The sequence below is a fragment of the Ceratotherium simum genome, chromosome 1 (assembly GCF_057802395.1).
Source record: "Ceratotherium simum simum isolate JZ-2026a chromosome 1, ASM5780239v1, whole genome shotgun sequence".
NCBI classification, from domain to species: domain Eukaryota; kingdom Metazoa; phylum Chordata; class Mammalia; order Perissodactyla; family Rhinocerotidae; genus Ceratotherium; species Ceratotherium simum.
Window position 1 is genome coordinate 79,813,508 of NC_141900.1, and position 72,089 is coordinate 79,885,596.

At 39.1% G+C, this 72,089-nt stretch overlaps 1 protein-coding gene across 3 annotated transcripts; it reads right to left on the minus strand.

Moving 5' to 3' along the window:
* Positions 1 to 334: 334 nt before the first annotated feature.
* Positions 335 to 55,596, minus strand: AASS (aminoadipate-semialdehyde synthase). Of its 3 annotated transcripts, XM_004418755.2 has the most exons (24): positions 55,475 to 55,596; positions 46,468 to 46,692; positions 42,617 to 42,793; positions 39,746 to 39,830; positions 36,510 to 36,577; positions 36,258 to 36,404; positions 35,288 to 35,366; positions 35,034 to 35,161; positions 33,469 to 33,617; positions 32,083 to 32,205; positions 31,578 to 31,689; positions 26,097 to 26,156; positions 25,845 to 25,912; positions 22,933 to 23,051; positions 22,615 to 22,741; positions 19,350 to 19,460; positions 19,149 to 19,257; positions 18,238 to 18,378; positions 12,316 to 12,483; positions 7,837 to 7,932; positions 6,050 to 6,165; positions 5,297 to 5,385; positions 4,630 to 4,806; positions 335 to 2,966 (listed from the first exon to the last, which is right to left on the minus strand). In XM_004418755.2, the coding sequence occupies exons 2-24, from the start codon at positions 46,675 to 46,677 to the stop codon at positions 2,848 to 2,850; spliced, it is 2,778 nt and encodes a 925-aa protein (XP_004418812.1). In that variant the 5' UTR covers positions 46,678 to 46,692; positions 55,475 to 55,596; the 3' UTR covers positions 335 to 2,847. The 3 variants fall into 3 exon arrangements, with proteins under 3 accessions (XP_004418812.1, XP_087286289.1, XP_087286276.1); XM_087430163.1 differs by lacking the exon at positions 7,837 to 7,932; XM_087430150.1 differs by lacking the exon at positions 55,475 to 55,596 and having other exon boundaries at positions 46,468 to 46,704.
* Between the last annotated feature and the right edge of the window lie 16,493 nt (positions 55,597 to 72,089).

Consider the following 72,089-nt stretch of genomic DNA (forward strand, 5'->3'; position numbering starts at 1 on the left):
TTCCACCCAAGGTGCTGGTTCCCTAGTTCCATTCCATTTGGGTGCTTTCCCAGATCGGAGTATCAATGTGACACAAGTTGTATTTCCTAATTGATTATGTTGAACTCAATATTGTTGTAAAAAAAAACAACAACTGCCACAACAGAATTTCTTTACTCATTAATACATTATTGATCTCCATATATTAGTTGTGGCAGAGGGGACCAGGCCTTAATCAACTTTGATCCTTTTCAAATAGCATAGATGTTTTCTTAACTGCCATATACCCCACATATAATACTTGGTATTTCAAGGGCAGAATTAGTTTCATATGCCAGGATATGAACACAGGCCATGAAAGTCAATCAGGTGTTTAATTTATATCTCTAAAGGGAAACATTTTTTCCCCAAAGAACAAAAATAAAAGAAGTTTTATTTGTAATTTAATCTTTTGTTTTTTTAACAATTTGAGATATAATTCACATCCCATACAGTGCACACAAATCAAAGTATACACTTTACTGATTTTTAATATACTCACAGAGCTGTGACACCATTACCACACTCAACTCTACAACATTTTTATCACCCCAAAAAAGAAACCCCAAACTCACTAGCAGTCACTCCCACTTCCCCTCAAACCCTCCAGCCCAAGGCAACCACTAATCTACTTCTTCGATACATAGATTTGCCTAGTCTGGACATTTCAAATAAAATCATAAAATATGTGGTCTTTTGTGTCTGGCGTCTTTCACTTAGCTAACATTTTCCAGGTTCGTCCATGTTGTAGTATGTATCAGTACTTCATTTCTTTTTTATTGCCAAGTAATATTCCATTGTATGGATATGCCACATTATGTTTATTCATTTATTAGTTGATAGATATTATGGCTTATTTTGACTTTTGGCTATTACAAATAACGCTGCTATGAACATTTGTTTACAAGTTTTTATGTGGACATATGTTTTCATTTCTCTTGGGTGTATACCTAAAAGTGGACCTGCTAGGTCATATGGCATTTTGGGGAACTGTCAAACTGTTTTCCCAAACAGCTGCACCATTTTATACTACCACCAGCAGTTTATGAGGGTTCCAATTTCTCCACATCCTCACCAACAGTTCTTATTATTTTTTATTATAACTATACTGGTGGATATGAAGTGGTATCTCATTATTGGTTTGATTTGCATTTCCCTGATAGCTAATGATGTTGAGCATCTTTTTATGTGCTTATTGGCCTTTTGTATATCTTCTTTGGATAACTATCAACTCAGATCCTTTGTCCCTTTTTTAAACTGGGTTATTTGTCTTTTTACGGAATTATAATAGTTCTTTATGTATTCTAAATACAAATTCCTCCCTTACTTGATATATGATTTGCCAAAATTTTCTCTCATTCTGTGGGTTATCTTTTTGTTTTCTTGATGGTGTCCTAAGAAGCACAAAAGTTTTAAATTTTGATGATTTCCAATTTGTCTATTTTTTTCCTTCTGTTTCTTGTGCTTTTGGTGTTATTTACTTAAGAAACCATTGCCTAATCCAAGGTCACGAAGATTTACGCTTATGTTTTCTTCTAAAAGTTTTACAGTGTTTGCTCACACATTTAGGTCTTTGGTCCATTTTGAGTTAACTTTTAGATATGGTGTAAGGTAGGGATCCAACTTCATTCTTTTGCATGTGGATATCCAGTTGTTCCAGCACCATTTGATGAAAAGATTCTTTTCCTCTGTTGAATTGTCTTAGCATCCTTTTCAAAAATCAATTGACCATAAATAGCGAGGGCTACTTCTGGACTCTCAATCTATTCTTGTTTTATTCTTTTTCATGCTATTGTAAATTGAACTGTTTTCTTAGTGTCATTTTTATTTCATTCATTGATATTATATAGAAACACAATTGATTTTTGTATATTAATATTGTATCCTGCAACTTTGCTGAATTCATTTACTAGGTTCTAATGTTTTCTTAAGAGTTCCTTTGGATTTTCTACATATAAGATCATGCCATCGGCAAACAGAGATAGTTTTACTTCTTCTCTTCCAATCTCGATGTGTTTCATTCATTTCTTGCCAAATTGCCCTGGCTAGACCCTCCAGTACAAGTTGAATAGAAGTGGCAAGAACAGACATCCTTCTCTTGTTTCTGATATTAGGGGGAAATCCTTCAGGCTTTCATCACTAAGTATGATGCTAGCTATGGTTTTTCATTGATCCTCTACATCAGGTTGAAGAAATCCCCTTCTATTCCTAGTTTGATGAGTGTTTTTAACATGAAAGGGTATTGGATTTTGTTAAATGCTTTTGCTGTGACTAATGAGGCGATCATGTGGATTGTGGTTTAATCTTACCTATTCCCTTTTCTAAACACTCAAGAGAAAACTATAAGAAATGACCTTTACTAAATAAATCATAATTTTATAAACAAAGCACAAAATAGCATTATTGCAATGGTTTGTATATAGGTAATCTAAAATCTAAGTGAATCAATTTGAAAAATACAAAAATATAGCTGCCTAAGGAAATTTTTTCTTACTAAAAAGATATAACATTATCTGCTGATTATAGGAAAAAATATTCTTGTAAGAAAAAAGTTGCACAATAAATTAATGAATAGCACTATCATTATCATTTTTACATACACAGGAAAAAAAATACATGGTAGAATTATTAAAGTTATCTGGTAATTACTGGCATCTCCTGTTTCAAATGGTTTCATATTAAAATAGAGATAGATATTTCAAAAATGCCATTGCATTGACTTAATCAAAACATATTATGCTCTAAAATAGCACATTAGCAAGCATGTTCATTGCATAAATGTCCATAGCTGTGTTGCCTGGAAAGATAAGAACAAAATGTAATTTTCAATTATGGTTTCATTGTGCTCTGTGTAGTATATACAATGCCTTCTGCTTTAATCCGTTCCAATATTGGTCCATAGATCTCCTTTGAAAAGGGCCCCATCAGACCTTTAGCTTGAATTTCACCTGAAATAAAATAAATTTGTAATTACCATTTTAAAGGTAGTGTTAAAGGTTAACTTCCACAGCAGGAGTCTCCATACAGCAGTAAACTCAGAGTCAATGAATTGTTGGAGACCTAGGCATTTTTAAAATAGCTGCTTAAATGTCCCCTACTAAATTATTACTTAGTCAACACTCTGTAAAGAAAAGGTGTTAATTTTAGATTGAAAACACAGCTGGACTTAGGAACAATGTCAGAATTCATACATTTAACTGTATGAACTACTGCCAAGACACAGAATAAAGTACAGTAAAAAGGTAATGTAAACCTAACTAATCTGCTTTATTTGCTGATGTTATTATTTTTTTTTTTTTTTAAAAAGCATGACACCAACAGAAGGAATTAAAACCAATTTGATTATTTGGGCACAGGCATCTGTTAGGATGGTTGAAACTGTAAGTCTGGGCACTTTTCCTAAAGGCCATGATGACCTCATCCCTTAATACAGTCACATGTCGCTTAACGAAATGGATACATTCTGAGGAATGTGTCGTTAGGTGATGGCATCATTGTATGATCATAGAATATACTCACACAAACCTAGATGGTTTAGCCTACTACACACCTAGGCTACATGGTACTAATCTAATGGGGCCACCATTGCCATTGACCAAAATGTCACAGTGCGTGACTATACTTCTTCCTTCTGGTTCCTCAATAACTAAGTAGGTGGTTTAATTTGATGTTAGCTGATATGCTATTATAGATATGTTTTCTCATTATTGTACATTTATATACTTTGATGTTTTCTCTCCCCTCATGCTTTCACAAGGGCCAAATGGGGTATTATATTCAGAGTTAATACTTATTGAATGTATATGTGACCTTAAGGGGAGAGTGGAAAGTTGAAATTTGAATCCTTTAGTCCAAAATATTTATTAAGTACTGATAACATGCTGAGATATGAAGATTAATAAAACATGGCCTATATTCTTGAAGATCTGGAAGTGAATATCCTCCGCTATTTCGGTGTTACCGCCCCAAAAATATGAAAAACCAAGGAAAGAAAGGAAGGGAGGCAACATTCTCTGGGGGCCCTTTATGTGTTATTTCGCTTAAGAGTCATGACAACTCTGTGAATTAGAGATAACAATCCCCACATTAAAAATGGAGAAACTCTGGGGCCGGCCCGGTGGCACAGTGGTTAAGTGCACATGCTCCACTTCAGTGGCCCAGGGTTCACAGGTTTGGATCCTGGGTGCGCACCAATGCACCAGTGGTCAAGCCATTCTGTGGCGGGGTTCCTCCATATAAAGTAGAGGAAGATGGGCATGGATGTTAGCTCAGGGCCCATCTTCCTCACAAAAACAAATAAATAAATAAAAATAAAAAAAATTAAAATGGGGAAACCCTGGCTCAGAAATGCTGAGTAATTTGCATCCCATCACTCAGCCATCTTGTGACTGAACTGGGACAGAAATCAGGTCTAACTCCAAAGCCCATGTTCTTTACTCACTACAAGGTGACCTCCAGTCACCTCCAGTTAGCCAGCACTTGGATCTTCTGAGATAGCTCACTTTTTGTGAATGCCACTGTTATGCTCAAGAGTAATTATTTGATGTCCAGGCACTGAACGACTTGGAGATGATATGGCCATAGACTCAGTCCTCCAATGAAAGAACTTACCATCAAGTAACATCTTGGCCACCATAGCAGTGGGTAACCCCACAGTTTTAGCCATGGCTGAAAAGCCATTGACATCCCCATAAACCACAAGATCAATAGTTTTACTTTCTAGATGTCCAGAAGGATGTCTGATTCCAAAGCTGTCTCTCATCACAATCATATCTTTCTCTCCAGGGCCTTAAAATAAATAAACAAAAGTTTTTAAATGCTACTATCATCACAACTCCAATATTGTATTTCACCTCCTGCTCCTGCCCTTCTGTTCTCACAAGTTTCCCCTCCCATTATATATGGTCCTTAAACAATTATCTATACTGCTTTTTAGTCCAAAGAACAAGTGAAAAACTCAAGGAAATTATAACTCTGATCACGTTCCTCTGTCCAGGTTGGTATCACCACGGCCTGGCTATGGACATGAGGGCACTGCTGTAGAGGCCACCTACTTTTCTCCCCAAAATGCTCCTTTAACATTTCCCTAATGCATTAAAAATTAAAAGTAAAACTAATATTTTTTTCCTTTCCTATGTTACTGAAGTCCATTCTTACTTAATATTTCTCTTGTTCTTCCCTCTGGAAAAACAGCCCAAGTGCTCTTTCCCTCATATAGGACTTCTCCATTCCTACTGCTTCTTCTTCCGGGATGTTTAGCTAATACCCCATAGCCTACCATAGGAAAGTTTCGTGACCAAATGCTTGGAGAGCGCATCCACAACAGATTCTGCTGGAGGGACTTGTTCATCCCCAAGTAAGCCCAACCTGAGGAGCACAAGAGATGGCTGCATTAGTTCAAGGCCTATACACATTCTCGCTTGGAAGAAGAAGGGAGCTCCTTGGATTTTATCTTGAAAGGGCAGAATCACAGGATGACAGTCCCAGTTAAGTTATAGGACTCTCCTAAATTGCAAAATATAGCAATGAACAATAGTAATGTTTTAACCTTTAGAATTATCCCCAGACTCCCCAAGGCAGTGCTCCCTGGAGCAGAACTAACACATTGTAAATTCACGCAGTTGCAAGCTTTCTATGAGATTAATTTACAGGTGAGTTCTCCCACATTAGGGATACCAGCATAATGTGCCACAGCTGTGTGGATAAGTGTTTTAAAGTTGTTGGAAGAAGACTTGGAGAATCTCCTACAAGAGAGAAAAAATATCTCACCTTTCTCAGAAACTGAGTAGTAAAGTGTCTCAAAATAAGTATTACCCAAGTTATAATCGCCATTGAATTTCTCTCTTTATCTACTTTTTATCCCCACATGAACATGGTACATGGTAATCTCTCTATAACGAGCCAACACTAGAGCAGCAAATTAATCAGACAATGTAAAATGTTTGGTTCTATCTTGACTTTTCTTTGACTAGAAAGGACTAAGTAATCATTGATCCAGTATTTTTCTCTAAGTTGATTGGTGGGTGCCTACCATTCAGCAGCCTCCAGCTGAGTATCATCTCCTCCTAGTTTCTTAAGGACAGCTTCTTTAAGCACATCATGCTTGGAGGAGGGTGAAATCCCAACTAGATCACAGAGGAGTTCTTTCTGGTTAGAAAAATAAAGATAAAAATTCTAAGTTCCTAATAAAATAAAAAATAAGTTGAGAAATTATCCTATTAAGACATTGGACCTCAAATGTACCTCAAATTTTAAATTAGAAATAATTAGAAACAGTAAATTGTAACACATACATGTGCATACATATATGTTCTCACACCCACACACCAATAAACGCATGGTATTCCAGAATGATATTTCAGCAATAAAAATGGGTCATAACATCAAATCAATACTAAACAGATGGTACCATATTTACCATCACATTTCCTGCCTTTGCATGTCCTCTCCATCACTTTTTCATCCATTCTCCCTCATCCCCCAGCAGTCCATTTTGGCCAGGATAAAGTGGAAGGAGCTTATTACTGTGGTTGCTAGTAGCAACCAGAGTTCTTCTGTAGGTTCAAGAGATGAGAAAGACCTTGCAGATAATAAAATCTCAAAGGAAGAACACTTAAACAGTGGTCACAGCTTTTTCTGCTTTCTGAACAAGACTTTTTCACAGGCTCCCAAGGAAAAAGTTATGCTCTAGATTAAGGATCAATAAACTGGTTCACAGGCCAAAGTCAGCTCGCCATCTGGTTTTATAAATAAAATATGTTATTGGAACACAGCCATGCTCATTTGTTTATGTATTGTCTATGGCAGAATTGAGTAGTCTGACAGAGACTGTGAGGCCCATAAAGCCTAATATATTTGCAATCTGGTCTTCTACAAAAAAAGGTTGCCAACCCCATTCTAGATTGTAGCTAACAAGATATTTGGACCAGCCTCAAGAATGTCTGCACCAGATTTCCTAATCCAGCTGCTTCAGCCTCAGATTCACTTTATAGATATTTATTCACTCCTGTCTAACGAGTAGATTTGTGAAAGGTAAAATTTAGTTTGGAAAGGCTCTCAGAGATACAAAAAGCTGAATTTAAAAGCAACTGGCTAGCAAGAATACCAAAGTTTCTTTGGGAGACTTAATGAGTTTAGCAATATTGATCCTTTTCTCCTTGTGATCAATTTCTGGCATTTCTGCTGGAATACGGGCATTAATTCAACTTGGAGCTCAGCTAGTAACAAGCTAATTCCTGGCAGTTAATGGACCAAGTTATACTTTACGTTCAGTTCCAAACCTCCAAAGTCCCTTCCAACCCTGAGACCCTAGGATTTAGTACAACACAGATATGGGCATAAACTCAGTAACTGAAAACTCAAATTACTCATGGCTACAAATGGCCAAATGAAAAAACTGATGGGGTTCGGGGGTTGGGAATCCAGTTCTGTGATACCACCAGTAGCTCTCCTGCATTATCAGTTTTAGGAGGCCCAAGCTTAGCTCCTGTCACTGGGTCACCACTTAGACAAGAGGTAACCACAAGTGGTAACCACTCAGAGCTCAATGCAGAGAGCAAGTCCATTTCTTCCCAGGGCTGAGGGAGCAATCAAGTGGTAGAAGTTGCTGCAGGAAATAGGCCCAGTGAGTAAGCCTCCATGCTCTCTCCCTCCTCCCATATGGTGAAAGGAAAGGGGACTTTTGGGTTAAGGTTTATCTTCCTGCGCATAAGCCACAGAATGGGTTCTTTTGTTGGTCCAAACCAAAGTTCAAATCTGACCATATCAGAAGGCATTTCTGAAGAGCAGCAGACAATGTATAATTCTGGAGTCACTCACCCAGGTGACAGGGTTGGCCTCAGGTCCAAGGGCAGGGAATGTATCCCTGTCTAAAAGACCCAATTTTACAAATCCATTCAAGGCTTTGGCATATCCCTGTAACAAGAATTATTAAGCAGTATATGAAAATTTTCACTTTAAAGAAAAAAAACTAAAAAGATTTTTTGAAAAGAGGGATCTATCTTTGTAACTTGTTTAGAAATCAGGCTGAAAATAGTCATTTGTATTGCTTGTATGGATGCAACCACCTTCAGGTTCAAATCAAAATCAGCGGTGTCACATTTCCACTGCTTTATATAAGAGACCTTGCAAAACTTGAGTCTTTACTTCTGTTTCTGGATAACATGTGAGTGGTATTTTCTGGCAGCATAAGGGCAAATTTCCTTTTGTGTTTTATGCTTTCAGTTCAGCAGGATAGTATTTAATAGCACAGTTGTTCTCTTTCTTATAATGGAAGAAGGAGCTTGTAAGACTATTCCCCCAAAAAGCAGATAATCCATTCTACTGATCAAGAGCCACTATCCTAATGCATTTAAGGCGGAGGAAAAAATATCAGAGAAATTTTTCTAAAATGTCATCACTCTGATAAAAATTCCACATGGGTCCTTCATTGTCTACAGGACAAGTCTTAAGTCCTTGGCATATTATATAAAACCCATCCCAATACGCCCCTCCAGCCTGACTCATTATCACCATCTCACCATTCACCATTCCCCAAACATGCTGTGCTCTTCCAGAGACCTGGGCCTCTGTGCACGCTGCTCTTGTGCCTAGAATGTGGTAGCCACCATTCCTCACCTATGAAATGTTTACTCCTCCCTTAAGACCCAGCTTAGCATAACTTCCGAACCCCCTAGATGAGTGGGCACGCCTTTCTTCTCTGTACTTCTGTAGCATTTTGTATATATCTCTCTCACTGCGCTTAACACAAATCGTAATTAATTGTCTATTCAGCTGCTGTACTGTAGGTACAGAAAGCGGTGTGTGTGTTTGTGTGTGTGTGTGTGTGTGTGTGTGTGTCCTTCATCCCCATGCCCTCACCCCATTATCCAGCATTCCAGTGTGCTGAAAGAGAACAAATGACCGGATGAATAGATTCTGAATGAGAATGAAGCGAAGGAAGACCATAATAGCATGCTCCCCCTGTGAGCAAATCAGCGGGAAAAATGGGAAGACCAAAATAAGGGACTTTATTGTAGCTGCTGCAATTACTGAGAGAGAGAAAGAAAAGAAGGAGGAGGAGGAGGAGAAGGGCAGGAAATCATTTTGGAAAGCAATAAAGTTATTAAAATAAAAAATACTTCCTGTAGCCATTTAATGTGTGGTCAACCAGTAATTTTCACATTTCTGAAAGGCTGTATTATTCAAACTGTTCAAAGGTTACTAATTAAAGAATTCTCATTTATTTGCTCTAGCCCAATGTAAATATGCTACAAAGAGGAGAAACAAAAAAGCAATACCCCCAGCTTGCTTCTAGGATCTGACAAGTGCCAGAGATTCCTTCATCCCACATCTCAAACACCGAGACATTTCCAAACTATTTAATCTCAGAAATATATTTTTATGGTGACCTCTAGAAATGAATTTATTGTATGTATTGATTCACCAATAAGCATTTAGCAAACTGTGGCCACGTGTCAGACTTGTGCTAGCGGCTGAGGCTATAGAGATGAAAAATGTAGTCCTCACCCATGCAGAAACTGCAGAAACTGACCCAGAAGGGTCAGATAAGTGAAACAGATACTGCCTGGCACACAGTAAGCAAAACTACAGGACCACTGATGACTACACTACAGTAGGATATTATAGGTGCTATGACAGAGGTAAACACAGAGCTATGGGAGCACAGAGGAGGAGATGTTCACATAGATGTGGGGGAGGGGAGTCAAGGAGATGGAGTTAGGGAAGACCCCATGGGAAGGTGATATCAAGTTGGGTCTGGTAGGACAAGCAGGTGACGGGCAGGTACAGGAAAGTAGCCAAGGTCTCCCTGTCATACTTGGATGATAGTGCCTCATCTCCAATACTAGAAAGAATATTCCAGCTACTGAAAGGTTGCTGACATTGCTCAGCATGGTGGCCCTCATGGATATGAACACTGTGACATCTTCCATTGTCCGGGGTTCTGTGGGGATGGCTCTCATCCACACACATTCTTGAAAGCTTTATCCAATTCTTAAATCTCTTAAAATCCTCTATTCCTGGGTCTACATATTTGGCAAGAGACTATAACTAAAGCTATCAGAAAATCCTTATTCCTGGACCCCCCTGCACAGAAAAAAACGTTAAAACTTATATTCTTAGAACAAATTGAAGAAGACAGAATTAACAAATCTGCCAGACCTGGGGATGGTATGGCTTCAATTCAGACTAGAATTTCTGCTGTTTCTAAAGGCTTGTGGACCATCCATGTTCCTAGATCTCCTTCAGATGTTACCACTGACACCTCACTGGATTCCTGGACAGTGAGAATATCACATTCATGAGAGTAGAGGTATCTGCCCTCTGGGAGCTTAAAATCTATTTCAGGAGACAAGAAAAATATACATAAAAATCTAACTAAAAATGCTGGGATATAAATGCTAAGTGCCAATAAATGCAATAGAAGCTCTAAAGAGTAAGAAATGAAGTGGTCGTCTTCTCTTTAAGAAAGGGCCAGCCCTGTGGCATAGTGGTTAAGTTTGTGCACTCCACTTTGGCAGCCTGGGATTTGTGGGTTCGAATCCTAGGCATGGACTTACACACTGTTCATCAAGCCATGCTGTGGCGGCATCCCACATACAAAATAGAGGAAAATTGGCATAGATGTTAGCTTAGGGCCAATTTTCCTTACCAAAGAGAAAAAAAAAAAGAATAAATAGGTGTTAGACATGGAGAAATGAGGCAAACCAGAAGCCAGTCTTCATGTGCCGACACTGTGGAAATAACCTCTGCTCTTACATTAATTTTTTCAGTTATTCCCTTTCACACATGAATAACTCCACCAGTGTTCACTGATTCCCGATGCCTACCTCATGTAGGGAAGGGAGATGGGAAACGTCCTGGAGGAGGGAGCTGTGATTTTCGATAACATGGTATGGAAAGCCTCACTGAGAACAAAGTCCTGAAGGAGCCAAAGGAGACTGGGGCAGATATCTGGGGGAAATGTTCCAGGCAAAGATAACAGCCAGTGAAAAGAGAAGAGAAGGGGAAAGCATGCACAGGAATTGAAGGGTTATCACTGACAGGCCCCTGCATCTTATACCTTTCAGAAAAAAGATAATTAGTGAGTACTCGATAACACACACAAGACAAATCCCCTCTCTGGCCCTAGTCAGGAAATCTCACAGGGCAGAGAGATCTGAAATCAGATCTCCGATTTCCAGAGATGTATATATTTTAGGTATGCTGGTTGTAGTGGGTTGAGTACTGTCCCCCTCATAATTTATGGCCACCCAGAACCTCAGAATATGACCTCATTTGGATCTTTGTAGATATAATTAGTTAAGGATCCTGATATGAAAGCAACCTATATTTAGGGTGGGTCCTAAATCCAATGACTGGTGTCCTTATAAGAAGAGAGGACACAGCAAGACAAACACAAAAAGGTGATGTGGAGATGGAGGCAGAGATTGACCAATGTGTCTACTAGTTAAAGAATGCCAAGAATTGCCAGCAACCACCAGAAGTGAGGAGAGAAGCATGGGACAGTTTCTCCCTCAAAGCCTCCAGAAGGTACCAATCCTCCCACAATTTGATTTCAGATTTCTGGCCTTCTGAATGGTAAGAGAATAAATTTCTGTTGTTTTATGCCACCCAGTTTTGTTATGACAGCCCTAGAAAATTATTACACTGACTGTCTTGATCTGGTCATACTTGTAACTACTCTCTCGTGATTAATAAATGAGTAGTGAACATTTGTGTTTATGCTTCTAGAATCTACACTCCATTTTGTGGTGAAAACATTTTAGATTTGCTTTGGAGAAAGTGACGCTGACCTCATCTTCAGCTTCAGGGATATAAAACAGAGGCCAAAGCTGACTGGCACACTTTATTCCACTGACCTTAGGGGCTAATGAGACACAAATTATATTTTTAGCTGAGACTATTTTCTTTTTTATTCTCACTGGATTTGAACCTAAGAGGCTGGAGTTGCTGCCACTGTCCTGCCGCCATGTGGAGCCTGAGACTGCAGCCAATACTTGAAGGAAGAGCTGAGAGGTGAGGAGAAACCAAGTTCCAGTGAGGTCACTTGACCCCCAAATCTCACTCCACCTGAAGCTGGCCCTTCACCTGCCCCCTACTCCTCATGAGTCAAAAATTCCCTTTTTGCTCAAGCCATTTTGAGTTGTCCCCTAAAACATTCAATCAAGAGTCCTGAGAAAATAGACTCCAACCTGGTTTACCATTTTAATTATTCTGATCACTAAGAAAAATTAAGTGTACACATCACTTACATCAAAACAGACAACATGCTTCATGTAAAGCATAGCTGCTTACCTTGTATCTCAGTGTCCCCCGCAACAAAGTGTGAGCAGACGGAATGCCATAGATCTCGGCATATTTTGTACTGTCTCTGTTAGGATAGCCTTCCAAATTTAATCCAGGAAAATAATCCATGGGAGTAACCACATCAAGAAAGGAGACCCCGCCTGCAACATTCACAACCTGAGGAACATTGAAAAGGCACACCTGGGTTACAAAAAGCTGTCCCCTCTTTGGGTTTATCTGCATTATTTGCACAATAAAGACATTAAAGTTTTAAAAGAAAGCAATAGAGGATTTGAAAAATAATTTTTAATGAAACTACCATAATCAGCACCCCATACTCAAGCCGTTCCACTAATCATAATTCACAAGGTTATTGTTCTCCCAAGCTTTAAAATCTGATTAAAGCATTTCATTTTCACTAAGATCTTGTTTTCTATTTTTTCCTGCCTCTAGATAAGGCAGTACTGAATTATGCCCCACTAGAGTTTTGTTTTGTTTATAAATAAATAATAAGCTAAAAGAAACAGATTCTCATTTAAATGACTGCTATGCTCAAATAGCAATGGCAATATTCTCGCTCTGTTCTTTTCTTTACTCCCACGCCACTTCTGAACGCCACATCAGTCACCAGTCTCATACATTTCACTCACACAGCTAGCATTTACAGAGCACCTTCCATGAATGTGCCAGGGATCACACTCATTGTGGAGGGCGTAAGGAGAGTGACAAATATCATACACTTCATGTTTCCATTCCCTCCTTTATTCATTGAATGTCTACCAATTGCCAGGAGCTGTGCTAGAGCAACTATAAGGAGCTCACGGCCTAGACTAGTCAACCTACAGTGCACGTTGGGAACCAGGAGGGAGGGAGATCTCCCCTCGCAACAAAGACAGCGCAATGAACATACGATGAAACTCAAAATAGTGCTACCTCCCGATCTCACCACTGGTGAGAAGTTACATCACCGATTACCCAGCTCTTTTGGTTGCTCAGTACTCCCCTTACCCACACCTCTCCCCCCAGCACACACACACGAAATGCAGTGAGGCATTTTTTTTCCTTTAATTTTGATTAAAGGACTAAATTTTTCTTTTAGTTTCTGAGGTTTATGATCATCCTTGAGATAATGGAAAACAACCTGGAGTGATAAAATCATGGCTGAGCATTCTGGTTGGGGCTGCTGGTGGAACTGAGTTTTGTCCTGCTTATACCACTGGGAACAATTTCCAACCACGTGTCTACAGCTGCACAAAACAACACTGCACGAGGGAGCTGCCACTGAACTTTCAGATGGATTCTGAGGAATTCACCCAAAGGAGTGTTTGGCTAAACTTAAGATTCCCAGAGTTTATTTGTGGATGGGTTCTGCATGTGCCTTGGTATGAGAGAGAAAACAGAAACGTATGTGTACATAGCTGAAGACCCAGAAGGAGATGGGTTATGCTGACTGCAGTATCACGTCTTTGCAGAGTGCCAAGCACTATCGAAAATTCCAACAGTGAGAATGTGAAGGAAGGGAAGAATGCTTTTCATTTAATTTTCGTACAAAACTCTTCTGGACTGCACAGTAAACATTTCCAGAGGGACCACTTCTGCACTGTTTCTTTAATACAAATTTCTTCTATCTGGATTCTAAATTAAAAAACAAAACCTAATAAGAAGGTAATTACCCTTTAGGGTCTCTCTCCACACCCATCTCACTTCTATAACCTTTGGTGATTCTAAAGTTTTGCTTACTTGTTTGAAGGTTAGGACTTTTTTGAGGAAAAATTCAATAAAGACTACTATATTCTAGCACTTTACTAATCAGAAATAAATCAGCTGCTTCATAAATCTATCAGGAGATCTTTGTGAAAAACATAGGCAAATGTAAGCTGAACAGTAAGGATTCATTTAGAGACGGACAGCTGCTGAAGCAACCTGACCCCAAAATTACTGGATAATCATCAACATTTGATACCAACTCAGAGTTGCATTTCTAGTGACATATCACAGGGTTCATTAATAAGCCTTGTCCTGTTTAATATTTTATTAATGACTTGGATGAAGACAGAAAGACATTTATCTATTTGGTGGAGAATACGCATTTTTTTCTGACTTGACAATGCTCACACTCAAGACCCACTCTCAGCAGAATCAGTGGCTCATTACTCACTACTGTTGCAGGCTGCTCGAAGGCCAACTCTTTCCCACACACATGCACCCACACCCACACGTCTCCCAACCATTGAGAATCACTGACAATAAGCTTCCTTGCTAAACTAACAAGACATTTAACACAGGAAATATATAGACAATCATTTATTCAGGGCCCACTCTGTGCTAGGTGACTTATATACATTACCTTTAATCCATGTAATAACCCACTTTTCAGAGGTGAAAACAGAGGCTGAGAGAGTCACCCAGAGGCAGATTTGAACACGCCTATCTGACTTCAGTGTCCATGTTCTTTCTACCATACCATACTGTCTCCTTAATTGTGCTTATTTGTGGATCAGTTTTTGAGAAGGATATTGATTGACAAGGTACAGCGTTCCAGATTATGCCACCGGTGATGTACCTGAAGTTGAGTTAAGAATGGTTGCAGGCAAAGGAGAGAGCAGCAACTTTTGATTTCCTACAAAGGAGGGGCTGGGTGCTGCAGTCAAGCTAGGGGCATGCAATGGGCAGAGAGCTAGAAAACCCATCTCAAGGCTGTGTTCACAGAGCAAGCATGATCCTTACTTAGGAATATTTGTTTAGCTTCGAGTAGCTTGGGAGAGGAGGCTGAAGGAGATGATGACAAAGCTCTGCCATGTCACTCCCAGGCGCCCCCAATGTCCCACCACTCATGAAGTGAATAGCACTAAGAGAAGACATGATCACTATCTCCAAATATGAAGAAGGAAATCAGATTCATTAGAATTAGGATTAGAAGTTAGAAGTTAGAAATAGTACTAGTGGCTGGAAATTACTACAAGGATGTAGGACAACAAGATATGTCCTAATTCATAGGCCTAAGTTGCTGGAAAAGTTTAAGGCTTCAACTTTAAGCAGAAGTCAGAGAGGTCACCTGGCTCCCCCATCATGATTCTGCGATTATGTAAGGCCTGCTCCATGGTGGAGAGTGACAGTGGCAGAGGGGATGGAGGGACAAGAATACAAGAGAAGCTTTAAGAAGTTTAACAGTCTGGGTTGGGAGACAGACTGATACACTTGAATTATTGAGTGAATAATACAGCATCTGGAGAATTCTTAGACACAGACAATCAAAGTGTGGGAGTTCAGACAAAAGAATAGTGAGCGGGGGCTGGAGGGGTCAGGAAAAGCTGCATCCACAAGAGGAAACTTGAGTGAGACCTTGAAAAAAGTATCATTTTAGCAAAGAAAAGAAAAGCATCATGTTTTCTGTTGGTGTCCTTCAGTGTCAGGGAGATGCAAAAAGCACTCCTTTTTACAAAAGGAGTTCAGGATGAAAGGGAAAAACTTCAAATTCAACAAATACAACTTCTGCTGCCTGAAAATCACCTCTTGCTTTTCCTGAGCTCTTATCACCATCGATTTCTTTATGCAGCTAGTATTTGCTAGGGACTTAGGACACGCCCCACAATTGTAATCTATGTGACCTCATTGAGCCCTACTGCAAGCACCTTGCCAGGTGGTATTATCATGCTTATCTTCAGACAAGGAGCCCAAAGCTCAGAGAGATTAAACGATTGTTCTAGTGCCACCCAGTCAGAATGGCAGAACTAGAACACAAAGCCAAGCCCACCGACATCAAATCCCTTGATCTTTCTGTTACACAGATTGCACTATGCTGACCCTTTCATGGTTATCATCTTTATCATTTATATGGCCTCCTGAAAATAAGCATTTTGCTCAAGTGAAGCAAGAATTTTTCCTGCATGTTAGTTGATACCAAACATAGGCCAGTCTCTTTTCCACGACGGCAGAAGGTGGAAGGAGCTGTTGGAATGCAACAGGAGATAGGCTGTGGCATATAAAAAGATGTGTGCCTGATAGAAAATCAGACTGAGTTTCCTGCCCAACCTTCATGATTCATAGAATTGGAGAACTGGATGGAACATCAGTGCCCACACTACACACAAGGAGACTGATGCTCAGTGGACCTTTACAATTGCCTGGCCTTTGGTGACACTGTGAGGGATGCCGGCACTTGGACCAGAACTCAGGGGTCCTGTTTCATATCCTGAAACATGTGAATCTATCTTTCCAGCATCAAATTTATGTGTCCGCTTGTTTAGTAGAGTTTTAAGTATAGCTGTGATCCTCTGGTCACTAAATCGGTTCTTCTTAAATTCAGCTACACATTAGACTCACTCGGGGAATTTCTAAAGGTCCCAAAACCCAGGTGATCCAGAATCTCTAGGGAAGAGGCCAAGGCATCGCTATTTTTTAAACTGCCCTGGTGATCCCAATGTGCCACCAAGGCTGTCACTTTACTCCTTTGTTTATACAGGAAATACATTTCAATCCACAGATACACTAAGAATGTATAATACTGCCTCCAGAATAATCTTTTTTTTTCCTGAGGAAGATTCACCCTGAGCTAATACCTGTTGCCAATCTTCCTCTTTTTTTGCTTGAGGAAGATCGGCCCTGAGCTAATATCTGTGCCAGTCTTCCTCTATTTTGTACGTGGGTCTCCACCACAGCATGGCTGAGGAGTGGTGTAAGTCCACACCCGGGATCCGAACCTGCGAACCTGGGCCACCAAAGCGGAGCATGCCAAACTTAACCACTACGCCACAGGGCTGACTCCTAGAATAATCTTTTCAAGTCATATAACTGATCACATAACTCATCATTGCTCCCTGCAGGGCTGGGACTAGGGTGAGGTAAGGGAGGTGCCTAGGGCACAAAATTTAAAGAGGAGCCCTCAGTCTAGTCACATTTGTTCCCAAACATGAGTCTTTCCTTAGCTAAGAGGATAAACTATGAAGGCAGATGGATGTGATTTGGATACTGGCCATGCCACTTGGGATCTCTAACTGTGGCTGAGTTAGCCAAGCTTTCTATGCCTGTTTTCTCCCTTATAAACTCGATAGGGTTGTAAGAATCAAATGAAGTCACTATTTAGCACAGTCATGAGTGGCAACATCCTTGCCGGGCTGGCACCTTCCTATCCTTCAAGGACGAGCACATCTTCTCTTCTCTGCTAATTTTCCTCTCCCCCGTCAAGTCAATTGCCCTCTCATCTGTATTGTGTGGCACTTTAACAGCCTTCTGAAATTCTCCCACTGGATTGTAGCTATTTATTCCAGCGTCTGTCTTCCCTGCCATGAGGTGATCTGGTCAAAGGGAACAGAAAAGGCTCTGGAGTTAGTTAGACCAGGGCTTGAATCCCAGCGGAATGATCTTGAACATTCTCTTTGAACCACAGTTTTCTTATTGTAAAATGATGAAAATAATACTAAGCTCCGAGAGCTCTTCCATTCTGGTACACAGCAGCTGGGAAAGAAATTTCAGTTTCTTTCCCTGACCCACTAAACTGTCTATTCTAAGAGCCACCCCCATTCTAGCTGTGACCTGAGGTCAGGAACTTCATTCAGTGTGACAACCTTCGGTGCCTTGTCCCAAGTCCAGCACATAGTAGGGACTCAGTAAATGCTTGTCATGCTGAAATAAACTGCAAGATGACCAGTATTTACACACGCAGAGAAGATGAGAAGTGAGTTTGCAAATTGCAGAAACAACTTGCCAAGAAGGCAAAGAGGAAAGAATGAGTACAGGCTTTGCTGGGAGCGGTGAGGAGACCACAGTAAATGGAACAGAAAATATACACTGGGAAACACTGCAGGAGGAGAGAATGGAGGACAAGCAGCACAGCCGTTGTGAAAGGGCCTTGGTATCGGGAGAGAGAGTGTGGACATTCTTAGGCAGGTGTTGCAGGTTTGCGTCTCTAAAGCTTTGATGATGTTCCTTCACCTTTCCATTGAGCAGATAGGTGGCAGGCTGCATTATGTTCATCAAAACTCCCACTGGACTCCAGCTGAATTTATATCTCAAAGGATTGCCTGAATGTTCAGGGGCTGGAAGCCCACCACAATAGGAAACATAAGATTCAATCTGAAATTAAAGAATCAATAAATTAGGGAGAATTAACAATAAGTTAGGGAAAATAATGTATCCAAGTTACTAATCAAGTACAATGACACAAATGAAGTAAACTTGCTACAGTTTTTCTTTTCTTAAATTTACTAAGGCTTTCAAAAGTACATCCTTAATGCCAAATATGCCCTTGATTAAGTCACAGTTATATTTGATACATATGCATTTTTAAAAAACCCTCTAGAGATTGTGACTAACATTTTATTCAGTTAAAAATCCATTGGATTATATACTACAATATATAATTATAATTAATTAGTGCTAATTAATTAATATATAATTATAATTATTTTAGTCTATATTTGATTATACATATTACACATATATAACCTAAAACATTTAATTTGATTCATCACATTTTCATATCCAATATTTCCTTCTCATATGTAAAAGATACTTCATTGCTAACAGATTAATGATATTCCAAAGAATTTTTCCCACTTTTAAAAGTCAAACCTTATCTCCAAGGCAGTCTAAAATCTTTTATTAAACCAAAATGTTATGGTAGCATCTATTTCTCTAAAAGTTTATTGCTAAGACTTGGATATTGTTTTACCATGCAAATATTTCCACAGTTACAAAATTTTACTTGAAATTTCTGGCCAAAGTATGAGTTAGAATATAGCAGCTTCTTTAATCAAAATTACAGAAAGATTATTTCTATACACAAAAATCTGGACCTTTTTAATATTTTCCTAAATAGACCTTTGGACATAAATTGGGCTCACCGTGGCTCCCGCTTCTTTGGCCTTATCTATTGTTTCCATCGCCAACATATGATCAAGACCGGGGTCCAATCCCAATTCGCCAATGACTGTGATGCCAGCATCTTCCACACTACAACAGGTGGAAAGAGGAGAAAGGAAAAGCTGGATATAAAATAAAAATAATGCCACGGTGCTACTTTGTTGAAAATGACTGAAACTTACCTCTTTTCTAACTCTTTTAGCGCTGGTGTTATGTAGCTTGCAGTGATCATGTTAACTTTGTTTGTGATACATGCCTTGGCCACAACAGGATGCAAGACATAAGGCAACAAGCTTAAAAACAGGGGGAGAAACTAATCAGAGACTTTCTTTTCCAACCCTACTTTCCAACGTACCTTGAATTACACGAAAGCTCCGTTCTAAGGCATCAGTCTGATTATATTCTCTCAGAGACGACCAATGACTTTTTGGGGACTATAGGATAAATTCATCCAGTTATCACACTTAAAACTCTCCACGATATGACCTTCACCCAACTTTTCTATTTTTCTCCCTCAATTTCCTTCATAAATCATATATGGGAACCAAAGATAAAGTTATTATTCTTTTTACCTCTATATCTCCCAAATGGCTGTCAGGAGGGGGTTAAACTAAGTCAAGGTGGTTCATGTATTACATTAGAGAGTAGAGTTTAGGAAGGGCCAGGGGAGGAGACAGGCTTTAATGGTATTGATTGGTGTAAAGGCTATCAAAATGGCTAAAGTCTATACGGTGAGCAAAAATTTAAGCTGTATTCAAAATTCAACTTTGATTGGGTTTTCTAAAAATCTGGCTTGGTGTTTTAATTTGGTGCTAGGACTACATAATCACAAAAAATGAATTTCTATAAATGCTGATATAAATGAGCATATTTATATCCTATCCAAGAAATCATAAAACTTCCTGTCAATTGCATAACAATATTTAACTTCTACAAGTGTACTGCCTATTTGGTAAAGCAATCTATAGAGTACCAATGAAAATATAAATACAAACTTATAAACATTATCATACTATATCACCGTACTTGTCAAATTCATCCTGCATACTTCACATTTTCTCTATTTCACATAAAACAAAACAATAAAACCGCCTCTCAGGCACTTAATCCTCTTCAGGTCAATAGAATAGCCTACTGCTACTTAGCATTATTATCATCTGGCATAATATTGTGTACACATTTTTTCTAGTATCAATAGGAAAGCTCTTGATTTCTGTTTTTTGGCTTTTTTAATAAAAATGAACTGCTACTAAATATGGTAGCCCTTTAAAGGCTTTTAAAAACAAAATACAGTCAAAACTCTTTGTTGGAAAAATACTAATAGAAAATGTGCAATGACATCATCTTAAAGGGTAAGTGAGGATTTTTTGTCACATTCTCCACATCGAAAACTTGCCTGATAAAAGTTTTCTCAAGATCTAATAATATTTTTAAACTTTAGCATTATCTGCACTAACCTAGTAATATGCTGAGAACTAGAAGGGTAGGACTTTGATTGATGGTGCCTTCTTTAGACAAAGGGGTTAGAGTTCACAATTCACTGTGTATGTGATACAGTAACTACTCAGAGGACATAACTCTTAAATTATTTAAGTTGACTCCAACCCAATTAGTCCAAATAATTGGAAACACCACCTGTGAAAACATACACAAAATACAAATGGAATTTTCAAAGTAACTTATCAAAGTAACTACTTTGCATTAAATCATTAAAAACTAAAATTGAAAAATAAAAACATATTAAATGACATATTATAAAATTTTTTGTGAAACATATCTTTTACTCATTTTATTTTGGTAGTCCCTGTCACTGTGCTTACATCAAAACATTCTTTCTCCAACTTAAAAAATAAAAAATTATTTAAGAAACAGTACAGGATAACGTTTAACAGCATTTCTACTATTCGGCAACAAAATTCATCCAACTGAGAAAAATTAAATATAAAACAGATTTTGCTAATGCTAAACCTTATTGAAGGCCATCAGTTTGCTAAATTTTAAAATTTGAACATACAAATAGATTATTGTCTTTGTCCATTATCTTGTCATATTGTGCTTCAAATTTAGTTCCAAAGGTGTTGTATAATGTCATTTTCCCTTTTTTTAATCAAAAAACAATGTTATATTTAGGTAGCTATATGTGGCAGAACAGATTCTCTTTGTTTTATTCAGAAGGCTAGAACGTTCAATTTTTAATCAGGACTTATTTTCATAATCATATCACTGACAGACAAGATCTATTGGTCATTAGTAAATTTTTGATGAACAAAAAATTAATGTACACTAAATTTGTACAAATTGAATAACATTTTAAGAGCCCAAAGTGAGCCTATATTTAAATATATCAAGAGATAACATAAAAGTTCTCACTTAGAATTATCTTTCATTTTATCTATTTTCCACACCTGTTTTTTCTTTTTAAAGTAGGATATCACAGAACTTCCTCCAAAAATATCATTTGAATCTGATCTAACTATGAAAATGATCCAACTATGAATGAGCAGGTAACCTTCTTCCTTCTATCTTGGAAAAATTATATTCTAAGAATAAATGACTATTCTTATCATTTTGGTATTTCAAAACCAAGTTTAATTATGGAGTGAACCTCATGTAGCTCTCCATCTAGAAATTAGATCTGCATATTTATTAGATAGTAATAAACACTATATTTCAAGATCTGTTCCTATGATAAGACTTAAAATGGTCATAAAGCTAGAGAATCTACTCATTTTCATTTAAGTTGTATAAGTGCAAAGGATAAAATAGCCACCAAAATGTATGAAACATGAATACCTCATGACCCAGCAATTTTAATCCTAGGTAGATACTCAACAGAAATGTGTACATACAGCAACCAAAAGACAAATACTAAAATGTTCATAGCAGCATGATTTATAACAGCCAAATTCCAGAAACAGCCTAAACATCCAACAGTCAAATGGATAATAATGATAGACTCATACAATGGAATATTACACATCAATGAGAATGAATAAACTGCAATTACAGACAACACAAACGGCTCTCATAATCACAATGCTGAATGAAGGAAGACAGCCACAAATGAGGACATACATATGGAATAATTCCAGATGTACACAGTTGAAAGCAAGCAAAAACTAATCTATTTGTTAGAAGCCAGGACAGTATCTGCTCTTGGGGGTGGGGCTAGAAATGGAAAGGGGCACAAGGAGGGCTTCTGGGGTACTATTACATTCTGTTTCTGGACGTGGATGATAGTTACACGGTGTGTTCACTTTGTAAAAATTCATTGAGCTATACACTTACGATTTATGCACATTTCTGGATGCACTCTTCAATTAAAAAGTTTACTTAAAGAGAGAAGAGAAGAAAAGAGAAGAGAAGAGGAGAAAGAGGACATAAGGAAAGAGAAATAACAACAACAACAAGAAAGTATATGGCAATCATTTCTTGCTAGATACTAACCTGATGACAAGATCCTGTGTTGCCACCAAGAAGCCCAACTTCTCTTCTTGTTTACCAATGTCCATGCAAACAGGATTAATTTTATATTTCTTGCCTAATTCTTCCATTTGACTCTTCATGTCAGAGCCTATTTCAAGAATAAAAAAGTCCGATTTTTAGATTTCCTTCCACTAGTCAGAGAGTAAAATTCATTTTAATATCTCCAAAAATTATTTTTCGAAGTTTGAAAACAAAATAGTCATCTAAAATTCACAGAGTAAATGTGGTTTAAAATCAGTTTTTCCTCTTCTTCTTCTTTAAAAATTAGGGTTTGCTTACCTACTGTTATTTCTATATTGTCATCTCTTGACAGGTACTCCAATACAGGCTCAGATATGTAACCAGTTCCAAGAACCAAGACCTTTTTCTTGGTGCCTGAGAGTGACTTAGCACGTTCCCTATAAATAAAAAGTGGAGAGGGGAGAAAAATTTAACAAAAATATTTTAAATAATAAAATCTTGTCCCCAAATCAAACTAAAACTTAGACTATGAGACAATAATTTTTCCCACATTTCTTACAATAAGAACCTCAACAGGAGTGTCCTATACTAATATTTTTCAATAATTATTTTAGATTTTGTATGATGAACAACAGACCCTGACGTCGCTGAGGTATATGTCCACAGACTTTCATGAATTCCCAATACCACCAGCGAGGTGCAGATGCCGCGCCACTGCCTGGCTTACCCACGATCGAGTAACTTGGTCTCACACTTTATCCTTCCAGGGGACGTGATTCAAAATCATGCTAGGGGCTTTACGTCAAATACTTTAGTCACTCCTCACAACAATCCAAGACAACAATCTGAGGAGGATATTATTATTACCCATATCAAACACTGTTGTGTCATTTATCTTTAGGATCACTTGACAATAGTTAAAACCATGATTTTGAAATCACAAATGGCATGGGTTAAAGGTAGAAACCTAAGACAAGTTATTAGGCAGGATTTTAATTCTCAAACAGTTTATTCTGTTGGAATTTGTGTCTTCCTGACAGATAATTCTTTGCCTTTCCTACAAACTATGACTTCCAAGACAAGGACTAGGTCTCATCCATCTTTATAAACTCGTTAATGCTCAGAACATTTTATCTTAAATATGGAAGATACTCATTAAAAGTCTTTTGAGTCAAATTCCTAGATATCAAGGGAAAACCATGGAAATGTTCTGGTGCCAGGAACTTATGCAGCAGGCTCTGTCTTGGAATCTTTTAGGCCAAGATGTCTCTCAAACTTTAACCTTTTCATTAATTATAAGCGAATAAAAATAAATATAGGGGGGTTGGAGTGTAGGCAAAATGGTACAAACTTCTAGTTATAAAATAAATAAGTCATGGGGATGTAAAGTACAGCTAATAATAATACTGTATTGCATATTTGCAAGTTTCTAAGAGAGTAAATAAAAGTTCTCATCACAAGAAAAAAAATTGTAACTGTGTATGGTGACAGATGTTTACTAGGCTTATTGTGGTGACCATTTCACAATATATACAAACAGGACATCATTATCTTGTACACCTGAAACTAACATAACATTATATGTCAATTATACCTCACTAAAAAAAGTTTTGATAATAAATAAATAAACATAAATATAAAATGGCCCTGCTCCCCTTTACCCCCAACACACTCACATTACTGAGGAGGTGAGGTCTCCTTTAACTACCACTCCCATCTCATTTCACCTCCCAGAAAGAACAGCTATTATTTAGTTATTGTATATCCTTTCTAACAACACTTTCTACAGTATGTGTAATTAAAAAATATTATTTTGATGTCCAAATATAAAATGTTCAAAATACATTTTTCAAAACTTGCTCCTAGATTCTCATACTATCCATCTCATCAGCAACCCCAAACCCCACACTCCAGGTCAGTCATAACTGTGCTAAGTGATGGAGAGAACATAAGAATAAGGCAGGGTTCAAGATAAATTAAATTTCCTTTCAAAATGCCGTCTTCACTCTCAGTGTCTTGGCACAAGATTCCGCCCGGGAAGGAGGGCAGAAAGTCCTAGCAATGGGAGCCAAGTAGACATGCTGCTACATGAAATACAGCATGTAAGGGTGAGATATCATCGTGACTGGTCACATTAGACACGTCATTAGGATTAGTTATACAAGGGATCATCAGATGGTGAGAATCAAAAAATACAGAGAGCTATGAAAAATAAACACCCACGAAGTTTCCCCTACAAGTAACTCTCCGATGAGGTTACCGAGCTAGCTGCTTTTTAAAAAAACAAATTATACACTCTTGGTATCTTATGCCAGAATATTTCATTGACACATAAAAAGTAACTATAAGCAAACTAACACATACGGAAAAAGCATAACAGTCTAAGTATATCTGGCCAGATCTCTTATCCACTTCTTGTAGGTAGAACAACTGAGAAAGAAGATACGGCAGTTTGTGGGATTGTTTTTAATTTTCCCACTCTGGCTTCTCCTGAGAATTCAGTGCCTGAGTTATTTTGTTAAATGTGAATAGATCAGTGGAGGAGACATAAACACAGATCAAGGGCAATCAGCTGAAGGGGACCAGAACATTCCAAATAAATGTCCATGTTTTCAAACTTTGAGTAGTAAAATCAATGGAGGCAACCAAGGCCTTAGCTAAGTTCCTTTCTACGAGAACTGCTCTCTTGGGTAGATTGGCCACACTACTTTTTGGCACCTTCCTCCTAGTAAGAATCCCCAGAGAAAACTGACCTCTCACCCTTTTCTTTCTTCACTACTTTCCTTAACTTCTAACCAAGAGCCCACTTTCCTAAACACTACACTAAACCAAACAGAGTCCAATAAAAAGCAGACTGAAAGCACCAAAGAAAGCATTCATGGGCTCATTTTCCTTTGAGAAAATCACTGAGGCGTGACAATATGCAAAATGCTAGAGGAAGAACAAGGGGCTCTCCAGAGGACATCCCTTTTGGACTTTTGCTTGTTATACACAAGTCTACATAGGACATTATTAAGCCAAAATGATGCTACAATACCATTCAGGGAAGAATCGTCACATTGGTTTCAGCCAGTCACTTAGTTTGGATCTCCTACACTTAACAGACATTTTCAAAATTTACATATTGTATAAACCTAGTATCATGAACTCACACAGAAGCATTAAAAAATACTCATGAGATCCAAGATAAAAATAAATGCATAAAACAAGAGGATTTGAACAATGCTTACCTGCTCTCTCGGAGTTTCTGGATATATTTATACTTATCAGGCAATGTACCATTGGATGTAATCACTGCCTAAATGTATATGACATAAGACATCTCTTTAGTATCCACATTTTAGTCCCACAAACATAGGCTCGTGACTGATAGAGACAGAGTGAGAGAGATGGAGAGAGAGAAAAAGGGGAAGAGAGAGAGGAGAGAGAGGATGGTGGTGGAAAAAATACACTCATGGAAAGAAATTCTTTTCATAACTTACATCTCTCACCACAGGAGAAAAATTCTGACTTTCAAGAGGCTGTGTCGCATCTGATAATATCTGAAAGGAAAATAAGACTGGTAAGAAATAAATGACATTGCAAAGAAGGCTTCTTCATGTTTGTATCTATACCGAAATAGTCAAAGGAAAAAAATAATTTAGAAAACAGTTTTCTGAAGATCACTGAATAGAAATAATTGGTAATAGAAGTCTTCTACAAGCAACGAATTTTGCCCCCAAGAACATGCTATTTCAGCACAATTTCCAATTTTTTTTTTTTTTGGTGAGGAAGATTGGCCCTGAGCTAACATCCATTGCCAATCTTCCTCTTTTTGCTGAAGAAGATCAGCCCTGAGCTAACATCTGTGGCCTTCTTCCTCTATTTTGTATGTGGAATTCCGCCACAGCATGGCTTGATGAGTGGTGCATAGGTCCGCACACGAGATCTGAACCTGCAAACCCCAGGGCGCTGAAGCAGAGCGTGCAAACTTAACCACTATGCCACCAGGCCACCCCCAACGATTTCCAATTTTAAAACTAAAATGTGATTACAATCATCTTGGCTTGTTGGAAACACAAAAAAGCTTATCCTTGCCCATCAGTGAGATGTGTCATTTTGAGCATGCTGGCAAATATCACCACAAGCTTTATAGACATATTCCTCCCTCTGAGGGTGTCTATCCCATTGCAAAGGTTCAGGTTGTTCTATTAGAAGTAGACAATGGGTCTTCCAAACAGCAGGGCCACCAACCCTGCAATTGGGAGTCTCCCTCAGGTCAATATTAGTTCTCTATATAGGCACATTAGCATTTCAAAAGCGGCAGGGAATATGACTTGACCAAGTAGACCTCAAAAAGTCATCCACATTCTTCCCGCTATCTCTCAAGAATAAGTCAGGCGGCCAACCACAAAAGCCACAACTCCCATATTAACATCCCAGTATCCTTCTAGTCCTCTTGTTTTCTTCCAAGGTATCCAACTCTTGAATAGACTGCCAAGGGATAAAGGTCATGTGAGTCAGTATGGTTGCTTCTGTTGGTCAAGGAGTTATGGCCAATGAGACAATCATTCCTCCCTAATCATAGGTTAAGGCCCAGGGCACTCACCCAACTAAGAAAGAGCAAAATGTACCTAGCAGACTCTGGCAGGAGAGTATTTATTTACTGTATTAAATAAATATAAAACTACTTTTGTGTATCTAAAACACAAGACATCTAGACTATCTATTCCTGGGACGGGGCATTTAAAAAAAAAAAAAGGTGGGGCCGGCCTGGTGGCGCAAGCAGTTAAGTGCGTGCGCTCCGCTGCAGCGGCCTGGGGTTCGCCGGTTCGGATCCCGGGCGCGCACCAATGCACCGTTTGTCAGGCCATGCTGTGGCGGCGTCCCATATAAAATGGAGGAAGATGGGCACGGATGTAGCCCAGGGCCAGTCTTCCTCAGCAAAAAGAGGAGGATTGGCAGATGTTAGCTCAGGGCCGATCTTCCTCACAAAAAAAAAAAAAAATGGTAAGTATACCTATAAGACAGGACATTCTTTGGGAAGCTCATGGAACTGACACATCTCCCACTGCTTCTTTCTCCCAGGCACCTTTGGAGTGCCTCAATCAAACTCCTCCACCTCCCACCTGTCTACAGGCGAGGAGCCACAGGTAGATAATAAAACGAGGTTCAAATTTCCCTCAGCATACAGTTAAACCACCGAACTCGTGTGTCTTCTCACTCTCTCAGCTCTTTATCTCTAATTCTACGGCTCTATTTAGGCCTTACCAGAACCATGGGAACTACCTCCTACCTCCCTTCCTTCCATTTATCTCCAATCTAAAACACAAATCTGATTATTTCTCCTGTGCCTATTTAACATAATTCAGTAGCTTTCCGTTGCCTTTTTGAGAAGTCTCTAGCTCCCTATGTGGCCTACAAGGGCTCTACAGTCTGGTTCTGCCTCTCCAACCTTGACACACCTTTTTGCCTCATACCCAACACTTTAGTCCTGTTAACAGCTTAGAACTGCTTACCTGCATCATGCTTTCACATGCCTCTGTGCTACCCCATGTAGATGCCTTGCATGCTATTCCTCTACCTAGAACTCTCTTTCCTCCAAGAAGCAGCTGAAGAATTACCTCCTCTGTGGAACCTTTACCAAAATCTGCCCCCCAGCACACCTTGAAAGCAGGAACTGCACTTGGCATCTCACCACACGCCTGCTACATTATAAAATGGTAAATATTCAATAAATATATTAGTGGATACTTGATATGATTACTTAAAATTAAATGGTTCCATTTAATTTGAAAATCTTCTTAAAAAAGAAATCTTTCTTTTTCCTAATAAAACTGAATAATTGTCATGAGTCCACCTAAAGAAAGGCAAACATAAAAGAAACGAAAAGCTGCTCAATCACTGCATTTAGCTAACAGAGCTTGCTAGAATTCAACTGTTACAACACTTTAAGCACAAGAGTCCTGAAGCATATGGTATGTCTTGTCAGTTTCACATATAACATATTGAGACCTCATCACCCCTTCCTAGATTAATTTAAGCTATTTATCCTGCTGTTAAGACCCTTTCCAATACAGAACCAATATACTTACCTTTACTCCATCAGACTTGACAACTCACAGAAACCCTATGTTAGGTTAATTCCCACCTGTGCTCTACTGTCTCCATCACATAGCATGCCTCCCACTCCCACACAAATGAACAAATCTTATACATCTGTCAAGAGGAGCTCAAATGCCACCTCTTTCATAAAACCTTTCTCAGTCGTACCCAACAGAACACAACCTCTCCCTCCACAACTTCATTAACATCTTTCTGATGGCTGTCACATTCCACCTTATGGGAGGGTTGCACACTTGTCTCGTTCCCATTCTGGACCTCATGCTTCTATAGGTAGAAGCTGTGTTTAAATTCTCTTCATCCACAGCTGTGCCCTGTTCCAATAGACATTCAAGAAATATCTATTGAATTCAAATGAAACAAAACTTCCATATTGGTTCATAATGATAGCCTGTGCCCTGCAAGCTACAGGGTCTGTATGGACCTTAAGTTAGAAAGGAAAATCTAGGGAAGAAAGGACCATGCATATAGTCCGAATACAATTCCCATACAGTTATCAGAAGAGAACATAGACAATATACTTAACTTTGGGGGGTAAGCAGATAGACATACATCAAGACTATGAAAGAGAGACAGTCATCAATTTTCACAAATGTCCAGCGCTTAAAGATAGTGCTGAGATAGATGCCCCCAAGACAATCCTATCTTACTGTTTGGTGAACTCTAGTCATGTAGAAAAGGAAGAAGGTATGAACAGTTTAGAGAAGCTGGCTTAGTCATCAGACATCTAAGCAATACCACCTGTGTCAATACTTGGACGAACTAACCAGCGCAGTAGTTGAGGTTCCTGCTCCTGTGGCCAAAATTGCCCTGAGGACGGGCCATGTGGTGCGAGGAGGTAAAAATGTGCAGCAAGTTTACTGACTTGCTGATCTAAGGAAACAGGAATTCAGAGCAACCAGAGCCTCCAGAGCGTGAGGGGGAAATGCCAGAGAGGACAGATTCAGGAAAAGCGAAGCCCAACTTCCGTGTAAACTCTGTTCCAAGTCTCTGGATGACCCCCCACCCGAGCACATGCACGTCAGACTACACACAGCCCATGTAAAGATGAAAGAACTGAACTTTTATTTGAGTTATGCCCCACCTCAGGGGGGACAGAGTTTTCAGTTTAAGTCCAGCCAAGCTAACTGTCTGCTAAAACAAAAAATCAACACTTTTCAGAGAAATCTAACAGTCCAGAATCTCCACAGCATAACTACTGCATTCACATCATCCAAGACACAATCCAAATTATTCAACCTAAGAAATCAGAAAATTATGAACTCACCCATTCTTAAGGGAAAACAAAATCAATAAATTTCAACTCCAAGTTGACCCAGAACTTTAGAAATATGAGGCAAAGACTGTAAAGTGGCTTTTATAACTATGCGCCATGTGATAAAGAAAAATACACTCATAATAAATGAAACGATAGAAATTCCCAACAAAGAAAGAGAAAAAAAAAGAACCAAATAGAAATTTTAGCACCAAAAAGAGAATATCTGAAATAAAAAATTCACTTAAAGGGCTGAAGGAATTTACTCGGTCTGCAGGGAAATAATGCCAGAGGGAAATGAAGGAACATCATCAAAAACGTAATAATAAATTTACTATTACGTTTTTTATATACACATGTCTTTCAGCCACTTAGACATTTACAATTACAGAATGTTAGAACTGGAGGGACCATTAAGATTATATACTAAAATCATCTTATTTTCAGGTGAAACATCTGAAAATAAGGAATGAGTGGCCTGCTCAAGGCTGGAAAGCAGGCCGATGTCTCCAGTAAGACCTGACGTTTGTATTCTCCTTCTCATGCTACTGTAATCCCACAGCACCCATTCCAGACCCACTGCAGATCCAGCACTGAATAAGCAACCCTTCTGGGCCTTAACTTCTCTATGCCTCAGTTTTCTAATCAGTAAAGTGGGCTAAAAATGACACCTACCTGACAGGGTTTTCAAGAGCATTTGAAAATTAAAATACAGAAGAGTAATTCGAACACTGTCTGGCACATGGCAGGAGCAATATAATATTATGCCCAACCATGATAATGTCCACTGCCTGCATTTTCCAAACCCTGTTATGTCTTCCTGTGGACACATTCCAGGAGGAAAAATAAAAGGTCAAGATGGAATCCCTGTGAAAGAAAGGAAGATCACAGCCTGGAAGTTTCACTTATTCATGTGCCACTAACTACTGCCCCATTTGAGTGTGAGAGCTCCCGAATGAAATGGGGGAGGAAAAGGACAAGAGCCACTAGTCAGAGCTTTGGAATCACTGCCAGAGGCAGACACCATTCCCAACAGAAATGAAGCAGGATGGGCATGACTGCTCAGGACAAATACCAAAATAAGAAAGCTTATCTTTGGCAAAGAAAATGGGATTTGGATACCACAGTAGCATTTCAGCAATCACTGATTGCAGTAAGAAATACATGACCTCAACAAAAGCTGTCACTTAACCAAGCATTAGTGACTAAAATCCAATAAAATTTGGATTTTTCATATTTCTGATTTTTCAAATCTGTTAATCACAGCACAGTAAGAATGCTCCAATATGAACTGACCTAGGCAGCAGAAAGAATAGAATATAAAGCAAGTCTTATCTCCCATGTCATGAAAATTCTTAATAAAATGTGCATAATGAGAGACAAATGTAATTGTAGTTAAGCATGAAGGCAGTTATATAACCATACTCCCCATGAGACAAGTAAGCAGAATATGTAAAATCAGAGGGTCAGTAAGTATTTCAGGGAAGGGTTGGCATTTCATTTTACAACAGATTTCCTAGGTACAGAAGACCAGAACATTCATAAGATCACTCTGAAGGTCTCCTTAAAGCCACAGAGTTGTTGCAGATGCTACCAGTCTGCTTACCATTTCTTCAACATAAGGGTAAAGCATGTCTCCAAAGTATTCTGTGGCTTCAATCGGAAGCTCTGCCGGCAAATTGTCAATGGAACACATCAGAATCCCAGAGCCTTCAACACTAGGAGAAGCAATATGCTTTATTCAGATGTACAAAATGCTATTTGTAAGCTCTAGCTTTTCCAGATGTCTACTCCATTATATTTCCTTCATGACCATTTGTAATTTTGTACCAAAGTATATGAGAAAATAAACAAGACTTTTTTCAAACAAAACTTTTCCCTTCTTCAGCAACCCACTTCCCATTTAAATATAGTGTATGAGGATTTAAGTGTTCAAATTTGCTTATGGTTTTTCCATCAAGTTTTTTAATATGTTTGAGCATATCTCTGGAAATTTGCATAGCCTTCATAAAGATGTAAAATATTGAGTATTTTAACGCTAGTATAATAAAGGTAAGTAACTGATGTATTGTTAGGTATCTCTCACCATCTAACAGCTTTAGCAAACTCACCTGTCATGAATAATGTGCTGGTCTGCATCATACATACAAAAGGGATGCTCTATTGTTGTACACTCAGTCATAAACTCTATAGATCCTCCTGTGTCCGCTGAAATGTCACATATTGCCACAAGTCTGAAAACAACGTCAATACTTAGATGAGAGCATGGAATTCTGAAGTCTCCAACAAGATTAATAATAAATAAAAAGGAAAGGTGCTTGGAACAATTCTCAAGGTGGATGCCTAATATTTCCTAGGCTCTTAGCTCCTTTTGCTACAGCTCACTGTTCAGGACACCATGTTCTTTGGCGATACACAGAATCTTCCCACTATGAGTTTCAGTTTCCACAAGGAGCAGGAGAAGGAGAAGGAAGAGGAGGAGGGAAGAGGGGATGAGAGGGAGAAGAAGGAAAAAAAAATAAAAGTGGAAAATCTCTTCCCTAGAGAAATCATTAACAGCCTAAAGTTAACTACTTAGTCAACTCCCTCCACTCTGGTCAGTACTACATAATTTCACATGTTATTACATGGAAATCTCTAGAATTATGAAGAAAAGTCTCAGCCCAGCATTTTAAATCCTTTAGAGGTTGACCACAATTTTCCTGCCCCATCTTGAATTAGCACTGAGCTATATAAACCCTATGTTAGAGCTAGACTGCCCCACTCACTGTGTCTTAAATTCTGCTTTGGTGGCTCCATATTTATCAGGCACCGAACCTACCACTTGGAATTCTCGTTCTCCTCACTCCTCCCTCTTAGGGGTTTGCTGAACCCAAGCTCCCACTTTCTTCTGAACTCGTGTGATATTGATTGCCTCTAGCATTCCCTTAGCATTTACTTGATGTCAGCTATATGCCTGCGGGTAGCAACCATATCTCTTACTCTTCTCTGTCCTTTAGCTTAGCAGAGTGCCAAGCAGACTGGGTGTTCCACAAATATTAATTAATTAATTGAACATTTAATAATTATTTGAATGCATGTTACATGTCACACGATGTAGTGGGTACTTGTGGCCAAGATAAATAGGGTCCTTCTCCTTAAGAAGACCAAGTTCTAGTAGGAGGGAAAAAAATCACAAACACAGGAAAATAAATGATCAAAAATTTCAGAAAAAGAAACAGAGTAACAGACTAGAGAGAGATGGGAATGGGGAAGCAAGAGAAGACCTCACCGAGGAGATTACTTTTGAGCTGCATGTGGAGTCACAGAAGGTAAGCAACAGTTTCAAGAAGGAGGGAAGATTAACTGTCAAATGCTGCCAAGAGCTCAAGTAAGATCAGGCAGACAACTGGTCATTAACAGTCAAGTCCTGTGATATGTGGATTCTCCATGCGTGATACCCTTAGAGTGGGCCCAGCTGCTAACAACTGCCATCATTGCTGAAGTAAAGTCCTTACCTGTGAGGTAATGCAGGGCAGCCTTCAACACCAGGATCTGAGGACTTGCCTGGAGCCAGGAGACTCTGAGCATCTTGGCGGGTTAGTAGACGAGGGGTGTTTTGTTCCCAGTAGATTCCATTAATTAAACAAGTTGTATAGGGTGCAATCTGTAAAGCAACTTCCAAGTTCAACATGATAGGAAACAGCATATTTCAATGCAGTGTGCTGAGAGACAGCTATCAGTAAAGTCCATGAGAAACCATTTAATGTTACTTCCAATTGACTTTGTTATTTGTCAGGTCAGTGGCCATCTTTTGAGGCAAAGACAACAAATACCCACCCAGATTTCAGTGTAGAATTATCCCATAACAGAAAAAAATAAGAACATAAATATATTAATGTTTTTGTTCTACAATGTATTGCATAACCAAGAAAAAGGAAAGAAAAGAAAAAGGAATCAAGTGACCTAGCATGCTATTTCCAGCTCAAGCACCAGTGGAGTGTGACCTAAGTCATGCTACCTCAACTTCTCTGGGCTCTGTTTTCCTTACCTGCCAGATGGGGATAATACATACCCCATTCCTCAAAGGAATGCTGTGAAGATTAAATCAGATAACTCTGTAAGCTCCATGGATAAATGTGCTACATACATGCATACACGGTAACTAGGTCATTATAAGTTTTAGGATGCATCCAATCACCAACACTTCTGTGATTGGGGAAAAGAGAAGGGATGGAAATTTACTAGATTTAAAATTTTTCAGCCTGGAACTGTTTCGTAATTTTTGTTTCTCAAGCATTCTCAAGCTACAGGTGAGAGTCCTTCTCTCTGACATGCTCTATGTACTGTAACACTAAATTTCATACCAGAATCTAAAAATGCTTTGCTGTTCAAACATATGTAAACTTATTTAAAACATCCCTTTTCATAATAATTGCATTTTTTGTTTTGTTTATTTTTGTTGGTTTATTTTGAGGAGGACTGTTGCATAACCAATGACTAGAGAACACACAAACATATTCTTCTTGTAAGATGAAGCCAGTGTGCCCCCATCAGAAGGATTTTAATTTTAAGTAACTTTTTTGTCCAGTGGGGATGGCTCTGTGTTTATGTAGCCGTACTATTTCACCCTGTCCCCTGTAACCAAGGGCACACATTTTGGGACAGCCAGCTGAGGTAGTGATTGCAATTTGCGGCCGTAAAAGGAATGAACTTATGTTGAGACCAAACCTCATGAACACTGTGCTCTGCCAACAGTACTAACTAGTCCAGGATAAATAGAGAAAACACTAATCCACAGGAAACATTTTACAGCTACTCTGCACACGCAGACCCGAAGTAGAGACAGAGACAGTGGCAAAGGGCATACCCACAAAAACCACCCAAACCACTAAGCAAAGCCCACTCCAAACATCAGTAAAAGCCAACAATTCCTAAGGCCAACTCATGATACCCAAAGGACTCACAACAAGTCAATATGGGAACTGAAAACCAACGTCAACATTCATAACTTCTCTCATTGAAAACAACCTCACTATGGTATATCGAGAGCACCAACTCAAAAGCTGAATATGATACTCACATCAGTGCTAAAACGACTCATGTAGCGCTCAGGATACTTGTCATACTCTACAGGGTCGTATACACCATCTGTTTTCCTGACAAGATGATGATGGCGACTTAACACCGTCCCATACACTTTTCTCAGGTCTTGCAGGGGAGAAAGAAATTAGTAAAGTGGGTGACAAACGATAAAGATTTATGGTGATACAATATTATAACACAGAAACTGTTAAAAACAGTAAAAGATACATACAGTCAGCCTCCCCCTCTTACCTCCAGTTTGGGAAACTTCTTTTAATTCATGTGGTTCCACATATTCACAAGGTAGTTCATTGAAGATATCTTGGGCTCCCTGTAACAACGAGTAAAAATCTAAAAGTCAATAGGAAAAAGAGCCAACATGGTTCCCTGCAAATAGTCCAATTCATTTTCCCCACAATTATGCAGATCCACTTGTCCTGTCCTGCTACCAGGACTGCACATGGAAGTATAGATTAGTTTTTTGCACAGAGCCTGCGAACCAGCTTTATTCCAGTTTGAATAGTACATATTGGGAGGGGCTTTCCTCTTTTAATGAAGTTACTCAGAGTAAAAACAAGAGTGTTTAGAAATGAGAGTACAATAAAATATTTCTATTTATTTTTTGACCCATTGCAGAAATTACTTCAAGTGGGGAAACGATACTTCCTACAAAAAAAAATTAGATACCTATCTCCCAGTATAATACAAGCAGTGATGTCCTGTTTGTAAAATATTTTCTTTGAGGAAAGATCTATTTTACAACTATAAGTTTCTCTGAGGGATCACAAATGCTTGCTTAAAACTACCCCAGAAGGAAGAAGGTATTCATTCCAGTCTTGAATTAAGCTTCCTAACATCTTTTTGGCAAAACTCCAAGTGGTCTTGAAAAATTTACATCCTTGGATCACTTTCAAACTTTCGGACATCTCAGTGATGGAAGTAAAACAGATTACCCTAATAACAGATCTTTACACCATTAACAATGAGTTACTAAAAGAAAAGAAAAAGCACCCAAAGCCTCTGATGACTTGGAATCAACTAGAAGAAAAGAAAATAAGTTTGGACCATTACTGCTCTTTACTATGGGAAAAGTAGATAGGTAAGAAAAGTTCCAAAAATAGAATGCCCATTCATGGAAAAGTAGGGCTCAGAATGCCCACATCCTTTGGGTTAGTTTCAGAGGTTCAGACTGCTTTACAGAAAGAAGACAGGGGGAATTTACCTTCGATACATTACCAGTCCCTGTGAACACAAATGTTAAGGGCCCTATGGACTTTGGCATCAAACCCAGAGATATTTCATAGCCAGCATCACGGACAGCTTGCACAGCCTGACTGCTGTTCCTGTAGTTATGAGCCATGCCAATGTGCTGAAATCAAGCACACAAGATTCAAATGAGTCTACCACCTGAGACATTTTTCTATTCTTAAAGTGTAATATGTATTTTAAAAAAACCAAAAACTAAATATCTCACCATAAAAGGTGTGTGATGTCCCAAAGCAAGGAGCCTTAACCCCATTCCATGTAAAATGTTGATCATCCCTATTGCAGAATCAGACCAATAGAAAGACCATTAGTTGGGAGGAGGTGAAGCTGTTCTCTCTGCCCATTCTCCAATCTACTCGGTGCTCTGAGGAAGCACAGCCCACAGCATCTCAGATTTGGAAGGGGCTCCAGTAGTCATCTTATCCATCCCCTCAACTTTCTGCCATCAAAAGCACTAACCCAGCTGCATTCCCATCTATCCCTTCCACTTTCAATCCTCCTAAAATGGAGAGGGTCCCTCTTCTTCTCTAAGGTTAATCTCTCCACCTTTGCTCAAGATCCCATTCCTTCCTGCCTCTCTAAAAAATTCACTTTTATTCCTTTCACCATCCACCTCTATTGATTCGTCTTTACCAACATTTAAACGTACTTCCGGGCTGGCCCCGTGGCTTAGCGGTTAAGTGCGCGCGCTCCGCTGCTGGCGCCCCGGGTTTGGATCCCGGGCGCGCACCAACACACTGCTTCTCCGGCCATGCTGAGGCCACGTCCCACATACAGCAACTAGAAGGATGTGCAACTATGACATACAACTTTCTACTGGGGCTTTGGGAGGAAAAAAGGAGGAAGATTGGCAATAGGTGTTAGCTCAGAGCCGGTCTTCCTCAGTAAAAAGAGGAGGATTAGCATGGATGTTAGCTCAGGGCTAATCTTCCTCACAAAAAAAAAAAAAAAAAAAAAAAACATACTTCCATTCCTCCCATACCAAAAACAAATGAACAAACAAAAACAAAGTCATCATTGACTCTATGACTCCCATCAGAAATTTTAGTGACCTAAATAGCTGAACTCAGTGGACACTTTTCAGATCTTGACTTACCTGTCAGAGGAATTTTGGCAATGTAGAGACTCTCTTTGTCGGAACATTCTCTTCCCTCAGCATTTCTGACTTGAAAATTTTCATCCTACATTTCTGTAGGCACCTCTTCTCATGCCCATTCCTCTTATTTTAGTGTCCTCCGCCCTTTCCTTATATGTTAATCAGCCTCAGCATTCTGTCCTGGGCCCTATTCTCTTTAATCTCCACATTTTTTTCCTTAGTTAATCTCATCCAGTCCTAAATTTCAAGTACTCTCTGTATGCTGATGACCTCAAGTCTATATCTCTAATACACGTGTTTTATTTCAAGACCTAACCAACCACCTTATGGATTTCTCAATTTGGATGTCCTTCAAACAGCAAAAATTCAGCATGCCTGTAGCAAAGACCTCAGTATCCATTCTCGCCTTCTTTTTAGGAATAGAATTTTCCTTCTCCATAACCCTGCCAAATTTTCTTTGCTTTTTTTCCTGAAGTCAACTTTTAAAGGAATAATTTATGTACAATAAAATGCTCCAATTTAAAGTGTATAGTTTGATAACTGTTAACAAGTATACACACCCATATTATCACCAACATAATCAAGATACAGAATAATTCCATCACCCCAGTCAATCCTCCCCAACCTTCGGTCCCAGACAACTACTGATCTTATTTCTGTCTATATAGACTAATTTCTTCTACAGTTTCATATAAATGAAATTATAAGTATGTACCCTTTTTTGTATGTCTGCTTTCACTCAGTATGTTTTTGAGATTCACACAAACTTTGTGTGTATTAGTAGTTTGCTTCTTTTTATTGCTGAGAAGTTTTCCATTTTATGGATATGCCACAATTTATTTATCCATTCCTCTGCTGATGGACATTTGGATTGTTTCCAGGCTATTAGGAATGAAACTACTATAAATTAGTCTTTACAAGAAAATAATTCATTTCTCTTGATAAATTATGAGTGGAATTTATTTTGTACATTGATATTCAAGTTTCTTATTTCTTCTTGAGCTGGTTTCGGTAATTTGTGTCTTTCAAGGATTTGCTATTCATCAGCGTTGTCAAATTTATTTGCCTGTTGACAATATTCCCTTATCCTTTTAATGTCTGCAAAATATATAGTGATGACCCCTCTCATATTCCTAATATTGGTAAATAGTGGCTTCTCTTTTCTTAATCAGTCTAATTGGAGATTTATCAATTTTATTGATTTTTTTTAAAAGAACCAGTTTTTTATTTCATTGTTTTTCTCTATTGTTTTCCTGTTTGGATTTCATTGATTTTCTCTCATATTTATTTCCTTCCTTCTATTAGCTTGTTTTGAGTTTAATTTCTTCTTCATTTTCTAGCCTCTTAAGATGGAAGTTTACATCACTAATTTGAGAACTTTATACTTTTTTAATAAATGCTATAAAGTTCCTTCTAAGCACCACTTTATTTGCATCCCACAAATTTTGGTATGCTGTGTTTTAAATTTTCATTCAATTCAAAGTATTTTCTAATTTTTCCTGTGATTTCTTCTTAACTCATGGGTTACTCAAAAATATAATGTTTAGCTTCCAAATATTTGGAAACTTTCTATATATCTTTCTATTATAATTTTCAAATCAATTTTAATATGGTCAGACCACAAACTCTGTGATTTCAAATCTTTTAAATTTACTAAGAATTGTTCTGTGACCCATCTGGGAGAATGTTCCACGTGCTTGAAAAGACTGTGTATCCTGCAGTTATTGGGTGGAGTGCTCAATAACTGTCAAGTCTGTCAGGGGGGTGCTAGTGTTTTAGTGCCCTGCGTCCCTACAAATTTTTTGTCTACTTATTCGGACAATTATAGACCTTCAAGTAGTCTAATCTGATACAGAGTTATAACATATGATGGTATTTCTCAACTTCAGAAGGTTCAAAGTACTCATTGGGACAAAAAATCAAGTGGAGTTTTTCCCCAAACTCCAGCTCTTATCCTTTCTAGGCTGCTCCTCTGTTGGTTCCTGCCCTGTATCTTTTTCCTCTCTTTTTCCTTTTCTTCTGCTCCCAATGACTCACCACCAAACTGACCTCTCCTTCTGGTCTTCCACACAGAACTACCCAAGAAGCCAGAGCCTGTCCACGGTTGTTATCCTCCTCCCTGTTCTCTCTTTGCTTTTAATATTTGTAATAAATATATTTTATTGTTTTGCCTTCTTATTCTATTCCCCTGATATTCATCACCCTTAGTCACATCCCCATGTTTATTTTTATTGGTGGAAATGGACACTCCCAACCCCTTGCAGCAGAAAAGAGGGAAAAAAAAAAAAAACAGTGACTCCCCAGGCAAGTTTAGAAAGTGGGTGATGTCAAAGCCCTGGCACACCTACCTGCCACACCTGCCCACTGTCCAAACGCCACCACCCGTAGTCCTCTATGATCCACCATTTTCTCATAATCAATAAGTCGGATTTCCTGAAGAAAGGATAAACAATTTCTCAACCAGACCCATCAAGCTTAATTTCAATGAGTAAAGCACATATATGAGCAAGTAAGTATTTCACATTTTTTCCTCTTATAAAATATATCTTGACCTGCTAACATAAGTTACCATCAGGTGTACCATGAAATATTTATAAAATGCCAGGTTACAAACCAATGATAGGTTTGCGATTAGAGATGAAAGAATGGTCCTAGCAGGGTGCTAAACATCCCTTGATGGTAGTCGAAAAAACAACAAAGACATGATTTCCGTTAACTCTTAGTTCAGCACCATCTACAAACATATCTACAGCCTCACGCATCTTTTCTTCTATTCTCAAAGAAAATGAGTCCCTCCTAAGACTAATCCTGTGAGCTAGAGCCCAGCTTTTTTCCATATCCTCCAACCACTCCTCTTGAACTTTTTCTCTTTCCTGCATCATCCCTTTTTACATTTCTTTTTCCCCTCAGCCATTCCAAATACACACAGGTCTCTTCTACCTTAAAAATAATAACATTCCCTCTCAAGTCTGTACACAAATCCATCTCATTCTCTCTCCCTCCCTCTCCCTCTGTCTCTCTTGTATTCTCTGTCTATCTCTTTCCCTCTCTCTCTCTCTGTCTCTCTCTCTCTCTTTGTTCTCTCTCCATCTCTTCACAAGTAAGCTTCATTTAAAAAGTAGCACATGCTGCCTGCTTTTCACTCCTTCACCTTCACTAAAACCACATCTTCCACTTTCCTTGAAAATCTTCCCTCTCCCGGCAACGGCTCATTAATTCATGCTTAAAAGCTATTAACACACTGGAATTATAGGAAGTTTTAAACATTTTATTTCCTCAAAGATCATACGATTTTTGCCATGTGCATGAATTTAATAACGTTTAATATTCATTTAACTACAAGTAATTGGTTACAAAATTCTGCCAAAATCAACCCTGCTGGGTCTGTTTTTATTAGTTTTCTTGCGATGAACAGAAGTTCATATAACAAAAAGTGTTTTTAAAGTACTTTTTAAGGAGTTTATCTGCTTACGGTGAAACATTCTTCTTATAATATTATTTCTATTAATTACTTTTTGAATTTGTTCTTTAGAAACACTGCAAATTAACTACAGCCCAGGGCTAGCATACTTGAAATTAGTAGGAATGTATTCTATATTTCTGTATAAAATACATTTTCCTCCATTGCTTCTACTGTTTGTGAACTCTCCTTTCCTCTGTCCTGTTCGCAGATTCTAGTCTAGTTTCTGATGCTCTAATATCCTCACCCCAGGACTTGGACCTTGGACTTCTCTATCTACACCCACTCCCTACCCTCCTCCAGTCTCACGGCTTTAGATACCATCTAGTCTCTGACAACTACAAAACGTATCAGGAGGAGCTGCCCTCCTGAGCTACAAATTCACATTCAGTGGTCCACTCAGTATCGCCTTTTAAACGTCTAACGGACAAATTAAACTAAACAGGCCTGAAATTCAACTCTTGATCCTCCCATCCAAGCCTGCTCCTCTTGCAGTAGCATCATCTTAATCTATGGCAACTCCTTTAAGTTTCTCAGGCCAAGATCTTGGAGTCATCTCTGACTCCTCTTTCTCTCATATTTCACACTCATTTCATCAGAGGATCCTGTAGGATCAGACCTCTAAAATACATCCAAGCTTTGTCCATGCATCACAACTTCCATTACCACCACTCTCATGCAAGCCCCCATCACTTGTTCCCTAGAGTCTAGACTAGCCCAGATTAACAATCATCTTATCGATTTTGTTCCCCTCCTTCCACCTCCAACTATTACCCACACAGCAGGCAGAATAAGCATTTTAGAGCATGAGTGATTCTAACGCTCCACTCAAAAAGCCCCTCGGGCCTTTTCACTACTATTCTCTCTGCTTCAGAGAGCCTGATTGGAAGACTCTTCCCAGATGGATATGACTTGATCCTTCACCTCCTTCAAATCTTTGCTCAAGGCCAACTTTGCAATGAGGCTCTCCCTGATCATCCTATTTAAACTAGCATCGTCACCCTCCCAGTGCCCAGCACTCATTTTCTCCTTCTGCCTCATATTTACCTCCATTACACAGATCACCAAGTGACATAGGAGGTGTCATTTATTTATCATCTCTCTCCTACCACTAGAATGTAAGTTCTGTGAAGACACAGATATTTTATTGCCATTGCAGTGAACACTGTCAGACACATTGTAGGTACTCAGTAAATATTTGTTGAATGCTTACTCTGTATTTTAAACAGTTGATAGTTCTTCCATAGTATTTATGTCTCAAAAATGCTTTTTTCCCTTATGAATGTTAATAAATGTAACAATAGTCTTTAGTCCAGTTCTGGCACTACAGAGCTATACAACCTCAGGGAAGTCACTTCACCTCTCTGGGCTCGCTCCATCTGAAAAATTACGGTGGTGGATTATATGATCCCTGAGGTTCTTTTCAGCTCTAAAATTCTACTTGGTAATATCTGACCAATAGATCTTATAAATTGGTCATCATTTGGCAGAAACACTTCTATCATTCTTTGCATTTCAGAATACAAAAGGAATGAAATATGTTTAGTTCCTCTATTGCAAACTCCAAATTTGCTCAGCAGAGGAACCCTAAGAGCAGCAGAACTTTCACTCACTAACTCAAAGGTCGCCTTTCCTACCGAAGTGAATAACATGATCTATTTCTCAGATGCCAAAAGAAAAACTATAACTCCGCTTGACAGTTAAAAGTTAAAAAATATTGTTTCTTTGTTAACATTTATGAATATTGGTTACTAATTACCTGTCTTAGAATCTCATCCAACAAGCTCATATTGGCCTCCTGAGCCTTGATTGTGTGGGAGAAGAAGGCATAAGTCTTCTTGGACATTAATTTTTCCTCTGGGGGTCTTTTAACTCCCAAAATTAGACAAGCTTCAGAGATATCCTCCTGAAGAATGCCACCAGCTTTGACATAATCCTGGGAATGTAATATTGGTTAAAAGTTATTCTGCTGATTTATTGTATTCTATTTTCTTTAATAAATAAGTGTTGCAATTAAAGGCACAATCTTTTGAAAGAATAAAATTTGTATGGATTAGAACAAATAATGGAATAACTACTTCTAATATTTTTACTTGAAAATTCAGCACATAATCATATTTAAGAACAGTGTATAGTTTGATCAAAACCACTAGCACATGTGATTTAAAAATATTTATTAAATGCATATTTTGTACCAACAATGCACTGAAACATTAAATGCTAAATAGTGATTTATTACTCAGGTGTATTTTTAGAAGAAAGACAGGTGTCTGCAATGTTTTTCTTTTTTTCTTTTGGTTCAATTAGTATTTATTATTGCCCTACTCTGTACAATGCACTGTGCTGGAGATGAGATGATAAGACACAAAGAAAAACAAACAAGATCCTCCCTGTAAAGGAGCTCACAAAATATAGTAAAAAGAAGTCAGGAACAAGTAAATGAGGCTGAACTCAAAAGAACATATGATCAGCAGAATCTAAGTGATGTATTAGTTTAATGGATAATGAGATAATTGCCAGGTGAAATGATCAAGGAAATACGGAAATTTAAATTAATCTGAAAGGCTGGGTAGAATGTGGAGAGATGGAGAGGGGAAATACAAGGTGGTAATATCAGTAAGAGAAATTGAAGGAATACATACAAACATGGAGGTAGGAAAGTAAGGTATTTAGGGTATAATGGGTAAATCTATCTGGAAAATAGACTGAACATAATCATGGCTAATGTGAGCTTCACTGGATAAAAACAATAATCATTGACATTTGTTAATAGTTACTATGCGCTTTGCTAAGCTTTTTGCATGAATTATCTCATTTAATTCTCATCAAACTCCCACAAGGTAGGTACTATTATTATTCCCATTTTATCAATAGGATACCTGAGGCTTACACAATTAACTTAGATTGCACAGCTAACACATGTGGGCAATAAACAGTCATTTCAGGTAGAAATAAAAAGGTGGCATTATCATTAAAAGAGCATCAAAGGTGGCAGTTGAATAAAATGAAGATAAATCTAGTTAGGAATCTCCTTCAAAGGAAAATATAGATGGATAGAAGAGATAGTAAAAGAATGAACACATGGTTCACACCTGGTTTCTTTGAAAACAGTCTATTTGCCCGCTTATGGTAGACTGGTTAAATAAACCACAATAAATCTTGGAGTAATTACTACACAGCCATTAAATAGAATAAAGCAGATCACTATGAACTGACATGGAGTGATTTCCAGGATACACTGTTGACTAAACAAAGCAAGGTGCAAAAGAGTATATATAGTATACAACCTTCATATAAGACTGAAGGGGAAATAAGAACACACATACACACACACATGCTTATTTTTGCAAAAAGAAATATAGGAATGATAGATCAGAAACTAAAGAAAATAGTAAACTACGGGGTGGATGGGAATACAATGTAAAGGATTAAGATGAGAGCAAGCCTTCTCTACATTACGTCTTTTTAAGTGGTTTTAATCTTTGAAACCTGTAAATGTTTAACTTCTTTGAAAAATAAAATTAAATCAAAAAAGATTTAAAAGCAAACATTAAAATTTAATAGAAACAATAATAAATGAATCCAGCTAGACATCACACTGAAATTTAACCACATAGAAAAAAATCATTCAAATAACTTTTGAACACAGCATTGTGAATGTTCTCTGTGAGATGTAGTCAAAAGGGGGGAAAAAAAACTTCAAAGATATATTAAACTCCATTTAATACATTTATTGTTAGTTATAATATTAGTATTGTGATTCCAAAACTATTTCATGTATATTATAGGATAAAGCAAAAATTGTGCATTAACGTTATGAGGAATTAAGATTTTTGCTCTTGGAGAAAACAGATGCAAACATAAAATTTTAAAGGTAAGAAAAATCTGCAATGTTAAATTTTAACTGGAAATATCAGTATTAACTCAGATTAAATAATATATATGTATGTGTCTGTGTCTATGTATTTCTTAGCTCCGTCCACTGAAAGAGCCCAAGAGCAACAATATCTCAGTAACAATAAGCATATCTAACACCAGATACCAGACCTTGGTTTCTATTTACTAAAAGAAATCAGGGCTCCCTGATGAAATGGCCAATTCCCAGGTGTGGGGCAGAAAAAGCACAAGGTGAGGCTAGGACAATTTGTTGTTGCAGGAAACAAGAAAACTCAAATGCATTTATGTCCAAAGGACATAGGAGGCCCCTTAAAGGGAGTCTCACCACCCCAAATTTGGGATAATTAGAACATTAAACAGACTAATCGTTAACGGATTGTCATACATTAAAGGAAAAAGCCCCATGCATCCATAATGATACTCAAAAGAGCAAGAGAGAAGGGAGAAACTAAGCGAAATCTCTTCTACGAAGAATATCAGCGAATAAACTTAGGAGAGTGATAAAATCAGAAAATCCTCACTTTCTAAGCCTCTCTGTAAAAATCGATTCAGGCAAAGATTATCAATGGATGCTAACATCATTAGTTGAAAGGTTGTTGAGGAACAAGGAAATCACAGGTCTCAAAATATCATCCCACAGATGACTCCGTAATTACAAAGGGAGACAGGCAGTTTTACATTGGAGAGATCTGGTGGGAACCACCTCAGTCAAGTGATTGCACAATCCTGACCACATGACAACCTGATATTTTGTGTCTTTGATGTCATACAATGGGAAGAACATATATCACTTATGTAACATCCATGTCGAAAGTGTTTAACCTGAATCTAATCATGAGGAAACAACCAAACTAGTTAATCCAAAAGGTCAACTGGCCTGGATTCTTCAAAAAGAGTCAATGTCACTGAAACAAAAATCAAAAGAGGGGTGCTGTTCTAGATTAAAAGAACTAAAGAGACATAAATGCAACAAACCTTAATTAAGCCTCAGTTAAAATAAAAGACTATAAAAGGCATGTGAGACAATGAGGAATTTGAACATGGACTATATGAGATGATATTATGGAATTACTAATTTCTTAGGCGTGAAAATGATACAGCAGTTATGTAGGAAAATGATCTATTCCTAGGAGATGCACACTGAAGCATTTAGTAGTAAAGTGTCATGATGTCTGCAACCTATTTTCCAATGGTTTAGGGAAGAAAAACACATGTATACCTCTAAAATGGAAATAAGAGTCAAACCTACATCATAAGATTCTTGTGAGGAGTAAACTGAATAATGAACGTAAAGTGCTTCACACAGTGGCTGGCAAGGTAAACTCATAAGTCAACTCTACTCAACAGTGTTTCCTGGAGGCAAGTCCCATAAGTCAATAAGACAGTAGTGTCGTTGATCTTTGCCTCCCCTGTCACATAACCAGGGTGCCACATGGAGAGAATAACTGAAGGATATCCTCTCCTTCTGAAATTAATCCCTGTATCCCTCAGCTGAAGAAAGCATGGAATAGCATGAAAATAATACTTCTGGCTGAATTCTAGACTTGAGTAAGGATTCTAACTAGAAATCTCATTATAATCAAAATAAAGCAATATTGCCATCTGGTATTTAAGTGACACTAGCAAACATTTTATTTACACTCAGATGCTCCTTAATTTTTATGTACAGGTTCATTTTATTCCCATATTTTTTTAAAAATTGGAAATATTTACCTTATCATGAATGGCCCGCCGATTTGAAGGCTGAATTAAGACCTTGTATCCCAGGTTGGTGAGCCCTTTGATGTGCCGGGGAGCCAGAGGCGCCCTTCTCTCCCAGGCGTTCACATCCTCCCGCCTCAAGGCCATCACAGCTTTGTGGTGGAGCCCTCTGGAGACGCTGAGCACCAGCCTGCCCAGTTTGGTCCTATGAACTTGCAGCATCTTGAAGCCTGGTGACTGTAAAGACATCATAAGAGAACAGGACAACAAAAGGCAGGAGGGCTCACAGATCAGTTCTGGTCTCCTGAGAAATCTGCTGTAAAATCTAACCAACTCAGATGATAGCAGATACCAGAAAGAGAAGAGGGGAGGGAAAACCTGGATACAAAGTGTTCCTTTACTCAAACAAACCCGAATTCCCACAAACAAGGTTATTTATTTCCAAAATAAAAACAAGTACAGGGCAACTTGTGGGACACTAACCAATAACTGCTAAGCTGAAATAGTTTTTTAAATATACATTTTATCAAACATCTATTCCACACAAAAGTTTTAAGCAAGTTAACCTACAATTCAAATACAGGAAGACAATATATGCCAATACTGATGACGCAAAGTTTGGAATCCTTTAACTGTGCACAAGATTCTCGGCAATCTAGCTCCAACCTCTTTCGAGTTTCATCTCTGACCATTCTCTAAACGCGTGCTACTCAGAGTGTGTTTTGCAGCCTGTTGTCCATCAGTGAACTGCTTATTACTAGTCTGAGATAAGATATGTACAGAAATAGAAGGTAGGCACTTAGAAACCTTTATATCACATGATAATTCTTCTAGTAATTCATTGTTATTGAATTTTATGAAAGCATTGGTCTCGGCAGATTGGAAATTTAAGAAAACAAAACAAACATGTTCCTTCAGCACAGGTGCTAGAAGTTTAAGAAGCATGGCCCTAACTTGCCCCTCCCAGCCTGAGACCCCCAGCCTCACCCTCACTGACCCTCTTGTTCCTCCAAACACGCTGTCCCCAGGTTTTCTCTCCAGTCCACATCATCCTGCTATTACATTAAACCCGGGATTGTCTCCATCCATTTTCTAACTGCTATTCCAGCATAATTCCACTCATTTAATCAAGAAATGTTTACAAGAGGCTTACTATGTGTTCACATAGAGTCAATTTTATACAAATTGTTAAAGCATAAATATCAACAGCATTCTTTCCCTCTTCAAACGGTTACACACATTTAGTAGTCAAATGTCATTTCAGATGATAATTTGTTGGATCATTTGGGTACTAAACCTTAGTTTTCTATGTTTAAGGTTGGCATCAAAATACTATAGGGACTAAATGATTTCACATCTTCTAGAAATTTCCAACCAATTACTGCTACATTATAGCAAATTCTTACGGAACACATTTCTGCTACATCAGGTTGCAACCTCTAAGTCAGACCCATCTTACAGATGGGGAAAGTCTGTCCAAATACTGGAGCATACAAGTACATTCCTGGGGGCAAACAACTACTTGCTACCCGAGATAGAAAATTTATAGGTCAACTCACAACACGACAGACTAAAAGAATAAAGCCAACGGCAAGGAGTCCAGCTAAGAAGGCTTTAGGAAGAAGAGGGGCAGGAAGAGAAGACACTGCACACAGGAAGTGAACCACTGATGATGACTCAGGCCAAAATATGGATGATTAACATTTCCTGAAAGACTGGTTTATACTCTCGCTAATTCTTGGTTTATTTACATAGTTTTGTTTTTAAAAGAGACTACATTAGTCCAAACCCAAGCCCAAGCCCATAGCATTTATTCTCCCCCAAGCCAAAGGAAAAGCTGCAAGGTCCCATAGAACTTGAATCCCTATGTTCTTAAATAAAACCCATTCCAAAGACAAGTGATCCATTAGAACACATGGATCAGCCCAGAAACGGATCCAACTTCCCAGCAGGGGCTGTATTTCACATACCATATGTGACCAAGTGACCTTACAGCCTCTATTCTTAGTACCAATTCTTGGCACTAACATGAGGGAACACGATCAGATAATTTAATCTCTCCCCTCAGTCCATACTTGATTTATAATCACAGCCTCCTCTCACTCAATGACCATCCCTCCTCCTCCTCCCCACCTGTTTTGTCTGGGGTGGGGGGTTCGGTGTGAGAGGAGAGATACAGACACATACACACATGTAATACACACATACATTTTTTTTTCTTTTTCTTTCTTTTTTTTTTTTGTGAGGAAGATCAGCCCTGAGCTAACATCCATGCTAATCCTCCTCTTTTTGCTGAGGAAGACCGGCTTTGAGCTAACATCTATTACCAATCCTCCTCTTTTTTTTTTTTTTTTCCAAAGCCCCAGTAGATAGTTGTGTGTCATAGTTGCACATCCTTCTAGTTGCTGTACGTGGGACTCAGCCTCAGCATGGCCGGAGAAGCAGTGCGTCGGTGCGCACCCGGGATCCAAACCCTGGCCGCCAGTAGCGGAGTGCACGCACTTAACCGTTAAGCCACGGGGTCAGCCCCCACACATATATATTTGCAAAGGCAGACTTTCTATGGGGACTAGGAAAGGAAAGTGACAGGGGCTGACCTTCTGGAGTTTATTTGGGAAGCTGTTTCACTTTCACTTTTTGTAGGGAATTCTTAAATCATAATTCCTGTAACTTTGTTTCTAAACAAATGTAATAATAGTTACCACTGATTTAACATTATATGCCAAGCACTATGCTGAGCACTTTACAGATTTTATTTCAGTTCCTCCTTGAAAAATCTTATTAAGTAAGTACTATTATCCTTATTTTACAGTTGAAGAAACTGAACTGGAGTCTGACTAGATCTGTTGCTTTTAAACAGAAGCAGGATTCCTAGGTTAATATTTAACACTCGGGATTTTCTCTTCTTTGCCAAAACCTGCAGATCCATATGACATCAACTTAAATAGCTATAGTAAATGATTAATTCTCCCCCGCACCCTCCTCCCCGCCCCGGCAGGGGATGGGTGCCTCTATCACATCCCTTTCCTATGTACCACTAAAAATCTTTCCTACGTCTCTGCCAAGGCAAATTCTAGGTTTCTGGGTGGTTAGAAAATGATTTGATTATAGCAGGTATGACTATGTTAGTAATCACCTGAACCGTGAAACAGTCTCAGCATAGACTTTCTGGGCCCATTATTCATTTCATTCTAAGGTCATCAAGAAATAAGTAACAGTAAGGATTTCTGAATTGCTCTTAAGTAGGGCACTGCAGGTGTCTGGTCTTTCATGGAAATGCCCAAGTGGGCTGTTCTCTACTTCCCTGTCCTGGATTTTGTGGGCTTTTCTAAGTATATCAGGAAGTAAATGTGATGTATATTTCTGGCACTGCCTTCAGTGAAACAAAGCAGGAAGACCCCTGGCTTACACATTGGCTCTAGCGAGGTTAATTGACAGTGCTGGTATTGATGACAGCCTGTAGCATGAGCAAGGAGGATGTGGAGAAGACAGAGGAGGAGAGAAGGAAAAGAAAGAGCTAGGGAGAATAAGGAGGAGGTAGAGGAGAGGAGGAATAAGGGAGAGAAAGAGAAGCATCTCATGGGCAGGGAGGCAGAACAAGACCCTTCCCCTGACAATTTCTAACAGTCTTCTCTTCAACGAAGGGCTAACGCTGCAAATAGCATAAAAATGAAATTTAAAAGATTCTTCTCTATGTTTTTGTAAAACAAGAACAGCACTAAGGTATACATTTTTCTTACCTAGGATTGATCAGAAATTTGAAATATCTCTAAAAGTCATGGGAGTATCATAGTGAGTTGCACAGCCATGCACTGAGATAGGAGGACAGTCAGTGGAGGGACTCTCGCAATAGAGTCTAGCAATACAGCATACTGTATGATACCACCTTACCTCTCTTTCCATCTCTCAACCAGAAGAAGGCTTACAAATTTCTCTTGATTTACAAATTATCTACCACTGCAACATATAGATGAGAATGGGAGGCAGGGAACATGCTTAAATGTTCTTTGTATTTTCTATCCTCTTCAAGAGAAATGAGAAGGGAAATGCTTATTAGAGAGATGGAGAGATAGAGAAGAGACAGAGAGAGAGATGGATAGACAGAGCTTTGCGCTCCACACATATCCCATCATTTTCTTTCAGTGACCATGAAATAAACCATGGTCACTGAATACATCATCACCCTAAATCACATGAAAGAATCAAAGAAGATTTTGTGAGGTGTGTTTATAAAAGATTTTACCTGAAGAAAAGCCACTCTCAAGGGCAGAGGACCTCATATGCAGTTTGGAAGGTCCTTTCAAATGGTCAGCAGACTGGTCTTTTGTACAACTGCATATATTAATATAGTAGTAGCTAGTCATTTATTTCTAGCATGAATATTTTACAGTTTTTAAATAAAAATATAATAAAAGCTAGATTATCACTTTAATTGATCATAGTTGATTATGGGACAGGTGTTTTGATTTTCCTTCTTTAATTCAAAAAAATATTTTGGGAGTCCTTAAGGTATGTAGAGCATGATGTTAGGTACCTGTAAAGCAGCAATCTAGGCCCTGCTCACTTCCATGGGATCTAACAGGAGCAGGATGGGACAGTTTTATCTAATTAAGTGGGCCCAATCAAAATCTGATGGTGAATTATCAATTACTGATTATAACTGAATATTAGAGTCAGAATGGACCTGATAATACAAATGAAGGTAGTGAAGCCCATAGAAATAAGGGATTTTCCACACTTCTTAAAAAACATTTTCCAAGCCTCTATGCACGAACCATAATAAAACAGCCTGCTGTTCTGGTATAACTTTTCGACGTAACTGCATTAGGTTACATTTATCTGCTATTGTTCAGGTATACCTATGCCACAAAACAATGTATTTGATTTGTGCTGGTTTTCCTGAGCAAGAGCGGTAGGTGGATGAAGAGTGCTGAGGTCTACATAGAGCTTTTTATTCTTCCATCAAGTATTCAAAAATCCTTTAAGTCTCTTCAATCCTTTCCATAGCACCAACCTAACCAGAAAACTTGTTAAACCTGAAGACCACCCATCTAAACCAGAACAATGAACAAGCAAATACAAGAGCTTAAGTATAAAAAGGGCTAGGCTTGGCTCCTCCTAATTTCTGTTGCTTCCATTGGGACATGTATAAAAATTACAAATTCATTATTGAAGAAATTAAGGCCAAATCTTCCATCTCTAGGTCCTGTATTCAGAGATGCACTCTTTGCCTTTATATTTTAGATCTTTAAAACAGTGTCACTAGAACATAATTCAGTTACTCAACCTAAAACTATTAAATCACACTGGGAGATTTCTCAATGCTGTGTTATTCGTCATAATCGGGCATACATCTTGATTAAATATTGAGAGACTAAGAATAGAGTAGCCTTGAGTTGAAGGAAATAAGGCAATGGATGAGAAATGCAAATGATTTATATCTACCCTTCCAGTTCATTCCAAAAATGCAAGTGTATTTAAAAAGCCATGGTTTCCCAGGAAGCCCTGGTACTGTAAATAGGGTGGGCAGCTCCACGGCCATGAGCCTTGGTCCACACTACATATTTGGTATCCAGACCATAACAATCTCAGAGAGGTCCCAAAGAGTTCCAAATTAATAGGACACCTGGTGATGGCCTAGAACTAATCCAAATACCTCCCAACCCCAAGGCTTGCTAGAACTAGGCTTGGGCGTGCAGCAACACTGTCCTCCACACTTTCACTTCCTGTTGCCTAGGTACATTCTTCTAACACTTCCACGTTAAACCCCTTATAAAATAGCTAGCCAGAAGTTAAAAAAACAAGTAGACTTGTGGGGGATGGGGGGAGTCTATTAGTATTAATTAATCTTGTCTAGGAATATTCATATGTTCTCAAGCCCATCAGCTACTCAAAGTCATCCAAAGATACAAGACCCATGACTGTCCTGGTCTCTAGTCCACAAATTTAGTTTCACTGAGACGCAAGGCAAAGTTCTAAATTGGAGTCTAATCCAAAATGTTTATCTGCTTATTTGTCTCTTTACTAAACTGTAAATGCTTTGAGGGAATGAATTGTATTATTCATCTCTGTGACTGGCGCGTAGGAGAACTCAAATGTTTTAAGAAAGACTGAATGAATAAAAGAGCACATTTAAATGCACATCATAAAGACCTATGCAGCAGAGAAAACAAAATAGACACACGAATAAGGACAGGGACTTATATCTCCTCCCCTCCACCCGCCACAATACCCCACAAAAGATCAATCCTCTGCCAAGATTTCATAGACCAATGAATGTTATGAAATGTAATACAAAACGGTAGGAAAATCCAGAGCTTGGAGCTAAGACATTTAACTAGCTATGGGGTTGCTTCTCTGGACCTCAGTGTCCTCATCCAGACTGGAATATAATACTAGAGTCCTTTTCAGCTCTAATATCTTGCTTCTATTAAGCAGAGGAGTGACTGGGCACTATGGATTACAAAAGCATTAGAATTTTAAAACATAAATACATACTCTGATTCATGAAGATCTAGCGAAAGTACACTAAATAGGGAAACCAAACACCAAAACACTATGGAAGATAGAACATTTACCCAGGTTACCTCTTTTTTTTTTTCTTTTTTTTATAACTAGACGAGAACTAGTTTATTTATTTTTTTCTTTTTTCTCCCCAAAGCCCCCAGCACACAGTTGTATATCCTAGTTGTAGGTCTTTCTAATTCTTCTATGTGGGATGCCGCCTCAGCAGGGCTTGATGAGCAGTGAGTAGGTCCGCACCCAGGATCTGAACCAGCGAACCCCAGGCCCCAGAAGCACAGTGCGTGAACTAAACTGCTGCGCCACCCGGCTGGCCCCTAGGTTATCTCATTAACTGCAATGTCCGGGACCCCAGAGCTTGCAACAGGAGAGGGATACCTCAAAGGCACATTGACTCTCCTCCATGGCCTGGGTTCCTCGGCTCCCTGCTTACTCTGTGACATTGGTGCATAACCTAACCTGTCTGTGTCTCATCTTCAAAATGAAGTCATAGTAAGGTCTACTTCTCAGGGCTGTTGGGAAGTTTATTTGAGCTAATGTGCATAAAGTGCTGAACACTGCCTTGCATGCCGTAAACACTCAATAAATGTGAAGAAAAAGGCTCCAAGCCTGCCCAATCCTCAAAGGTGAACACAACCACCCCACTAACAGAAGACACTATCTTCCCTTCCTCTTTGTCACACTATGGTAAGGCCTTCACAATGGCTCCATATTAATGTCCCCCACCTTATATTTTTCAGGGAAAAAAAATGGTGCCCAACAAGCCCTCTCTTCAATTTCACCCTTTAGGCATGGCTGTTCAAAGATAAATAACTTACCATTTTAATCTTGTATTTCATCAAATTCAAGACACATTTTTTTCACATTTTAGCATCCTTGAAATAGGGGTGCATCTTACAACTGACAGCATCTTAGATTTGATGAATATGGTAATAACGTTGTTGGTTATTTCTCATTCCAAATGTACAGTGTTTCTGTGATTCTGTGAATTCCATAGAATTTTACATGGCCTCACCAAGGAAACTTGCCACTGTTTGTAATGTTATTTCCATGAGAAAATTAATAAAAGAATATTTGGAAAAATGAAAACTTTTTTGTTAAATGGACACTGACTACACCACCAAAGATCACTTCCAAAATCCTGTGCCAAGGTCAGTTAAGGCTTAAATAAAGGACTAGTTAGGGGGAAAAATTTCGATTGCAAATAAAGTTCTGATGATGCTGTCACCAATAAGAAGTGAGATTGATAACAAATATGATTTTCTGGAGAGTAGGAAAGTCAGTGGGGAAGGTTGGCTTAAACCTTCGTCCTCCTAACTCACTTTGCAGAATGGCCACCAGTTTACATTGCCAGAAGGTCATGTAGCCCTAGGTTCACTCAACGTCATGGGGAAAAAAAGGAGACAGACGTGCAAGTGACAAAATCCACACACACAGAGACACGCACACGTCCGCATAAAGTGCTATCGGTAGTACGTGAAAGTCACTGCCTGAGTCAATGATCATTCAGTCTTGTGTACAGCCACATCAGCATAATCACAGCTATATCTCCACATTCGGATAACTGATGAGCCACAGTATCAAAAAATGTTCATCTTTTTTTCAGGTTACTGAGCACTCTCTCTCTCCCCCTCTTCCCATGCCCCACCCACCCCACTCTTCTTCTGAAAGTTGTCAGGACGTTTAGCCTCGTTCAACCAAGCAGAGTAGGCAACAAACTGCTTCACCCGCGTCGCCTCCCCGCTCAAGAGCTCACAGGGGCCGCCACAACCCCTGCTGGGTCTCAGGAGTTCAGGCGACGATGTCACCCCAGGCGCCCAACTTTCTCACACCGCCTATCTCTGTTAGAGTGCACAGAAGGAGCAACAGCTTGCTGGGGGTTGGGGGGCGGCGGGATTGGTGCTCTCTCTCTCAGAGAGAATGGCCAGCCCGAGACGGCCAGGGTAAGTTTTGTGATCAGTTTGGCTAAGCAGGCCAGAACTGGAAAGGTCAACCGGTAACCGCGCAGAAAGAAACCTGGGGGATGGAGATGGGGTGGAGGGGGATTGCCACCACCATCTCCATCAACCCCCCCACCCCCGCAGCCAGCCATCCTAAATAAGCATACAGTCCAAGAATTAACGCGTTCGTTCTGCAGCTTCAACCCCGATCCTTGACTCCGCGACAACCGCACCCCCTCCCTCCACGCCCAAAAAAGAAAAGAAATCCGAATGCCATCCCTTCCCCCTTCCTAGTCAGAAATTCCGGAGCTGGCCGACTGCCCTCGCTCGCTCGGAGGGGAGGCCTGGCAGCGAGGCCCCAGCGCCCGCCGCCCTCTCTGCCTTGCTCCTCCGGCACCCGCCGGGTCCGCGAGTCGGGTCGCCCGCGGCGCAGGGAGCGGGAGGCCGAGCTCGCCCCCCTCCCCGCGGACGGCCGAGTCCCGCCGGCCCTCTCCAAGCGCACGTCGCGGGCTGAGCCCCCCGCACCTGCTCAGCCCCCACCGAGCACCCCTCCTCACCTCGTCCCCTCTGGGGCGCCGACCCGTCCCGCCGCCTCCGAGCTTCCGGGTCGGGGCAGGGCAGGCTCCGAATTCCCAGCCAGAAATTGGGAAGGGGGTCGGAGGAGAGGGCGTTTGCTCAACTTCTGAGGCCGTCACTCCTCTCTCCCTCCCGCAGCCAATCAGCGGCCTCCCTGAGGGAACAACCTTCTTCTCTGCCAATCGGCGGCGCTGCCAGGCGCTAGGCCACGCCCCTTCCCTGCTCCTGCCCGAAAATCCTTCTGCCTTTAAGATCTCCGACATGCGTCATTAGTTGAGGGCGTTACGTCCTCCCAGGACAGTTATTGACCAGGTCTATAACTGTCCGCAGCAGAGGACAGGCGGAGACGGGGAAGGATGAAAATAGTCCGGGCATTACACGCTAAATAGATGTGTGCACCTCCTGGAAAAAAGTTGCGAGCTAATGTAGGTCAGAATTGTTTAGCGATATACACTTTTCAAAGTACTTTCACAGCTTCGTAACAAGCCTATGAAGCCAGATGACAGTTCTTAAAATCCAGCAAAGTTGAGTTTTAGAGTACAGCAAACTGAGACTGAGAAATTAAGTGCAGCATATCTACATCCAATAAATATTAAGAATCCATGTGCATATGACAAAGTCCAATGTTCTTTAAAAGTCCTAACTAAGCGGCTTTAGAGGGACAGGCAAAAATGCGTTTCGTAAAGACTTAGCCTCAGCACTAGAGGCTGAAGAAACGCCTGAAGCCCCTCTGTGGTCCTCCTAGGGAGTCAATGGCCAGAGGGTAATCTTTCCTCCTATTTTTATAACTTCTCCAACACTTACACTTTTCTCATGCCTGCCACAAATGTGTTCAACTATTAAACTCTCATGTCTAACAATCTAGAACTTAGAACATTCTTATAAACTCCACTCACATCTCCAATTGCAGAGAAAATTTAGAATCTTCTCTGCAAGTTGGGATTTTCCTCTGTATCTTTAGCTTCACTTATCCAAAATCATGTTCCCAATCACTCCTCTAAAGCCTTCCCTTCTTGCTCTGTTTCCCAGCTTTGTTCTTGATATCACCAACTTCCTAACCACCACCTAGCCAGGCCTGAAACACCAAATTTGCTTCAGTTCTTCCTTTGGCCTGTCAACCTTACCCACGGTGTTGATTCTGTCCTTTAAAATCCCTCTATTACTCTCATTCAGATCCCATTTATACACAACCTAGACCATATTCCTTTAAGCACACAACTCTGATCAACTCATTGGCCGGAGCAAAAAGCCTCTGGGGCTACACACTATTCGTAGGACATTGCCCAAAGTCCTTCATACAATGTGTGGGTTGCTTCAAGATATGGCCAAAATCAGTCACGTCAGCTTTATTTCTACGGCAGAACCAGCCTGAAACCAACACTGAAACACAATCTGTGCTTTGCCATCTCCCTAAGGATTAAGAGCCTGGATCAGAATCCTTACTTTTCCCCCTCAAGCTGTAAATCATGGGTGAGTTACTTAGTTTTCAAAAAAGGCTAGGTTCCATTATCTGTTAATAGGGTAATGATAGGAACTACTTCATGAGGTCATTATGAGGATAAAAATGAGATGATGTCCAAAGTGTTCTGCCAAGTGTCTAGCTAAAGAAACGCAATTATTATTGATTTTTCCTCAAATATCTCATGTTGTCCAGTTATCTGCAATTCTCACTCACAAAAATGTCCACCTCTCTAAAACTAACCCATTCTTTAGGGTTCAGCTCAAATGCCACTTTATCAATGAAGCCTTCCTGAATATTCCAACCAGCTATGATCTCTCCCTTCTCTCTTATATATCTACCTCTCCTGTTGTACTCACCACAGTCTTCTTTATATAATAGTTACCTGTGTTTTCTTATCTCCATCCCTCACCTGTCATCACCATCAGATCATAAAAACCTTAATAAAAGCAAGTATACATACTTCGTCTTACTCACTTTTTCTTTCCATTACTTCTAGAACAATGTGATAGTTCAGTCAGGGTCTCAGAAAGAAACAGATGGTACAATCCAACTGGTAAATTAGGAGACTTGAAGGGATTAACTGTGTGCAGGGATAAAAGAAGGCAATAAAAGACGGTGACCCACCCTGGGACTAGCAACAGTGAGAACTGCTTGTAGGCCTTAACAGGGCCAGGGGAAGAGAAGGTTACCAGAACTCAGCAAGAGCTCTGGCTGTGGTGTAGCTGAAGCTACACAGAGTGTCACCTAACAGTGTTGGCTTCTGGAAGGATGGAGCTGCCTAAGGAATCGATAACCCCGCCCAGAGAGAGAGCTACCTAAGGCAGGGGTCACAAACTTTTTTCTGTAAAGGGCCAGAAAATAAATATTTTAGGATTTGCAGGCCATAGAGTGTCTGTGACAATTACCCACGTCTGCCATTTGCAGTGTAAGAGCAGCCACAGACGGTACTCAGATGGATAGGCAGGGCTGTGCGCCATAAAACTTTATTCATAAAAGTAAACCGCAGGTCAGATATGGACTGAGGGTCATAGTTTGCAGACCCCTGGCTTAGGGAATGAAGAATCCTACTTTACTCTCCTGCTCTCCCATCTCTTGCTGGTGCCTTCTACTAACTGAACACAAGGAAAGACAGAGAGTTCGTGCAGTTCATAAGCCAGCCCCCCAGGGACAGAGCCGGTAGAGAAGGAGGCAGAAGTTCTGGAGGCTGCAAAGAATATCCAACTCAAAAGGTGTTCAGCAAATGCTCGTTGAAATTAATGAATCATGCAATAGGTCACTGTGAATTACTTTGAAAATGGTTGAACACTCATCGGAAAACTACCAAAATTGCATTCCTGAATGGGCAAAGCCGGGAAAGGGTCCTGGACTGTGAAAACTCCACCAAGGGCCCATGAGGCTCACTCAGATTCTCTCTTGCTTTACTTTGAAATCCCATGCACCTCTGACCTGCCACCACGATAAAACATTAACCTGGCCAAAATCCTTCCTCTGTGAATTCCAAACTACTCTTCAAATGCTTGCGGTATTCACGACTTTTGCAAAAGATGCACAAGAGAAATACGGTTTCTGTTAAATACTGTTAAAATGGGAGATTCGAATGTTTTTTGTCATAGTGATATTTGTTGTAATAAGTGTGACAGGTCTCATTTCTTCACAATGAAAAGGGACAATGGCTGACAGAAAAAACAAGGCTTGGATACATCCCATGTCAGCTCCCCCAGTCAACCTCTCACAAGCCCTCAATATGAGAGACCCCTTCCACCCATGTGGGGTGCTAGGTTGACACTCCTGAAATTGGCAAGTTGGTTCTAGGCCACTCAAGCTGGTTATCTTTCTCCCACCTTCTTTGGCCTTCTCTCTTCCCTAGTTGTTTCTTACTGTAGTTTTGTTCTTCCTGAGAGACCATGAGGGTATAGTTAGGCATATGGGCATTGGAGTGAGCCAGACCTAGACTTAATCTCTCCTTTGCCAACTCACTAGCAAGTCATTTTGTCTCTTTAAGCCTCATTTTCCCCATCAGGAAGGTGGGAAACATCATAGCATTCTCAAGAAGATTAGGTGATGCATAGTCTCCATATATGTGACCTACTATTGTGGCTTACTATTGTATTTTGTCTCATCCTCCCCTCCCCTTTCTTTGTATTCAGAATCCAGTCTCAATCTTAAGTGAACTTTGCCATAAAGAGAAAAGAGGTGAACGTTCCGTGGGAGGAGGAGGAAGGAATCCGGTGTGCTCCTAAGTTTATTCTATTGATTTCTCAATACTTTATATTTTCTACATGAACAGCAATTTTTACAATATGACGTATAATCTGCCCACCCTAATAAAATATTCCACTTATTATAAATAGAAGTTTCTTATAGAAGGAAAGTACCAAGTCAAATGTTGTATAAAATAAGAAATAGCTTAGAAAAGAAATGTTTCCAAATGACAATCACTATTGTTGCCTATCTTGGGAATGAAACATACATTCTTTACCTTCAAGGAATTAGAAAACCTGATCAGGTAAAGCAAGAGCAGGAACCACCCACAGATAAATCACAATTCCTGCAAAGATTTTCTAGGTAGAGATAGTGATGTCCGCAGGGATTGTTTTTCTCCCCTATCCTTAGATGAAAGGAGCAGAAAAAACTAGTTCCTAGTTCACCTCCTCTACCATTAGCATTCCTTAGGGAACTTTCCTGAAAAAAATTCAAGAAAATTACAAGCCTCTTGGTATTTCCAGGGTCTACCTTTGTTGGTTTCTAATGCCTCAGAAAGTCCCCAAGGGTTCACGGCATCCTTAAGAGTTACGTGTGGAGGTGCACCCCACTGGGCAAGTTTGCTGCCTATCATCACCTGCTTAGTAACTATTATTATAGTCTACCAGGACTTCTAAATTTTCTGTTACACATCACTGTGTTGTATAAATTGAGTGAGAATTATATGCTATAATAATATAAACAAGTTTGGGAAATGCAAATCTGGGAAATGCAAATTTGGGAATATATCTCCCTAATGATGGACCTGATGTATTCAAATCAAGGAAGAAAATCCAGTGCTCTTCCTCTCAGGCTTTCTTGAATGAAAGTCTTGAAAGAGAGGATGTCTTGAAGGACTGAAAAAAGATTGGAGAAAGGAGGGAGGAAGTAATTAAAGCAAAAATAAAACATAAATCTAATCTTTCTGAAGTAATTATAAGTGTAAATGGGCTGGAGACAACTAACAGTCCAGATTTAGGAGGTAGAAGAGTCAGGACTTTCTTATTCTAGTTCCTGTCTGGGTCAGGTCCTGAACAAATGAATCTTTTACAGTAGTCATCTCACTATAGAGATAGGAATGAGAAAAGAATATACAAATTATTTTTTGCAGTGTAAGGAGTAGCAGCTAGGAAAAATAATCTCAGCGTAGGCAAGGTCATAGCAGGAAGCATAAAATAAGATGGAGAAAGTACTCTGACATTGAACTGACTCGCATGATAATTGCCATATGTATAGCTCCTCAGAAACAAATGTAATAGAATTCGAAAGGAACGGAGAAAGAACATCAAAAAAGGATGCGCCCATTGTGTGGCGTAACATTGACACTGCCCATGGCAGGCAGAAGCCTTTCTGTCATTATCATTTACTATTACTGAAGGAATCCAACCCCCTAAAACAAGACAAAGGCAAAAAGCCTAAAAGACAGGAATTGACTCAATAGAGTACTGCGTGGGCCTATATACACAGGTTAACTCCAAACATTTGTTAGCTATTTTGTAAACATAGTTAAAATAAACACTTCCTCTACCCTAAGAAGCTAAATACCTAAAACACCAAAGATGTATCAAGACAAACCCACATCAGTGTATAACTTTTAGGAGTCAGAGATTTGTGCTCCGTGTCTTTGGAATCCACCAGTGTCTACTGCCTGCCCCACATACACTGGGGCCTGAGGGATCTATGCAGTTATGTGAAAGAAATAGATTTGGATCACAGGCAAAACCAGGAAATGAAAAAGGAGCAAAATGAAGGAGAGTGAAAAAAACAAGGATAAAGAGGGGCCAGCCTCATGGCCTAGTGACTAAGTTTGGCGTGATCCACTTTGGTGACCCAGGTTTGGATCCTGGACGTGGACCCACATCACTTGTCAGCAGCCATGCTGTGACATGCTGTATTTCCTCTATACAAAATAGAGGAAAACTGGCAACAGATGTTAGTTCAGGGTGAATCTTCTCCAGCAAAAAAAAAAAAACAAGGATAAAGAATGAAGTGAGCAGAGGGTGAAAGGCCCACAGCAGGAGGATTAAGGCAAAGTTTACTCACTTCTAGCAAGTCCAGTGAGAGGAAAACAGGGAGAATGATCCACCACAGAGAACAGAAAAGAAAAGAGTTTTAAAAAGTGCAAAGATGTCCAGGGTTTTGTGAAAATACCCAAATCTTAGAATACCTCTGTTGAATTTAAAGAAGGGAATTAAGTTCAAGAAACCTTTCACAGCTAGAAACAACTTCTCCTGTTTCTTTCCCCTCTCTTTCTTGGGCATGGGTTACCCTTCCCTGCTTACACACTTCTCAGATTCCCGGCTGTTGCCAAAGCTCCATGGCTCATAGAAGCGTGGCTGTGCTACCTGCTAAGCACACAACAGTGAAGTACCATCTCCCCTGACAGGAGGGGAACTATGTCCCTAGCACCTAACGGAGTTCAATGTCCTTTGTAGTGGGTTGAACAATGTCCCTTCAAAAATTCATGTCCACCCAGAACCTCGGAATGAAACCTTATTTGGAAATAGAGTCTTTGCAGATATAATTAAGGTAAGAATCAAGGTGAGACCATATTAGATTCAGGTGGGCTCTAAATCCATTGAAAATGCCCTTATAAGAAACAGAAAAGGACACACGGGCACAGGGAAGAAGGCCATGTGAAGACAGAAGCAAAGGTTGAAGTTATGCTGCCACAAGCCAAGGAACACCAGAAGCCATGAGGAACTGGAAGAAGCAAAGGATTCTCCCCTAGAGCCTACAGGGGGAGCATGGCCTTGCCAACACCTTGCTATTGGACTTCCGGTCTCCAGAACTGTGAAACAATAAATTTCTGCTGTTGTAAGCCACCCAGTTTGTGGTACTTTGTTATGGCAGCTGTAGGAAATTGATACAGCCTTAAATCCCCAAAGATCTAAGTTGCCTTCCAATGTTGGGGTGATCATTCATGTATCACTATCCAAGGACACAAAACAAAACAAAATCATACAAGGAACAAAAATGGTAGAAACACACAATAACTGCATAGGCAGAAATTTAAAGTCAAGTTCACTTCACTAGACTGATCTTCAAAAGATTGTTTGCTCTGAATGTCTACAGAAACTGAAGCCGAGCTATAGCTTCACTGTGAACTCTGAAATCAATTTGAAATACAGGTACGCTGAAGCTGTTTGATTCTACTTTTAAAAGACCCATGCACTGAGCTAGGACATCTAGTGACTATTCCTATGGATCTTGGAGAAATAGCCTTATACCTGCGATTTCTACAGACCCATTTAACAAGAGTATCTCCCTTACAAAAATATATGAGAAGAAAGTGGTGGAAACAAACTTGTTTTTAATCACTTTCTCCCTGACAAGTCTTCTATAACTCAGGCTTCCTCATTAGGTAGGCTGACAAAGAGCATATCAGAGAATGGTGAACACTATCTTGAAAACAGCATCATTGTTATTATTATACATGGTACACTGGGCACAAGCACCCCCAGAAAGTGATTAAAAAAAAAAAGTCAGAAAAGTATCACCTTCAAATGAAACAGATGAAAAGCAACAAAATGTAAAGATGAGTGGCCAACTTCAGAGATTGCTTTTAAGTGAATTGCTGAAGATACTAAGGAATTTCCCAGGTCTCCTTCAGGACACCACTTTGTCTTCTCAAGAAGATCGCTATCGGACACAATAATGTAAACAAACTGTAAGTTAAGTGCTTGTTTTCTGCCTGAAGCAATGATGTGGTGACAGAAGAGTAGTGAGATGCATGGAATCTAAAAAAAAGTAAACAGAGTCTGGCCAGGCCAGCAGGGTGTCCATATCCCTACATTAGAGACACAGGAGCAGATCCAGATTTGGGGGGGCGGCTGAAATACTGTCTAGTGGACCTTCCTTAATAAAAAAGGCAAAATTGTAAATTCAAAATTAAGTACAAAAGTAAAAACTTACTTATACCAAGAAAAGAATTCACAATGAATTATTAGAGGCTGGACAATTCAGTTCCCATTCTTCTGAGATCTCTTTAGGCAATTTACCAAAAATGCTTACACAGAAATGCTTCCTGGTTGCAATTCTGCTTTTGCTCTCTACCTAGAACACCCCCAGCACTCACAGGGCTCATGCAAGGGTGGGGCCAAAGCGGAAGTCTTTTTACTCTATGTTATATCTACCTCTGTAGAGAAGGTTGCATCCAGCTGTAATAGAGACTTCCCCGTATAAGAGAGAATGCACTGTCAAGCAGTGACATGTATTTCTCATTGCAAATTAATAACACACTGACACATTGGCTTGTCAGTCTCTTTTTGAGTTCAATCTGCGTGAGTCAGTCCCTAAGAACCAAAAGTGCTGATAAGAATGAGGGAGCTTGAATGTGGGGACTCTAGCAAATAATGTCATCCTGAGAATCCCTGGTTGAACAACCAGCCATACTATACCTTTAACATCTCCAACAAGAATCACCTGTCTCCAAGCCCATATATCCACTTAGCGAGAAATACTTAACTCTTCCCTTTCCCAGACACATACACACACACACACACACACACACACACACACACACACCCCACAAGATCCATCTCACTCCATTCTCTAAGGACCAGTTATGATCTCAGTTTAGGATGAATTAATATATCTAGTAAAGTAATTCTCGACCTTGGCTGTGGATCAGAATCACAAGTAAGAAAAATGTTCTAATGAGGATACATACAAAATAGATTTTAAAAAATTGAGGAATAATCAACTCCATTAGATCAAGGGATAAACCAGTGCCTTAGTTAAAGAGTCACATCATGTTTCCCCGAGACAAGGTCATAGCAGTGCTGTTCATGAAACGGAGAGTAGAGGAGGAGAGGAGCTTTTTAGAAGATAATGAATTAAGTTTGATGCATATTTAGTTTGAGGTACCTGCAGAATATATCCAGACAAAGATGTTTCATAACCATGTACTGCAATTACATTCATACATGTCTTTACCTCCTGGTAGGTCGTGAGCCGCATGAAGTCAGATAATGTATCTTATTCACCTTTATATCCTCAGTGTCCAACTCAGGGCCTATCATATAGAAAGGGCTCAATAAATATTTGATGAATGGATGAACAAATAAATTAATGTATCAAATAAATGAATCAGTGTTTGATAATCTGTTCAGAAACCGAATTATCTAGACTGATGCTTTTCTGTGCACTTGCCAAGTCCCAAACAGAGGCAAGAATTCTCTGGTGCCTGAAGCCTTGACACCTGGAAACCCTGATTCTCTTCTTCCATCTACTTAGCTACCAGGTTCTCCCAAACACTACCTTCTCTTGGATTCTTGGCTCCCTTACTCCTCGTGCCTGTCAATTCATACCACTACTCCTCGCTATTACTCTCTAGTGCTGATTGCTCATCTAGAAGACTAATTGTTGTCTGTGTCCATATTCTCTGTATTCAGTGTTCTGCCTTCCTCACTGCATTTTCTCCACCCTTTGTAGCTGCATGCCTATGCCAATGGCTGTCCACACCTGGTGCCTTTCAATTTGTCCTTCCTTCTATGGTGTATCAGTCAATGTACTAGCAGGAAAGAATGGCAAGCACAAAGGCTGTAGCTGAGAGAGTTCAATGAAAAGTATTATTTAAAGAGATATGGACAAGGTTAAGGGAGCTAAAAGGCTTGGTGAAACATCCAGGGACGGACAATAGTGGGACATCGTTGCTACCCCATAACTGAAGAGGCAAGAATGGGGAATAGTGTTTCCAGAGCCCAGAAAAAGTTTCGAGGCTCAGAAGAGGAACTACTGGACAGAAGCTGGAATACAGCTTACAGAATACATAGAACACAGCCACTGCCAAAACTGTGGCCAAGCAAAAGGGGGAGAGGAGGAAATACGTACCCCAACCTGTTTCTTCTCCTTCCTTCCAATCCCCTACTGCTGCTTCCCTTTGGCAAAACCCAACTGGAAGCCAAAGAGCAAGAGAAGCCTGATAATGACCTCCAGAGAGGTCAATGTCCTGGGGCACACAGGGTAAAAGGCATGATATGGATCAAGATATGAGTCGGGGGGAAGCAAACAGAGAATAACCAGTACAGTCCACTCCTTTTGCTACTCAGCTTCTGCTCTTGACCTTTGCCTGGAGGAAGAACTTGTGACCCCAATACAGGAGAAACACCAAATCTCATCAGTCAGAGTTTCATTGTTGAGTGATGTCAGTTCTGTCACACTTCTAACTGAAACCTAATTTTAATGTCAGCCACCAATAGCACTCTTCATAAAATGTACGAAGGAAAAGGGGAAAAACAATTCATTAACCTTGACCCAGCTGCTACAGTGTTCTGGTCACAAGAACTGGTAACAATAGCTTCCCTGTTTTACCACTCATTTCCATTACCCTCTACCAACACCTTGGCTGAACAGAATTCTTTACCTAACGGAGTTACCCAAAACTTCTTTCCTGCAAAATTTGAGTCCTTAGTGATTCTCACTTAATTAAGCTCTTACAGTTTTCCATTGACTAGTGCTTTGAGCTGGCAATTCTAGACTTTAAGTTTATCTTTTATGTACACTCTCCAGAGCAGCCAGAAGTGTCCAATCCATTCCAAAATCCACCTCGTGGTAATCATAGCAACTAAATGCCACAGCTCCTTGATCTCTCCCTACTTTGTCCTCTCCCTGAACTTCACCACATGCCAACTTCAAATGGCATCACATATGAATAATGTGATATTATTGCATAATACACTGCATCCCATTCCCTCCCGACAAGGGGATTATCCATGCACTCAAATATATGAATGTAACAATTCTAGGATCTCATTTTGAGGATCTGTCCCCTGGGGTCACTACTGTGACCAATATCAGCCAGGGTGTCAGGGAGGAAAAGATAGCTCACCCAAGGAATCCCTTGGCATCTTTTTCTTCTCATACTCCAAACTTTGGCCATTTTGGTCAGTTGACCCAACTCAGCAAGAAACATTAGAGCAGACTCTGGGAATATAATCTGCAAAGACCAGCCTCTGGGGCACAGAACAAGTCAGAGAAATCTGGAGAGTGGATGTGATGGATCACTCAGATAATAATCAGCATACTTGGTCACACTGACATTTAAAAAAACAACCTAACTTTTTTTTTAGGTTATAACTCCTGAATTATAAATTTTAAGGTTGAGAAGACTCTTAAATCTTCTTTACAGAGTAAAAATATCAATATTTGTCCCTCTAAATCAACTAATATAAAAGACTATGTGAACACACCTATGTAAGATTTTCTCTGTTCTAGAGGCCCAGGACCCCACTATCTAAATCCACTTCTAAATGGAAAGATTACTCAGCAAATGTCAACATGCCTTATAATTATTTTACTTTGATTATATTTTCTTTTTGAGGTTTAATGAATCTGAATAATTTGCTGATACAATTTTGTTAAAATGGAATTTATCAGTTTCAGAAAGTAACTTATTAAAAATTATATTTGATATAATTATAACTAGAAATATTCTTCAATAATACTGTACATGTTTGCTAATGTCATTTGGAGCAAACAAAATTACCAGAGCATGTGTGGACTTCTTTTTTTCTATTTCCTGGCACTAATGAATACTCGAGTCTTATCCTTATAGTCTTATCCTTATAATAGTAGGAGTCTTTGAAATTGATATTTTTCTCATGCAAAAAAATAATAATAACAACCCATAGGTGTGGGTTATTCATGTAAATAACATTAAAATACCATGTAATATAAACACTAAGGAATATTTACAAATACTAATGTGTTTCAATTGGAGAACTTATAGAGCTCTGTTACTGATGGATGGAAATTAAGTTTAATGGCACTGATTAGACTTAGCATTAATATGGGGTGGAGGAGTGGAGAAGTGAAGAGCTTGGGAAAAGGAATGCTTGGAAAGAAGTATACTGTGACTGGAGGAGCTGCACAATCACTAAGATAGGGTCTCACTGAGGCTCAGCATCCTGGTTGAAGAGCCACCATTTCTATTTAAAAGGTTTTATCTGGATGATCACAAGGGGACTTTGATTAACCTCAAGATCTGCTTCTCATGACTCAGACATGATAGAAAGTATATAGACTTGTAGAAATACTCCAATATAAACTCCTAGGGATTTGACTTATTTTATTTTGATCCTTAGCATAGTATTCCTAACAATATTTTGGTGATCGGCTTGTGGAGAAGATTGATTCATGTGCTAAGGTTTTTAAAGCAGGAATGTAGGAAAACTATGTAAACATAACAATTGGAGTCTTATGGGAAATCGAAGAGTTCTTAATGTTTTCTACGGAACATCTGTAAAGTATATGCTGCAAATGATCATAAAATATGTTAAAACCGTAGCCCTAATAGTTTCCATGAAAAAATGTGTGAACAACAGAGAGTGGTGAAATAAAAGTGGTGAAAGAATAGGTCGTAATCTAAGAATATACCGTACATTTTAGAAAGTTTTAAGGAAGAGATTTAAAAACATAAGTATGCACAGTGATAAAATGGCAAAAACACCAACAATAAGGTAATTATACAGTAGTAAAATGATAAAAAGAAAAGTTACCATATTTGAACTCCTGTGTGCCAGGTATTGTGAAAAATGTTAAACCTATAATATCTCATGCAGTCCATACAACAACCCATGAGGTAGATACTAATAGCCTCAACCAACTTGAGGAAACTGAGGCTTAAAAACGTTAAGTGAAGACACTCAGATCCCTGCTAAGGAGCTAAGCCTGGGTCAATTCCCTGGTGGACTCCAAAGCTCATGCTCTTAACCACTATGCTAAGATTCTTCTCAGAAAAATTAATTGTGAAATTGAGTCTAGATTAATAATTTTTTTTAGTAAGGCAACTGATTTTTGATACAATTTCTTGTCCTAGGTAGAGCTTGCCTGCTATAAATGGTCCTGAACCATGAAAGCTTTTATCTTCTATAGGTAGTAGCCCCTCTGATTCTAGGTCCTTGCTTCTCTCACTTTCAGAATCAATAGAAAATATAGTCTGTCTACATGGATGATCTATTAATTTCCAAGGCTTGAGTGTATACTTTATGTTCTCTGAGCTGAAAGAAATGGGTAGATCCAGGGTCAGAGACGGAGGAGAAGAAAATGTGTCTGGAACATCCTGAAGTAATCATTTTATAGATAATCATAGGTTAAGAAATTCTAAGGAGGCAACAAGGACCTTTGGAGAAACATTTGAGGAAAGAGCAGAGGTGTTTGAAAATTACCAGTAATGCACAAATGAAAGTAAAATTAAGGTTCTAAGAGACAAAATGGGGGGTGAAGAAAGCTCAGATGAGGACAATTTTGGGCACACAGAGCATATCAAATATGAAATTGTGAAGAGGTGGGATGCTTGGCAGGAAGATTGTGGACTGGTTGAAGAAGTTGGGTAAAAAGCAAACCAATAGTTTTAATTAGCTAAATGACCATAGCCAAAATGAGATAGATGTGTAAAATAGAAATCATGAATAAGATACTCATTGCTCATGGGACTTCTCCCTATCCCTTCACCCCAACTAAATCTGCCATCCCCACCAGAAGGAGTATCTCCTACTCTTGATAGAAGAAGAAGGCGGTGAAGGAGAAGGAGAAAAAGAAGTAGAAGGGATCACTAGATTAAAACTCAGAGGTCTGATTGTGATAGTTCAGAAATAAAGGAAGTGACAAGCAACGCCAAGGTATGTTTTAGCTGTTGGCTGCCAGCTTCTCACCCAGCTGACTTTAAAAATTTAATAACCATGTTGTTGAGGCTTTGCAGAGGATTCCCATCACCAGCCAGGATGGCTTTATTCCCACCCATTCATATCCATTTCATAGAGCCAAAGATAAATTTGAGGAAGAGTGGGCAAAAAGCTTCTCTCCTACATGTCTTTCACTAAGCCTTTCACCAGCAACACTTACTGTTGTTCCCCTTAATCGTCCATTTTGGGTGAAGGAGAGGAAGCAGGAAAGAGGTGGCTTGTGTTCAGGCTACTGCTGCTGCTGCAAAGACAAATAGACATTTCAACATGTGTATATTTAAAACTACATTAGCATGATCTATCTATTATGTGTATAAATAATGGGAATAAATAAATGGGAAAAGAGATAAAACTGGAGAATGGAACTTCCTTTTTTCCTACCTCATTATGATTATTAAATTTGTCCAAGGTTTACTGTTTCACTGAGGCCTGATCATTATTTACAGTATATACATCAGTTTACAGCTTGCACCGTGAATGCACTTCATTGCCTTTATTGATGGTGTATTAGTTTACTAGGGCTTCCATTACAAAATACCACAGACTGAGTGACTTAAACAGAAATTTATTTTCTCAGAGTTCTAGAGGCTACAAGTCCAAGATCAAAGTGTCAGCAGACTAGAAGAATACATAGACAGTCAGCTCTTTGACATTGGTCTTAGCAATATTTTTTTGGACCAGTCTCCTCAGGCAAGGGCAACAAAAACAAAAATAAACAAATGGGACTACATCAAACTGAAAAGCTTCTGCACAGCAAATGAAACCATCACCAAAATGAAAAGGCAGCCTACTGAATGGGAGAAGATATTTGCAAATCATATATCCAATGAGGGGTTAATATCCAAAATATATAAAGAATTTATACAACTTAATATTAAAAAAACAAACAACTTGATTAAAAATGGACAGAGGACTTGAACAGACATTTTTTTCAAAGACATAGATGGACAACAAGCTTGTGAAAAGAAGCTCAATATCACTAATAATCAGGAAAATGCAAATCAAAACCACAAGATATCACCTCATATCTGTCAGAATGGCTATTATCAAAAAGACAAAAAATAACAAGTGTTGGAGAGGATGTAGAGAAAAGGAAACCCTCATACAGTATTTGTCTTTCTCTGTCTGACTTATTTCACTTAGCATAATACCCTCTAGGTCCATCCACGTTGTCACAAATGGCAAGAGTTCATTCTTTTTTACGGGCCAATATTCCATTGTATAAATGTACTACTTCTTCTTTATCCATTCTTCTATCGATGAACACTTAGATTGTTTCCATATCTTGGCTATTGTAAACAATGCTGCAATGAACATAGGGGTGCATATGTCTCTTCCAACTAGTGTTTTCTTTGGATAAATATCCTGCAGTGGAATTGCTGGATCATATGATAGTTCTGCTTTTAATTTTTTAAGGAACCTCCATAATCTTTCCCATAGTGACTGTACCAATTTACATTCCCATAATAATACTTGACTGAGAGTTCTAGGTATGACTACATACACCTGGTGAAAGCCATAATTTTGGCCTTCACTGAGTGCAGTGACTGCAGAGGACCCTGGAAGATCTGGCTAAGGAGTTGTTGGAAGAGATATTGGCTCATGTAGGACATGGGTTTCTAAGCCAGGGCTGCTCCCACACTGGCTCAATATGGATCTTGTCTTCTTGCATGGAATGTCATGAGAGAAGAGGGAACAGAGAATAACTCCTGGACAGATGAATAGATTGGTACATTAATGGCTGCAAGGAACACCAACAAATCACTAAAAGAAAAAAAAAAACTGTTGGAATAGAATTACACACCCGGCCCTCTCCTGCCAATAAAAGTCCTTCAAACATGAAGGTAAAATAAAAACATAGAATTTGTCACCAGCAGTCATGCACTATGAGAAATATCAAAAGAAGTCCTAAATGAAAGAATGAAGAAAACAAAAAATGGTAAATGTGAGGGTAAATATAAAAAACATTGTTCTAATTTTTAACTTTCTTTAAAAGATAATTGACTATTTTTTTTTTAAAGATTTTATTTATTTATTTTTTTCCCCCAAAGCCCCAGTAGATAGTTGTGTGTCGTAGCTGCACATCCTTCTAGTTGCTGTATGTGGGACGCGGCCTCAGCATGGCCAGAGAAGCAGCGCGTCGGTGCGAGCCCGGGATCCGAACCCGGGTCGCCAGCAGTGGAGCGCGCTCACTTAACCACCAAGCCACGGGGCCGGCCCTAATTGACTATTTAAAGCAAAAATAATAGCAATGTACTATAGAATTTATAGTAAATGTGGTATAAAATGTATAACAATTGTACAAAGTATGTGGGGGATGAAAGTACACTATTATAAGATTCTTACATTTATTACATTGTACATGAAGTAGTATAATATCATTTGAAGGTTGAAGATATATATGGTAAACTCTAGAGCACTAAAATAATAGTGCTACCACTAAACCACTAAAATAATATAACAATATAATAAAGAGATGTAACAGCAACTAGAAGGATGTGCAACTATGACATACAACTATCTACTGGGGCTTTGGGGAAAAAAAAGGAGGAGGATTGGCAATAGATGTTAGCTCAGAGCCAGTCTTCCTCAGCAAAAAGAGGAAGATTAGCATGGATGTTAGCTCAGGGCTGACCTTCCTCACAAAAAAATAAATAAATAAAATAAAACAAAAACCCTTGCTAAAAAATAATAATAATAGCAATAATAAACAAATGTAGTTAATAAGATAAAAGGGAGGGAAAAAATGAATTATAAAAAAATCTACCTAAAAGAAGCAGAAAAGGGAAAAAATAGAATAAAGATGAATGGGATAAATAGAAAACAAATAGCAAGGTGATGATTTTTAACCAACCATATTGATAATTAAATATTAATGGTTGGAACATTCCAATGACAAAGCAGAGATTGCCACATTGGATAAAAAAGCAAAACCTAACCATATACTGGCTAAAAAGAAACCCTCCTTAAATATAAAAACACAGATAGATTAAAAATAATGGAGAAAGGCATACTATGCAAACACTAATCAAAAGAAATCTGGAGTGGAATTATTAATATCAGATAAAGTAGATAACAGAGGAAGGAATACTATCATCACCAGGGATAAAGTGGGGCATTTCATAATACAAAGGGGTCATGTATAAAATACTTAAATAAGAGTTAAAACTATAAAAGTAGAAGAGAACATAAGAGAAAATTTTGTGA

Bases quoted from the DNA above. Each gene is read 5' to 3' on its own strand.
- AASS (XM_087430150.1), bottom strand. From the start codon at position 46,704: ATGTCTTTACAGTCACCAGGCTTCAAGATGCTGCAAGTTCATAGGACC. The intron at 36,405-36,509 runs GTGAGATATTTA...GCTTGATTTCAG, and splicing joins GACATCACACACCTTTTATG to CACATTGGCATGGCTCATAA. The intron at 5,386-6,049 runs GTAGGCACCCAC...TGTGCTCCTCAG, and splicing joins CAGCTGGAGGCTGCTGAATG to GTTGGGCTTACTTGGGGATG.